Source organism: Lupinus angustifolius, chromosome LG19 (genome assembly GCF_001865875.1).
Source record: "Lupinus angustifolius cultivar Tanjil chromosome LG19, LupAngTanjil_v1.0, whole genome shotgun sequence".
NCBI classification, from domain to species: domain Eukaryota; kingdom Viridiplantae; phylum Streptophyta; class Magnoliopsida; order Fabales; family Fabaceae; genus Lupinus; species Lupinus angustifolius.
In genome coordinates, this window is record NC_032027.1 from 16,515,998 (window position 1) to 16,588,086 (window position 72,089).

The window sequence follows — 72,089 nt, forward strand, 5'->3', positions numbered from 1 at the left end:
TCTACAGATACATCTTTCTTTTGAACATGGTCCCTTAGGAAGTAAGGTCTTATATCTATGTGTTTAGTTCTAGAATGCATAATGTGATTCTTTGTAAGGTTTATAGCACTAGTATTATCACATTTCAGCGGAATGCAGCCTAAGTCTAAGTCATAATCTCGTAATTGTTGCTTAAGCCACAACACTTGGGCACAACAACTACCTGCTGCTATATATTCAGCCTCAGCAGTTCTTAGTGCAACACATGCTTGTTTCTTGCAAGACCCAGAAACTAAAGCATTGCCTAAAATGTGACAAGTACCACTTGTACTTTTCCTTTCGGATTTACATCCCGCAAAATCTGAATCTGAATATCCAACCAGTTCACAAATACTTGCTTTATGATACCATAGTCCAACTTCAGTTGTACCTTTTAGATATTTCATAATTCTCTTAACAACAACTAAATGTAATTCTTTTTAAACTTCAGTTGTACCTTTTATATATTTCATAAATCTCTTAACATCAACTAAATATGATTCTTTTGGTTTAGATTGATAACGTGCCCACAGACATACACTAAACATGATATCAGGTCTACTGGCAGTCAAATATAGAAGAGATCCGATCATACCTCGATACTTTGAAATTTCAATACTTTTTCCATTTTCATCGGTATCAATGTATGTGCTAGATCCCATACGAGTAGCTATTGGCTTGCAGTCATCCATTTCAAATCTTTTCATCAAATGAATATTTTTTCCACTTTCATCGGTGGTATCAATGTATGTGCTAGATCCCATTGGAGTAGCTATTGGTTTGCAGTCATCCATATTAAATCTTTTTAGTAAATCCTTGCAGTACTTGGTTTTACTCATAAAAATGTCATTATCAAGCTGTTTGATTTGTAGTCCAAGAAAGTAATTTAACTTTTCATCATGGATATTTCAAATTCTTCTTGCATCATTTTGCCAAATTCACTATACAAATTTTCATTAGTAGAACTAAAAATAATATCATCTACATAAATTTGAACTAGTAAAGTATGATGATTTATTTTCTTTATAAATAGAGTAGTGTCGACCTTCCCTTTGGTAAAACCTTTTTCTATCAGGAAAGTTGTTAGACGGTCATACCACGCTCGTGGAGATTGCTTTAGACCATAGAGAGCTTTCTTTAACTTGTAAACATGAGAAGGATGTTTGTAATCTTCAAAACCAGGAGGTTGTTCTACAAACGCTTCTTCTTGAATGTAGCCGTTGAGAAAGGCACTCTTGACATCTATTTGATATAACTGAAAATTAAGAGAACAAGCATATGCAAGTAATAGCCTAATAGCTTCAAGTCTAGCAACTAGAGCAAAGGTTTCATCAAAGTCAATACCTTCTTCCTAATTGTATCATTGGGCTACTAGTCTGGCTTTATTTCTAATTTTAATAGCAAATACTACAATTGTTAATTCTAGGTTAGATAGTCTTACACATGGGACTTCAATTGTCTTGATGCATAAGATACTATCTTCCTACTAGTTTCAAAAGCCTTACCATTAGGTAGCTCTGTTGTGTGAATTGTGATGCATTTAGTTGAAAGTAACCCATAACAAGTAACCAGAAGGAAAAAAATAACTGTCATATTTCATTGTTGGTTAGCACAACTACTTCTTAAGAATAGGAGCCACATCTTAATTTATGTAACTTCCTATACCTTTCATTTTATCGGTGAGAAAAGTAAAACAAAAATTAAATATATATTAACCTTATGTTTTCTGACTAATGAAAATAAAATAGTACATGGTGATATATACTTTGGATAGAAGATGTGCTCCCGTAAAAACTGAGCAACATATTCTTTCTAATAATTTGTATCACTCATATTCCCTTTATTTTTCATCGGTGAAAAAAAATAAAACAAAAATTAAATATATATTAACTTTATATTTTCTGACCAAAAGATAGTACACATCTGCGACAAAAAAATGTAAGAACAATGCTGCATTTTCTATCCCATAATAATTTTTACCTTCCATGTAACCAATCTTCCATCTATATCACAATAACTTCACTTACCATTCTCTACACAGCAGAGTAGTTGTCACAAAAATAACCACAAGGCACAACAAGAATGAGCCAAAATTTGGTAAATTTCCATTGCTGAATTTAATTCTGCACAAGCATCACACTTGACACTGCTGTGTTTCCCTGGTCCATCTTACAAACAAAAAATACCAATGTACCCCATCATCATTAATCACAGGCAGAAAGTGGCACCAGTAGAATACACATTGGATGTAACATGCATTTAAAATAGATGGCCATGAAGGACAAACCCTGTCTAACTACCTCATTAAATCACTTCTTTTAGCTGTACCCAGCACTGAAATGTACTAATAAATTCAACTGCAGATAACAGTCAAAGCTTTTAAGCTTGGAACGTTCACAAAATTATAAGCATTTAAGCATGACTTAGCAGCTATAGATTCCACTTGCACTGCACTTGATTCATCTAGTCAATCTTTTCACTCAACAACTACATAATTTAAGTTTGAATCAGGTGTCCTTTTTAAAAAAAAATTATATCTTGTAATAAATCCTCATCAAGGTTAGTAATTTGTCATAATCTTAAAGTAAAAAAAAGTCCTCTCCCTCTAATTTTTATATTGTGTATATACCATTTTCTATTATATTGAAGTTAAATGAACTTACTACTGCAAATTGCTATTGGAATTTAGAAGCAAGTGATTTTACAACTTTGGAAATCACCTAACCTGTGCTAGAGACAGGTCATATCTTTGTTTAATAGTGAGAATATCATTTCTAAATATAGTAGGTATTAATGCAAATCACCAATTCAAATTTGATTATTGAATCACCTTGATGTTGACCAACTTTACAGGGTAAAAATATCAACTCTATTTTCAACCCAAGAAACAAAAACTCTCTTCTCTTTTCTTTAAGCCAGCTTTTTTATAGTAAAAGAAAAGCTAAGAACTCCCCCCTTGAGAATCAAATATTCCTACCCTTGTAAGAACTTGAATTAAGCAACACTTCCATGATCTGACCCATCATCATAGTAATAAGGGGACAATTTTCCATCTTTTTTGGAAGACTTGGCTTGGTTCTCTATGCCCACTTCTTGCAGCATCTTGACCACTCTTCTCATTGCAGGCCTGTTGATTGGAAGAGGACTAGTGCACATGAGACCAATGTTGAGGACCCTGCAAATTTCTTCTTTGAAACAAGAATCAAGCCTTGAGTCAAGAACATGGTCGACACCTTTTTGATCCAAGGTGCTGCATGCCCATGTAACCAAGTCCTTTTCCCCAAATTCAGGGTCTACAGGCTTTCTTCCAGTAACCAACTCAAGTATGACAACACCAAAACTATATATGTCACTCTTCTCATTCACTCTAAGTGTGTATGCATATTCTGCACAAGGAAAGAACAGTGTCAGTTAGGCTCCAAAGAGAAGATGTTATTAGACAGTCAAACATGGAATAGAATTTAATCATTGTAGCACATGATAATCTAAAGGTGTTAGTAAGAAGAGCTATGTAACCAAATAAACCATTTGATAGGAACCACATAAACAAGGCGGCCTAGTGCACAGGACTCCCACCTAGTAGGGTCTGAGGAGGGTAGATGGATGTTGTCTTACATGTCGCGAGTTAAAAGGTTGTTTCTAGGATTTAAATTTATGACTTCCAGGTCACAAGGCGAGCAAACTTACCGTTGCGCCAAAACTCGCCCTTTTTTATACATTAACATTGTTACAGTTTTTGTATCAAGGAAAAAAACAACATTGTTATAGTTTTTGTACCAAGAATGAAAAAGAGTAACACTGATATTTCTATGGCCATGAAAAAGGATTGATTCCCCTGCACAGATAGTTAGACAATTGCAGACAAAGTTCATTAAAAGCTCGAAAATGTGATAAATTAAACCAAAACATTTACTTTGAGTTAAGTGCGAGTAGCACATTAAATGCATCTCAGATTCATCAAGATGAGATTAAACATGATGAAAAACTAAAATTAAATAACAGGACATAACTACAAACCTGGTGCAATATATCCACAAGACCCAGCTATGATGGACATGGACTTAGTTCCTTTTCCATTGGATTCGACTACCTTAGCGACTCCAAAATCTGCCACCCTTGCACCGAAGTCCCCATCCAACAAGATGTTGTTAGATTTCACATCTCTGTGGACAATCGGTGGAACACAATCATGATGCAGATAAGAGAGACCTTCAGCAGCATCAACAGCTATCTTAAACCTAGTTGGCCAATCCAACAACCCTCCTTTACTGCTATGTAGCAAATCACCGAGACTGCCATTCGGCATGTACTCATACACCAAGAGCTTGCAGTCCCTAGTGGTGCAGCAACACCATAGCTTGACAATGTTCTTGTGCCTAATTTTGCCCAATGTTTCAACTTCCGCATCGAAAGCATTGTCTTGAATCCTACCCTTTTCGACATCTCCACTCCCGGTTTCCGTTTTAGCCCCTCCCCAAATCTTCTTCACAGCCACGGCCTCCCCACTGCTAAGTACAACTTTATAGACCTTCCCGGATGATCCACTTCCTATCACATTATCTTCATCAAGACAGTTCAAAATCTCATCTTCACCAAAACCCAGTTTATGAAATGACATCAAAGTCCACTTAGACTTATCAATACCTCCTTTGCCATTCTTGAAATTCCTATACTTGAAGTAGAACCAAACCACACCAACAACAAACACTAATGTGGCAACAATGAAGAGAGATCTAAGCAACCAAACAAAACCTGAAGCCTTCTTATCCTCATTTTTCCCATCACAAAGGCCTTTCAAATCACCACACAAACCAGGATTACCCACAAAGCTAGCCTTATACATATCCTTAGCCAACATTGGGGGAATTTCACCAGAAAGCTGATTATAAGACAAATTAAGCTCATTGAGCTTCAAACTCTGCAACCCCAGAGGGACTCTGCCTGAAAATTTGTTATTCGAAAGATCGAGGAAATTAAGCTGAAGCAGACTCCCGAAATCATTAGGGATATTCCCACCAATGTCATTATTAGCCAAATTCAACTCATTGAGTTTCTTCAATGACTTAATTCCCTTAGGAAGCTCCCCTGAGAGCTTATTGTTATGAAGATCAAGAGTCCCGAGCTGTCGAAGGTTAACAATACTATCAGGCAAAGAACCATTGAACATGTTATCACCACCAGAAAATTCCTCAAGATGTTCCAACCACCCAATCTCCTCAGGAATCCATCCTGAGAAATTGTTCTTCGACAGAATCAACAGCGATAGATTAACCGCCCCACCAATAGTCCTCGCGATTGAACCATTGAACTCGTTATCAACAAGTTCAAGCAGATAAACACGAGGCAAGGCCCAAAATCCCGCCGGAACCTCGCCGGAAAACTTATTATATCCAAGCCTAACACGCATCAAACTCTGGCACGCTCCCAAACTCGCAGGAATCCCACCGGAGAACGAGTTATATATAATCAAAATCTCCTCCAACTCACCGCGATCACACAAACTTGCCGGAATCTCACCGGAGAATTGATTATTCGAAACATCAATCAACCTCAAAGGCGCATTCTTCCCCAAATTCTCCGGCAACTTCCCAGAGAGCCTATTCCCAAACAACCTGAGCTCATATAAATTCGGCGAATCCGCCAAACTCTCCGGCAACTCACCCTCAAACGAATTCTCATAAAGGTTAAGACTCTCCAACGGTAACCGAGTCAACTCATCAGGAATCCTCCCACTCAAACGATTCATCGAAGCATCAAAAAGCCTCAATGCAGTTAAATTCTCCATCCCAACCGGTAACTCACCCGATAACGAGTTATTAAACAACTCAACCTGCCACAACCGAGTCAACCCAGTAATCGAACTCGGTATCTTCCCATCCAAACCATTCATAGAAAGATCCAACACCACAAGACTTTTCAAATTCCCAAACTCCTCAGGAATGGGTCCCACAAGGTTACACTGAGAGAGCCATAGAACTTCCAAGTTTGTTAATTTTCCAAGAGAAGAAGGAACCCGAGCAGGTGAAAATGGGTTAAAAGAGAGGTTAAGCATTCTAAGCGTTGTAACGTTTCCTAAAGAATAAGGGATAGAACCTTCTAGAAGATTATAAACAAGTGACAATGTTTCAAGCTTCTGGAACATTCCAAACGAAAACGGAATAGAACCAGAGAAGTTATTTCCAGTAAGATCAAGATAAGTTAAATTGGGAAGCTCAGAAAGTGTTTGAGGAATTGACCCAGTGATTAGATTCTGAGACAAATCAAGGCGCGTGAGTGTTTGGCATATGGAGATAGAAGAAGGGAGCGTTTGGTCGATGGAGTTGTTGAACAAAGTGACGGAGGTCAGGTTCGGGAGACGGCACAGAAGCGAGGGTTGGAACTGGCCTCGGAGGTTGGAGCTAGAGAGGTCGAGTGAGGTTATGGTTGAGTTGGTTGGGTCACATGTTATGCCGAACCAGTTGCTGTTGCATGGGTTTGAGGAATGGAGGGACCACGTGGAGAGGGTGGAGTCAGGGTCGGAGAGGGTGAGTTTGAATTGGTAGAGGTAGAGTCCTTCTTGGTTTAAAGAGAGTGTGAGGGTTGGTGTGAAGAGAAAGAGGGAGAATAGGAAGAGAAAGGAATGCATTGTTCTTGAGATTGTTGTGTTGTGTTGTGTTTTTGAAAGAGGATTGGTTTATTTATTTCAACTTCAGTTATGAGGGAAAGAGTCATACTCTGCTTCTATACTCATTGCTGCTAGTACTACTGGTTTAGGATAATCAAGACACTCTTATTGTCTTCTAATAATTTCTGATCATAATGTAATGCTTCATAATGCCAACTTTTTATGAAAAAAAGAACAAGCTAATTTATATCATTGTAATATTTACTCATTGTAAGTATAAAAATTTATAATTTATATTATGTTTTTTAATAGTAACTTAGTAAGTAGTAATTAAATATAAATAGTTGATGATATAAATAATAATGTATAAAAATCATTAACAGCGTATATTTTTTCTCAATTTGTTTTTTTATGCATAAAATAGCAGGTGTTTATTAAAATAAGTACTTTGTTTTTTATTCCTTAATTAATCAAGTCATTTGAGAATGGCGGTGCTACGAATAAGATCTTTTAATTGTTTTAAAAACTTTGTTAACTCATTCTCTATCATTAAGGAGTTCAAACAAACAAAATATATATTAGAAAAAACATTTTGAATTTGAGGTATTAAATTTATCAATTTTGAATGTCACATTTATTATAGAATTTATACAAGCTACCAAATGTATCTCCTTATCTTTCTAGATAAGGAACTAATCTATTTTGGGATTCGTAGTTATCACTTCTAATAATTGAACTTTTAACTTTAAAGATCTAGTAGTATCTTCCAGAACTAGTCTAAGGCTTTCTTGATTATAAATAATTATTATAAGGGATGTTCACCAACTTTAGAGAGATCCATTCTCTTTCCTAATAATATTAGTTGGTGCAATTAAGAAATCTAAAAAAGAATATCCGTGTACACAAATATTGAGTTCAATATTTTAAAATTATGATCTTCAAGAGTGTACATATGGCCTTAATAACAAACAAAAAAGTCTTAACAGGAGTGTTATGAAATATGTAGTTTCTGTAGGAAAAATGTATTTTCTGCATCCAAATGTTGTAAATTGGGAGGTATTCCTAAGACCAAAATGTTTTGAACTGTTAAAATATTACAATTATAAAAATTGATTGAGTAGAAATTCAAATTTGAAGTGAATCATTTGTGATAATTCTGGCACATGAGAGAATATATATCCAGTTCTTTATTAATGAACCTATCCACTTTTTCTTTAAATAGATAGAAGCCTCGTACTAAATTTTCAATTATGGGTTATATAGCTCAAAGGTATTCTGATATATAAATTTTGTTCACCTATATGAGGTTGGTATAAATGTATTAAAAGAACGGTAGAGATGTATTAAAAGATAGATATAAGAAATATATATTGCCATTTATAATTGGAAAATTTGGATCTAGCAAGTGACAAAGAAGTACTAGATTAAAGAAAACAGATGATCTCTTACGTAATTTATATTTATTATTATTACTAGTAAGTACAAATTAAAAAAAAACATTAAAGTAACTCCTAAGATACAAGAAGAGACAAGATGAAGAAAAAAAAACAACCGTTTACTTTCATAGAGTGGCGTAACATAGTAAATTCGATTACTGAATACAGGAAAAACCAAACATTAGTGGAAGACAAGAATGATATTGACAATCAATGTGGTTTTGGAGTAAAGAGAAAAATATATACTAATAACATCACTGGTGTGAGATACAACAATATATCATGATAACATCAATGGAGAAATAGAACCTAAACTTTGAATATTTCTTATTCTTATTTTTATAAATTCTCCTATTTTTCAATTTACTTGTTTAACTAATTTTTATAGGGTTCATGTTAATTAATAATGTAAAGACATTAGTTAAGATATTAACCAAGAATACATCAACGTGTTTTAGACTTTACTTGTTTTAATATATATTCCAACCCGGATATACCCGCGCTGCCAACCCCATGGAGTTTACTAGCTCGGTCGTCTCTGACCAGCTTAGTAGACTGGAGGCAACTGTTCTAGCCCGGTCATACCCGCGTTACCAACCCCAAAGAATCTATTAGCCCAGGGATACTAGCCTGGTCGTCTCTGACCGACGTAGTAGACTGGAGGCAGCTGTTTTAGCCCGATCATACTCATGCTGTCAACCCCAAAGAATCTATTAGCCCGGTATCCCCGGGTTACCCCTGAGTATCTCGTGCAGAACTCCACATGTCCCCTTCTTTCGCCTCAGCCTATGGCAGATGCAATAAATGTTCTTGACATGACATTAAGACCTCTCACACGCTATTTAATGCACATCAAACATGTTAATGCACCGTTGACATATCATTTAATGTGTCATGACTCGTCATCATTGTCAGGCAACAAACCACATGTCACGCTGCCTTAACATTCTACGTGCCCCCGAAGGGGCAGATCCGCAGGTCAAGTAAAGACGACCAGAGTACGTTCTTGGTACCCGTTTAAAGCTAGCCAATGACGAGATGTCATCTCAGCACATCTTAAGCTCTATAAATATAAGAGACTATACATGAAGTATAATTAATTCTCATTCTCTCATTTATTGATACATTTATTGTTCTAATTTCTCTATTATTTACTCATTTATCTCTCTAGAATAATCTACCGACTTGAGCGTCGGAGAACCTTTTCATATACCTTCCTCGACGGGTCCGGACGACAATCCAACTATTTATCTTCAGCTTCTAATCATCCCCTCTTAACAATAAATAATAATATACTTTTTATAAAAAGAGGATTTTCCTTAACCAGGTTCATTTGGATTTTACGACTTCTTTAATGTCTTATCCGATCCAACCTCAATTCTGGAAGACCCTTAGTCAAATAATAGTAGAATAAAGGAAAGTTTCATTAATTTTTGATGTACTAATTAATACATTATTTTATAAGTTAAAGTTATTTCTTTTATTATTTTACTTCAAAAATTATCTCTTTAACCAACTTACGTACGTAGGTCACCAATCTCCTAGCACACTGGTTCCCATAAATATATGCCGGTACTTCCGAATTTCCACTATCACTATTTTCAATATAAATAAATGTCATATTTTTAACTTACTCGTTTTAGAATACAAAATCATAGACAATCGTCGTTGTTACGGGACGGCACCTATTATCACATATTTTATGTTATTCCATGGGTGTATTGTGAAATACAATAAATTTAATTAAAAATATAACAAATTGTAATTTTTTTAACATAATAACTTTGATAGAACTTTGAGATATTAATTGTGAACATTGAGTTTCATAATTTTTTCTTCTTCCTAATAGTATTATAAAAATAATATGAAATTGAGTTTACAGAAAGGGCTTGGTGAGCGTCACTATCGGTCAAGTCATGAGTGTGTGATAGAGAAGAGGGTGAATAGACGGTACAGAGGTTGAAATATGTGAAGGGCCACTGTTCCTCTCTGACGGTTATATTCCAGATTCAGAGGAGATACAGACAAAATTGTCGTAGACATTTTAACCATTTTCAAAGTTTCAAACACTCCCTCCATTCAAAGTATTTTTTTAATAAGAGAACACAATAATCGTCGTTAATCTCCATGTCCTTTTTATTTTCTTATTTTTGTTAATAAATAAAAATAGTTTTTAATTGTTCTAAATCAGAGAAAATTAATGAGAGAAATATATGTTATAAGATCTAAATAAAGAATAAGAATGATATTTATTATTGTGACAAAAATATTGTTATTCTTATTTCATGGGGAGTTTGAATAAGAATGAATATGTTGTTTGTCATTGTAGATGTTCAAAGAGTATATTAATATTTATTGTGATGAAATACAAACTCTCGTTAAACATTTCACACTTTCAAAACAATTTTAAATATATGTAATTAAAAGTCGTTTATGAGTAATATAAAAGTTAATTACATTTAGCCAAAAATCAAATTTAGATTAAGAATACGTTTGACAAGACTCTGCTGAGGAACATAAGCCATTAAAAAACTTATCTAATAGAAAATAAGATTGTAGTATTATTTGGTTGCAGTGAATTTTCAGAAAAGTCTGAGAATTATAAGTCTGAATTTAAGCTACTCATGTTTTATAAATCACTTACTTATAAGCTATTTCACATCATTTTATCACTTATAGATTAGTTTATTATTTAGTTTTACTAAAAAAATGTTAGCTAATTATCTTTCTATCAGATTTTTCAACCTTCGACAAAGTTTTCAATGCCTAATAAGAAAAAGTGTAATATATTTATGCACAATCTGTCTCGTATTTCATTTATATTATTTTTTAAGAGTTAATAATAATTGCAAATGAATAATAAATAATGGACAGACAATATATAAAACTTTTACACTATTAATTCATACATTTTTTTCTCAAATACAACACAATAAATTAGTACAACTAATAAACATTAAACATACGAATACATGTTAAAAATTTAGTATCATTGTCAAATTATATATAAAAAATCTTTTCTTGAAATATGTGAATAAAAAGTTAAAAAGCAATGAAAATACATTGTGAAACTAAGTTTACGATCGCTTAGACAGTTAAATATTTAATATTACTATACAAAAACAAATTATTAAACTCTTATTCGATCCTAACCCTAAAAATCCTTCAAAAAAATATATCTCTCACTAAAAACATCCAAATTTAGATTGAATAAGAAATACAACATATTATATCAGAGCAATTAGTATATATTAAACATTTTATTATATCTTAAAGAATTAACACAAATATGGCAATAAAAAAACACATGAGAACAACTCGTGAAGTAAAGTAGCATGCATGGTTAGATTTTAGCAAGGTACTACATAAAAGTGGCAATTAAGTGTTCATCATTATTTTTCTTTTAATGTATCTCATGGTTAATGGTTACGTGAACATGAATGATTAGGTATGTCCCTCGCATGAAAACATTAGAGGGAAAGTTTTAGTCAACTTAATCTTTGGTAACCATTGATCATGGAAGCTTGCAGCAAAATATGTTGGCAAAACTCAACAAATGTTAGGCCTGCTTTGGAAAATTATGGCATTTGTATATGTCACATTTTGAATGTATAGTGTAACATATACACCTGATTTGTCTCCCCATGCTTATGTATTACTATTACTTTTGATGATAATGTTTGTCACCCTTGGGGTGAAATTTTTTTAGCATCATTTTCCATTTATTATAATTTGGTTAGAAGATGTAAGAATTTGTAGCATACTATTGCATAAATAAATACAATATGGATGATGTACATTGCATACTTGCTTTTGGTTGGTCATGATTAGATTAGGTTGGTGGAATTGTATAGTCAACGGTTATAACAAATATATAGTGGGAAGGTTACTGAATTTTAAGAACGAAAGAATATTAAATCTAAATCATATCCAATTTTAAAGATTAAAAGTTTATTTACAGTTTTTATAGGCAAATGTTAGTGTTTATTTTTGTTATGAAATTTGAACTAGCAACCTCCTTCTCTATTCTTTGGACCTTTAACCCTAATCATTAAATCAAGTTTATGACTCCCAAGTTTGTTTGTAGTTATCTAGTAATCATTTAAGAAGTTATATACTCCTTTTTGTCATTTTTACAATATATTTTTGGTAGTAGATAATAATATTGTTACTATCACTAAATTTCTCAATAGTTAAATATAGTTTTTTTTTTAAATTGTCATTCATGAATGAACATTTCAACCAATTAATTAATTAATTAATTATGTTTTCTTTCCAATAATTTAATCCAATAAAATTTTCCTAACAAAATCAATTAATGTACCTATTACTTTTTAAAATACATTATAAAAAAATTCAAAACTAAAACCTCAAAAGACTTCTTAAAATAAGGATCAAAAGTATATATTTATTTTGATCATTAAATAAGTTAAGATTTATCATCTCATTTTATCATGGTAGTTCCTCTTATTGTAAGGAGCATTTACTTAATGAGATGAATTCTCATTTTTAAAATGTTAAAACAATAAATCTAGAACATATAACTGAATATCAATATTAAAAGTAATAATCTAATAAATACTTAAAACAGTCATGCATAATTATTTTTAATTTTGATTATTTAATAAATTTTATTGTTGAAATTCATTATTATTTTTAAAACAAACAGAGTAGTTCCTGTATGTCGGTGGCATCTATATATAATTGCTAAATTGTATATAAAGAATTATACAATTAGAACTATGCTCTCTTTACCCTCTTGTATCTCATAATGTGATGTTTGATGGGTTGGATATTCCAAGTGGGAATGAAGAAGTCTCACATTATGTAAAAGTTAATGAGTCAAAGAATATTCAATTTGATGAACCCATATATTTAGATTTTGGGTCAAAATACGTGTCAAACTCATTTATATACTTCTTTCATTTGGCCCAAAGACAATTTTTATATCTCACTTATAAAGATCTTCCAACATAATGTTTACAATACATTGTACAAGATTACACAACATAATATAACTAACATTTAGAATCATGGTAAGCAAATTGAATATCTAGGGTCAGTGCAATATCAAATACAAATGTTGGAACAGTGATAAATAAATAAAACTTCTAGCGGCATCAATTTGAAAAAAGAAAGACCCTTCACATTTTCACCCCTTTATTTAACTTAACGAACTAACAAAATGCACATTGCACAATAATTACCTAAACTGGGTTTTCTGCATTCTACAGTTGTAACTTGTGGTCCAGGCTCAGTGGACTACATAAAGAAACATCTTGTCATCTATGATTTCAAATCTATCTCATTATCAAATTACAAATTTATAATACAAAAAGGTTAAACTTATTTTCTCATTTTGTTTTCTATATCACATGAGAAAAAAATTAGTGGTCCAACAAAGTAGAAGAAACCCACCTAAGCACTTTCCTGATTTTCTATTATAAAATCTAATGTTATTAATACGTATTAGTCATCAAACCAGTTAGTATACTGATATAATGATATAGTGGTTTAATTGGCGGTTCACTAATTAAACCGTATACCGGTGAAATTAGATAGATATATATATATATATATATATATATATAACACATTAACATTAATGTTGAAAAATCAATAAAAAATAATATTTTTTTTCTATTTTCATAAAAAAATTAATTTTAAATAAAAACCGACCGGTATGACCACTACAGTTCAATTAAAAACCAGCCGGTATAACTATTTTGACCGGTTTTGATTAATATGATTATATGATCGGTATAATTATTGTATCGTACTAATTGAACTGGTCAGTACGAACTGGTTTTTACAACACTCATAAAATCAGTTATAAGAAAATTTTAGTACAATACAATATCTTTTTCCATAGTACATAAGCTGCCAGCTTCAGTAGCTTCACTATAAAGATGAGCATAGTTCTATTGTGGAGCCCCAGAAAAAGATTTGTGGGGCCTAAAATCAAAGCTTTTACAAACTTTGAGACAATGATATGGCCCTGATCCGTTATATATATTAAGCTAGACAAAAGATACAAGAGGGTAGTAAAGAGAATGGTGGATCCAACCCTTTTGAGTCTGTTCAAACTACATACATTATTGTCCTCTTATACTTCATTCTACTAGCTTTCCTCCATGCCACTTTACTTGTAATTTTTATATAAAAATCATCTTTGAAATTTTATATGGAGCTATTTCTTTTGTCTAGAAAAAAAAACTCGAATTCGTTCTAATTTTTAATAAATAAAAGTCATATTAATCATTAAGTATAAATTTTAATAACATTTTATTCTTTACTATGAATTGATTTGATTAACATTTGATATTTTTAGGGACCATTTTCTATTTGTTTTCCTTTTGTTATTGTGATGCACAACCTTTCTTTGTCTAAACTATGTGAAAAGTGGTACCTTGCACCAAGCTATGGGGGAATTTTTTCCACTTTGGTGCAGCTTTCTCTTCTTTTGGTACGAATCCTTTTGTTTCCAACTACCATGAATGATAAGTGGATTAAATTAAGAGATTTGTGGAAGATCCCAGATTATGTTTATTCCTTTGATGATTAGTTTAGTTTAACAAAACAATGTGTTTAAAGCACATTCCTTTATTAGAAAATGAATATATATTAGCTGGAGTGGCTCCAAAATGAACTATTTGCTCATGGATGATAGAAGGAAAGTAATCATACGCTGCATATTCTACATAGAAAAATAAAAAAAAATGTTTCTTTACAAACTTCACCTTACAGCAATGATATGTGGCGAATTGAAGTATAGATGTGGAAAAAAAATGAGATAAAACCTATAAAAACAGCAAATGTGAGAAAATTTTGTTAAGTAATAAAGTCCTGGTTGGGACTAGAGTTAAGAATAGTTTATAATGAATATTAATGCTATTTTTATGAGCAATTGTAGGGTTGAGTTAGATCCAATTAGTTGAACATGGTATAAAATTCTCCTCTGATCTATAATGTCTCACATCAATTAAGAATATGAGTCTTAAATACATATTAACCTTTATAAATGTATATATAATATATGTAATCTCTTTTCTCTTATAAACCCACCTATCATGGAAAGGCTATGACAACAAAATTAAACTTACACCAACCCTTAATTACTTTTGTTAGGTTTATGTTTCATGATGCATGATTCCTTCTCATACCAAGCATCAATCAATTATGCTTCTTTTGAAAAGGGTGGAATGAACCTTGAAATTTTATTAACTACTGAGTGCTGGGGTTAGGGAAAACTATGATTAGTGATTTAATTAGCCAGCTAATTTTATTGCATAAAATATCACTATTTTAATCTATAGTCCATTTTCTTAACCAAAGATATTTCCATCTAAAACAATCATCAACAAATGAAGTCTCTATATAATGGGTGATATGATGTTGATGCCATTTCTTGATGTGAGGTTCATGAATTGTTTCATCATTGAAATTACCTACCTAGTATCAAATTCTGTAGAAAATGGTTTGCATTATTGTGCACATAAATATCTTGCTTCTTAATCTTCTATCACGTGGTTTGGTTTAGCCATTAAGGGATATTGGAAAATGAACAGAAATAAATTCTTTCTCAATGCCTCCATTGGTAGCATTAGCTTATAGGATGTGATTGATTGTTCTTTGTGACTCAGATATACCAGGTTTGGGTTATCTAATTCACCTGTTTAATAGCTCCATGTGCTACCTGCTAAATATACTCATTGTTTGAAAAAAAAATCAAAATAATTGACTGTATCAATAACATTGTAAGAATTATAATAATAAGTTCACATCTCTTTCCAATACTAGAATATAAGAATGAATTTTTTTAAGATTTCTTATTTATTTTTATTAGAAAATAATATATAATTATAATCGTTCAAAGAATTTTATTATCACATATCTTAATCTCATCAAGTATTGGATTGTCCATTACTAGAGAGAATCCACATTATATAATAATGATCTCAACAAAACTAAACTAATGTATTATAATAACATTATATGATAAACGTGGACTCTTATATCAACATTTTTTAACTAATATTTAATCATGAATTGTTGACCAACAAATGACCTTCCTTTGAATTTTTCTTGATAGATTTATTAAATGCATGAAAAAATTGTAAAAATAAGAGAGATGTAAAAATAATTACATACAATATATTAACTATGATGTTGATATTTTGATATTCAAATAAAATAACTTGTTGCTAACCCTTTTATCTCAAATTATGAATGATATTGGCATAAACATAGGCACATAGAGACACCCTAGAAAACGATAAGATGATGAGTCACTACTATAATTTTTCCATCAACCAAAAAAGACCCATGGACATTGTAGTCTTACCTAAGCATTGAAAGGCACTTAATTAGAGATAGTAGTTTATCATTAGAAGGTTCAATAAGAGACAATATTCCAAAATGGTAAAGTGATTGATGGATTGATACCCAAGGCATGTGTCTAGTGTCTAGTTACTTGCGTTTTGCAACTATCTACCATATCCATTCATCACATGTGCTTGGATAGATCAATAACATAAAGTAAAATTGGATGGTTGAGGACATAATACCTATGGACAATAGATAGCACTAGAATACAAAACCATGTAGTAGAACTTTTCATCTAATGCTATAGCCTAAGGTATAAGCTCCTACCCTTAATGTATAAAAGGAATAGACAAACAAAAATGGGGAGAAAGTAATGGGTGGAGCAAACAAAGACAAATGGAAGTGTTTTATGTGTTATGGGATTGATTCATTAAGATATTTTAATATTACAATGTACCCAAGAATAGTAGTGGGGGCCTCATTACTAGTGTTGGTGGTTTTAGACCCTTCATACATAAATTGAGTGATGTATATTGCTATTATTGAGTAGACTTATAAGATGTAAAACATTGCATGTGAAGTTGGCTATTCATCACTACATTTTGTTAATAGAAATTGCAAAATATATCAATATCAATAGAAAGACAAGGAGAACCAATTTTTGGAGTAGAAAGAGAATATTACTTGATATGATTATAAGCATCAATGCTAGTGCACAATATGCAACATTATCATAAAGGATACACTATCAATGTAGGTTTGCCACCAATCCTCAATTTGAGGGAAATGGTCAGAAACAAATCAATTAGTACTAGAAACAGAAAGTGGAACCAACCTAACAAAAAGTTCAGGGTGTCAATTATTAGGAAGAGAAAAAATATTTTAATCATTCATGATTTTGAAAGGTTATTGCTCTATCAACATGCTTGTTTGTGCTAAAGTGCAATTTATGTTCTGTAACGTAAAAGAGTGGCTAAACTTTACAGTCCATGCAACTCATCATCACTTCAACTATATCTCCTAGCATGTTCCCTCTCTCCATGATTAAAATAATTGATCTTGAAATGTGGATTACAAAGTCAAAGGTTTCAAGTTTATTATGTATAGTGATTTATATTGTTTTTATGTACATTAAGGATGTTCCTAAATGGATATAGTGTAGATCAATTTATTTTTTGAAGATGTAAGATTATGCATTAAAATAGTATTCTTTTTCGCACATTTGAAAAAATCTAATATCTGCTACTACATTTGAGAAGCCTGATTATTTATCAACAATGCTGCCTCTTATTGGTTGAGGGTGATTTATATTTATTACTAGTTTTTAGTTGAAATTATTAATGAGTGTAATATCTATACATTTACAATATAAAGATTTGTGCACAGTTAGTGTATTATTTACTCTTTATTTGAATTAATTTGTTTGAAAAGTCAATGCTCATTGAAAGTGAACGGTGAATGTGAATGATGCAGTAACAATGTAAAAAACTCTTATATTGTTAGTGTGTATGTCTTTTTCTCCGAAGGTAATTATATATTATATATAATGTGTGTGCTCAAATACAATCAGAACAAGGATTCAGCATAAGGATCTGGTTGGTTGGCCTAGTAAATTTACAATTTTGAAGACATGATTTTAGAGTACTAATTAAGGATAGTAATGATAAGAATCTTCAAACTCTAGGTCCAAATCTCATTAACTTACATTAGAAAAAAAATAATAATTGTGTTTTATAAAAACAAATTATGATATTATTTCAAATAACTTTTTCTTAAGTTTTTGTGAATAAGCCAAAAGTGTACATTGAAAAGTCAATGATTTTACAGGGTAACTCCTCCTTGACCCTCACAAACATATTAGTCCCCATCACAAAGCACCCTCATCATGATATGAGTTTTCGGCCCAAAGAAAAAATGATTATGCCCCTAATGGCTCTTATAGTATAGAAATGCAAGGGAAAAAATGTAATTACTTTACCAACAAACTTTGGAATTGAATTAATTGGATTGCTAATTGGATGAACTGTCCACAATTCAAAATCAACATATATGCAACTACCTAACCCATAGGACCAGATTCTACTCTCCATTGTTCTCATTCTTTAAGATTCTTCCTTTCTTAGAACTACAGGAGTAAAAATAAAACAAACCCCTTAGGAAAAATCAAACTAATAAACCAACAAGACGTTAATTTAGTTGTGCAAAACCCGCTAGATCTTTAAGATGACCAGAATATTAAATGTTCAATTATTGGGAGCGATACTTGTTGAAAGGTGGGAGGGGCAGCCACGTACCATAAAAGAGATTAATTCTTTATATAAAAAGTGGGGTTTTTGGCCGTACAAAAAAAAGAACCCAATCTAATAAATATATACACATGACATGTACATATCAATAGGAAAGTCTCTTATTATTAGAGTGGAGGAACACATTTTAACCATTAGATAATTTATAAATGATAAATTTTACTCTACTACAACTCATAATTAACAAGATAGTGCTCCACTTGAAATGGCTTCTGTTTTTCTCTCATTAGATGCATTATTGAGCTAACCATGGCTATGAAGATAGTACATCTCTTCCTCTCTTTTCAGTTCCATTTTCATTGCAATAAATTATGATATTACATCTTACTAAAATTACCTTTAAATAATTGAAGTTATTAAAGTTAATCTTTCTATACTAAAATTCCATTCCTAAAAATAGTTTGTTTTTCCTCAAAAACTTTAGAGTTGAAAAAAGGAAATTAAAAACTCACAATCTCTAAATGCATGAAGCCCTTTCTATTAAAGGATTCTAGCTTAAACTAGTTCTAGTAACCCTAGAGATTATGTGGTTGTCACTGAACTTGTGAAGCGTACAATTTTAGTTGAAAGCCTTCTTGGACCTCAATTGAGCCTCACAAAGTAAAGACAAACTAGAATGCACAATGATTATCTGTCCTAAAAAAATCATGTTCTTATGTATTAAGCTAACGAAATATCATAGAATAACGTACAAATATTAACTTATATTACTATAAATTTTACTTTAAATCATATAAAATTTTCTGATTGGATGGGGACACCAAATAGACACCAAATAGAACAGATGATCTCCATCCAACTAGAATTATGCTTTTTTCCTTCACGAGAGAAATGATAATAATTCGTTTATAAATAAGAATAAATTAAAGTAAATACACTTCATAAAATAAAACCAAAATTTTGATGCACACTTAACAGCAGAAATATGTATTCAGGGTAAAAGATGGATTTCAAAAGATGCTTGCTTAAATTTTATGAGGTATGTCATAGTTTGAACCATTAACATGTTATAAGTTGTATAGAAGTATGTGAGAAGTAGTATTGATAGGTTTATATAAGTATCATTACATCATTATGGTAGTAGTTAAGCATCTGAGTAGATTCAAACTCACAAGAATAGTTTATTAGGTGAGAGAACCTCATATTTAAGTATTATATTGAGTTTGTTATTCTACTCAATATGAGACGTGAGACTCCTAACATTATTGTCCCCTTTAAGGCTTGGCGTCTATGGTGACTTTTACTCTATCAGCATTGCAATGAAGGTAGCACTATCTCTTTTTTGGTAGTTTCACTCACCTATTAGTATTCAATAATATATATCTTAATGTAGCCTATAAGTAACTCTTCCCGCGACATAACTCTCAATGAAAACATCAATTGTTAGGAGTTAAGCATATAAAAATAGTTCAACCCCAAAGACTATCAGGTAAAAGAGCCTCATACCTTAATTATCACATCTAATATATTAGATGGGACTCCTAAAACATTACTTCTCATATAATATTCGCATCATCCACATCAAACTCTTATTAAGGTTGCAATCAATCTAGCTATCTGATTTTTTTACTGTGGAATAAAGGTGGGTGGTTGAGGTTGTTGGATAGTTAGGTGAATTATATAAAGTTAATTTGTCAAGAAAGAAAGTGATCTTATCTTAATTAGATGAAAGTTGGTTTAAAACAGTGCTGCATTTTATTATTTTTTCATAAACATTTGATTTTGTAATGGCAAGTGTCCCCTCTTAATCAAATCCAATACTAGCCTAAATGATGCTTCAATTTACAATATATTCATGATCACTCAAACTATCATCTTAAAAACATTCTAGATAACTAATAGACATGCACATTAGTTGAATCTAACATGTTTTTGGTGTGTCTAGTTTTTCAATCTTACTTCTTAAATGCCCTTCTACCTAGAAGTATTATTTATTATTGGCCAGTAAATTGATACTAGTAACCCCAAAAATACTTGTCTACTTAATAATATTATTCGTTACCGTTGGACACACGTTATAGTTTTGGTTAACTAAAAATATCAATAGTGTTTTTTATTCTTTTGGTTGAAATTCTCGAGTTTGATGCACGAGTTAGCCTCTACGATACTGTTGACAATTAAAACTTCCTTCAAGTAGTTTGAAGTTTAAACGTAAAGCACTATGTAAAGGAAGGATAATGCTACACACAAGTTATTAAAAAGTGTTTTACTCATTTTATATTTATGCATAATATATTACCAGAAAATATTTATTGTCTTATAAAGTGTGTCATTCTATGTATCACTTTTTATGATTAGTTGAAAAAATATTTATAAGTTAAATGTTTAATAATTAAATATTTTTCTGATCAATTTTGATAAAATGAAAAGAAAAAATAGATTATAATAAAGCTTGTGAACATATTCTCCACATCTGTAGAATGAATAAGGCAATTATATATATATATATATATATATATGCCACTTATCCAACTATCATGTTCTTTGGTTCTTTCAGAAGATAAAACCAAACTAATTAACCAATTTGAATATTCTTGTGGACATAAGACAAAAATTATTTCCTATATCTTTTTCTTTCTCTATGTTTTCAAAACCATGAAAACTTAAGGTTTTATGGAGGAGATGATCCAAATCCCAAACCAAAGTAAAAATGTTGTTAATGATGAAGTGCCTGCATACCCATTCAAGCACGAGTACTATTCGAGAGCAAATACTAGAAAAAAATAGTAGAAAAATAACATGATATAATATATATATATATATATATCGATGAAATAACATTTTTATTACTAAAAACAAAAACGAAAAGATGAACATCCTCCTCAGTTGAGAGGATCATGGTCCTTCAGGAACAAGAGGAACCTCACTGGTTGCATTACTATTTGGAATAGCTATCTACTAGTATTATTAAAGCCCAACATATTAAATGGGCTCTGCGAAAAGCCCTTGGCCTACAAACAAAACATGCCTACATATTTGACACCAATGAATATTTTTCTCAAGCCTGTTTGTGATGATAAGAAGAAATTAAGAGAAGACTAAACTACAATTGTTATAGTTAGGATAACTTGTCCCTCAAGCAAATTAATAATCAATATGCTTACACATACATATAACAGAACTTGCACAAAAGGATATAGAAGCATTAAAAAAGAGAGAGAGAAAGAAAGAAAACACCCCTCCCACACGCAATACCCATTGCACCAGATAAAAGCCCAATTCTTAGTCATCAAAACGTTCCCTCCACCTCCATTGAGCAGTTAATAATTGAAAGGATGACAAAGCAAATAACTTTCCAATATAATTCCCATAACTAAAATAGCAATTATTTACATTTATTATTCTAGTTATAAGATGGTGGTGAAATGAAGATCGATTATCTTAAATTGTATTCTAAATTCTGTTTTATATCAATGATAATAAAATGAAAAACAAAACAAAAAGATAAATGTTTAAATTCCTTAATTGACATAATATGTTTTGAAAATTGTGAAACATGATTTGAGACTAACATATTTATATTATGTGAAAGTATAAGCTTACCCTAAAAAGAGAATCCCATAAATCAGATATCTCACTTTCTTCCGCAAGTATTTGGCTTCATAACCTCATGGATGGTTAAAAAGGTAAACAAGTTTTAAGAAAAACTACACCTCCTACCACCTTTCTTCTAACTAACTACTCTTTCAGGAATATAGTGAAAGCTACTTTATCAAGGTTTCACTTTGTGTTTTCTTGCAAGCAATGATAAACCTTCCTTCCCTTCCCTCCTCTCTTTGCCCACACTCAAATTTGCATATATATATATATATATATATATATATAGATACATATACCTTTTCAACAAACCTATGCAGTAAACACAAACCTGATCAACACATAACAACAGAAACCAGCTGAAATTTTTTGTACACAATGGACATCAATCTCAATGAAAACCATGATGAACAAAATCTGCCACTCCTGGCAAATAAAGAGGTCCCAGAAGCAGAAAGGAACCTTATTCAAAGAGCCATTAGCCAAACATTTCAGAGCACAGCCCATTTAGCCAACCTTTTACCAACCGGTACTGTCCTTGCATTCCAACTCCTCTCCCCAATCTTCACAAACCTCGGCAACTGTGACCCTATCAGCAAGTTCATGACCGCTACACTTGTAGCTATCTCGGGTGCATCGTGTTTCTTGCTATGTTTTACTGATAGCTTCAGAGACAGCAAGGGGAATATATGTTATGGCTTTGCTACCTTTAGAGGCTTGTGGGTCATTGATGGATCAACCATGCTTCCACCTCAAGTTGCTGCAAAGTATAGACTTAGGGTTATAGATTTTATGCATGCTGTGATGTCTGTTATGGTGTTTGCAGCAGTTGCATTGTTTGATCAGAATGTGGTGAATTGCTTCTTTCCTGAACCATCAAAAGAGACACAGGAAATTCTCACAGTGTTGCCGGTGGGAATTGGTGTTTTTAGCAGCATGATGTTTGTTGCATTTCCTACTCAGAGACATGGGATTGGATTCCCACTTTCAACAAATTAATAGTTGGGTTGTTTTTTTGTATTCATGTTTGTATATGATTTCAATAATTGAAGGAATTCATGAGTTAACAAATTATATAACTTCATTTGAATTTCATTAAAATATTTGTCAGAAGAGTTAGTCCCACATATTCGTAGATGTTTCCGGCTCGGATATAGTTGCATCTGTACGAAGATACATGTGGAAACAAAAAAAAATATTTTTTAAACTGCATTTAAACCTGAAAAGCAAAATCTATTGGGAGATGGCCTATTTTACTTCAAAAGTAAGTTTTTTGAACATACTTCACATCTCAGTTATCAATTGTTAGGAAAATTCAATAATTTAAATCAATAAATATACTCAAAACATCACATTTCCTTAAAATTGATGATTGAAATGTAGTATAAGTTTAACTCTTTCGCATTATTTTCATTTTCTGGTTGGAAGATTGAAAGGTGGTATTCACCCTAGATTCCTCTTCCATTGATGTTTACTACAACACAACTCCTTCATGGCCCAACCAAAAAAGAAAACAACAACAACGGAAATCGAAATCCAGGAAGAAGCCCATTTTTATGATGTGTTGGGGCCCACAACAACACAAATCTTAGAAGCATTCAATATCAAAAGAATCAAAATCAACTTTTTAAACAACCAATCCAATAAATAGAGCTTCAACAAAAAAGCCACATTCAGTAATTCTTCTCTCTTATCAACCAAACTAAACTTACTCACAACTCCTCATTTTTAATCCCTCACAAGTCACAACACTAAATTAATTGACCAAAGTCACACATCACAATGAAAATTCAACAAAAGGAAAGAAAAAAACAACCTTGAAAAACAAAATGTTCATCGTAATTAAAACAACCAGTGGAGAGAGAACATGTGTGAACATAAAGTGACAGAAACACTTCATTTACTTAAAAGTTTAGAAACATAAACAAAATACTAAGAAAAGCAGATTATAATTATTAAAAGGAAAATCTAAAAGGGATTTGTATGAAAGGTGGTGATGGAGTTATAGCATTCAAGAGCAACTGTTGCTGCTGTTGGATTATTATTTTAATGATTTTGGATTTATTAATATTGTGTTTTTATCTTTGGTTTTTGTTCTTTTATTCTTCATCATGCTTTCAGTGTTCATTCTTTCATTTTGTAATTTGTATCTATTTAATTCAATTCAATTTAAAATTTGTTGGCATTGAAAAAATGAAATGTTGTTATTTACTTTCATCTCAGGATAATAATAATCATGTGCCTTTCCATTCCTTGACTAACACGAAATTTTGGTTTCAAGAGAGAAAATCCATAATCAGATAGAAACAATCAAAAAGCAGATAATAAAAATAGCATAAACAAAAAAATTGATTCTTTTTTGTTATCCTAATTTTCATTTTGCTGCTTCTTTTCGTTTTGTTTTTCTTCTGCTGCTTCGTTTGTGGGTTTTGGATTTGTAAGGTTTAAAGGGGGAAAGTTTCGATCTTGATCGTGTTCGTCGATGGAAGCTGGAGCAGAGAACAATACTCAGAAGAGGAATGAAGAAAGTGGCAATAGCAGTGAGAATAACAATGGAAGTAACAGCAAAATCGCGAATTCAAATGAGGGTCAGAGTAGAACCAAGCGTCAAATGAAAACCCCATTTCAGCTTGAAATGCTAGAGAAAGCTTATGCTAGTAAGTTGACACTTTCATTTGTGCTTTAAATTTTGACAATTTTTTTTTTAAATTTTTAAGTGATTTTTTAGTTTCAAGTTTTTTTTTTCTTTATGGGGGTTTAGTTTTATGTTTTGGGTGTTAATTTGGTGAAAATTTTGCGTTTGATCAGTGGAGACTTACCCCACTGAGGAGACCAGGGCTGTGCTGTCGGAGAAGTTGGGGCTGTCGGATCGGCAGTTGCAGATGTGGTTCTGCCACCGGAGGTTGAAGGACAAGAAGGACTCACAGCAAAAGAAGCTGCGAAAAACGGTGGTGGCCTCGACTTTGCGAGATTCCCCCATAGATGACATTAAGTTAGGTCATGAACCTGGTAATGAATATGGATACGGGTCGGGTCCTGGCTCCAGCATGTTTGCCCATCCAGAGTTGAGGAATGTGGTGCCCCGTGGAGTACCCAGGTACTATGAGTCACCACAGACTATAATGGAGCTTCGAGCAATTGCTTGTGTGGAGGCACAATTAGGGGAGCCATTTAGGGAGGATGGACCTGGTCTTGGCATAGATTTTGATCTGTTGCCTCCTGATGCTTTTGGGGCATCCATAGGTATGGTATACTTTTATCGCTATCTTCACTTGCACAAGTGTAGCTTTTGGTAGACATATCAGAGTAGGATGGAAACGAATATATGCATTCTATTCTATATTTTGTATATATTATGAACAAAATTGAACCCGACATGAGATTACAATGGTTTTAGTTCCAATGAAAGGGGTAGGACCAAAGAGGATAGAACTAAACATGATGTTACATCCTATAATGTCTTGTTCTGTATATGTGTCAAACGATTCCAAATACTGAGACTTGTGTTGAGTGAGCTGTATGATGTACTTTATATTGCAAGTTTTGGGTTTTAGTGCTCTTAGACCCTTATAGTTATGTACTCATGTATGATTCAACTTCTAACTCAACTTGGTATGCTTGAGTTTTTTTATGCTTCCCTTATTCTAATAGATATCATGAAAATGTTATTGATATTAATTATAATGTTTCCATTTTTGACAAGTTTTTTAATTCAGGTAAAATAGTTTCTTTGATGTTCTGTATTATAGTAAAGTTGGAGGGTTGAAATGTTCATTTTTGGCTTTGCTTGCCATCTCAATGGCCAATTCCTTTTAATCAGAAAGTATTTCAAGGACGAATACTATTATGGTATGGTTTAGTTAAGTTTTTAGTCTTTGAAAAATTGCGCCCCCGAGTCTTGACAATTTTAAAACATCTGGTTGTAGTCATTGCCATCAGTTAAGTGATGAACTATCATCACTGGCCACATCAACAATTAGTAGGACATGTGAATAGTGGTAGAGTACACTCATAATCACTTAACTTACAGAAGGGTCTCAAAACCATGTTTTAAAATTTTAGGACTTGGACCAAAACAATAATTTTGTAAGGTCTAAAACCAAAAACACATAATTTTGTCGAGACTAAAAGCTTGAACAATCCTTATGGTATAAGTTGCTGATAAAAAAATTGTGATGGGTGCATGTGCTTTGTTAGTTACTCATACCACTTGTTTTTTCTTTTGGTGCAGCTGTTACAGATCAGCAGAAGCGGCCTAGTCTTCCCTATGACAATAAAATATATGAAGGACACAGTGTTAGAACAAATAAGGTTGGTTTCCTGATCGAGGAAACTGGGAGATCGGTTTTAATGGTGTCCCCCACAACAGATGGGGTAATGATTTGATCGGAATGAATGACGAAGATGTGGATGCTTCTGAAGATGACAATGACTTTGAAGAAGAGGAGGATTCAGATGGAATGGTAAATAGATTTGTAGTAAATGAAGAAGACTCAGACTTGGTTGTCTCTGAAGATTCTTCTGATTAGAACATCATTTTTATTTGATTTGTAAAGGGGGTTTGCACCATAAGGCTGCATTACATTTTTTTATAGTGCAGCTTTACAAGTACCTTAGCTCCAAGTCATGTCATGGCTTGAAGAGTTTATGGTTAAGTAGATTTATATATTAATAGTGTATACTATCCTTGTACATGCAAAATGGTGCCTTGTAGTTTGAAGCATGTTAAGCAGGGGCCTTTGTAATAGGTACTCATTAATTAATAAAGATTTATCATACCTTCATTAGATTTTCACTGTTTGGAATCATTAGAATTGATAAATGATTATGCACTCTAAAATATGAAGGAATCATTTACAATTGTATGTGTTTGTTCAAAATTAACACTGATGATGTGTCACCAACAAGGTGTTGATATAGTAGTGTAAGGTCTCGCTAGATTTCCAATATGACCAAAAAGTCATGAGTTCGATTCCCGGGAATGACACTTATTAGGATGGGCAGTCACACTCCGAAACTGATTAGTTCTTTATTCAAAAGGGTGAGGGATAACTCTTTGTAGTACCAAAAAAATTAATGATGTGTCACAAATCATTGATTGATTTTAGGCTATAAGGCAATGAACTTCATATACATTGATAATCAACAAATTGTTCAAGGCCAACCAATAATTAAGTGAACCTTCTTCTCTTGCTAAAATGGGAGAACAATATGGGTTCCAAGTCTTCAAGTACATGACAAGTGAAACCTTTTTGTCAACAACCAATAAGGTTGAAAAAGACAATCCTAAGAACCAAAAATTATTGTCTTGTCTAGAAGTCTTTGAAACAGAACGTGTTACACTTGGACTGATATACTTCTATCTTTATTTGTTTCCTTTTGGAAAGTAAGCATATAGTTCCACCAATCATGCAATCAATTTCAGTCACTCAAACAAGAATCTGACAGTTCAAAGAAAACAAAATTCAGGGTAAGATCAGGATTGGACTCCTCTAAATTATTCTTAAATAAAATGATAGATTGAGATTTTAATATACTTTAATTAATCAAGATGATACACATTTATATCAATGGAGTTTTTTTTACCAGAGATGGTGATATGAATGCCAAATTTTATCCATATATCATGTCCAAATACAAGACAGTAATACTCAAAACAAAATGAAAAGAAATGTAATGATAGGTTAACTGTTGGTTCCTCATATGAGGAGGTAAACTTTGGCCACTAAAATTGTGATATATTGTGGCTAATGTAACCAATTCAGTTAGTTGTTGATCCCAACTTACATGCTCATTTTATGACTTACATAAAGAGAATTTAATAGCATCACTATCCCTAAACATTTCACATGGGTGACCTAAAGTAGTTGCCATGCATGGAAATCAGTTGTACCTTAAAGTAGTGTGCTAGAGCTAGTTAGTAGTAACTAACTCAATCAACCTAACCATCAAATTCAGTTAAAGAAAGAAAAAAATTCTACTCCACCACAGTTATTTACACATGGTCAAGTCACAAAAGTGTTCAGAACCATATAGATATCATCATGCACTTGGATTTTCAGCATGAACCTACCCAAAAATAATGTGCATTGTCCTAAAATTAATATAGCCAAAACCAAGAAATGATCTAGTTTAGTTACAGAACGTGACTGAACTAACTTCATGTGCTAAGGAATTGACAGAGGATTTTCACAAAGAATGATTGAATAAGTTACCTCATTCTTACCCTCAACATATGAAAAGAGTTACTACATTAGATGCATGACAATGATCTAGACAACAAGGCATAAAGGGCACATGCTATATGCACCAAAGTATCATTCATTTCTTGTCCCACCAATTCCTCAATCCACGCATAATTACTCACCCATGCCTTCCCTCTCTATTGTTCTCACTTCCATGTTACCCTTGTGCCCCTTATCTTCTTTCAAGTTTCTACTTTTTAACAACACTATCATGATGTACCTAACCATTTAAGACTTTCCTCAATCTTTTGAGAACACTATGATATTTTGATTAATTTTACAACTGATTTTTGTCTCTTAAGATGGTTATGAACTTATGATGTTGGTGGGGCTATCATGGCTGTGTTTCCTATAGTTTCAAATGTGAAAGGTAATTTTGGCAACTAACCTTTAATTTGATTAACACCACTTTGGACTTGTTCAGATAAACATCTTAATTAAGTGACTATTCAATGGGTTTTTTTTATAAATAAGATAAAAAGAATATTCATAAAATTCTCTAATAAATTCATTGAAATAAGCTAAAAACATAGATGAAAGCCCTAATAAACTATCTACTAGAACAGTGCACATCACAAGCCTATCAATAAAGACCATGAATCATGCAGTTGGATCCTATCATTTAGGAATCCTTATTAACATTTGATTGCACCATCAATATAACTACTGTAATAGATTATGGGTGCTGGATATGAATGTAAAATTGATAAAGGAAAAAAGTACCTGGTGTCCAACAATCTAAAAGCTACCACCCATGAATGCAATGGATGGTTGCGCCATATATATGGTGCAATTACTAATTAATTATTACAAGCTGCTTATAATAATTAATAAAGGTAATATGAAAGGTGCTAATTAAATGTGTAGTCTAGTTTGATATGGCTGAGATAAAGGGAATTATATAATATGATTATCTAAAAAAGAATACATTTCTTCTATGAAGCACGGATGCGAATAAGTGTGTTGGATACAATATATATCTGATATGTTGACATACATTTTTTCTAAATGATATGATATGATACGTTCAAGGATATATGTATAAAATAATAAAAACACATAAAATATAATAAAATTATAAGTGTAAATCAAAATATCCAAAAAAATATAATGGAAATTGAAAATCATTGTCTTCCAAGATTCCAAGTAACAAAACTAGAAAATATAGTAGAATAATTCATAAAATTGCTTATTATTTAGCCCTAGAAACATAAATAGTATCAATTTCATCTCCTCATTGACGGCAATGTTGTGGGTCGGACAGTCAGTATGGTAGACCGACTATCAAAGGGTCAATGTGGTGTGACGATATGTTGGTATGAGTCTTTGTGGCCTTTAAATAAGTTGTTGTTTATTGAAAACGAATTTATCATACCCTATTTTATTAAAAAGGAATCTGATACGTGTCTTGATATTTATTTATTTATTTTATTTTATTAATTTTTGGATATTCTACAGATACATATCTTTCGCGAATCCGAGCATATTCATGTCAGATATGTGTCAGACACCGACACATGTGGGAATTCAACAAATGCATTTCTTTATATGTGAGAAACTAATTTGTCATGATATACTCAAATGTGTTACCCATGACAACTATTTTGAACAAATATTTTTCCATTATATATGAATTCCAAGATTAAATCTAAAATATAAAAAATGTGTTGTTCTAGTATTATAAAATTATATTACTTAGAATGACCAAAAGATCAAGGATTTAATTTCTTGAAACGACACTTATTGAGAGAAGCTAAAAACCAAAAAGTATTGTTTCCTATGAAATAGGTGAGTGATACTATAATGTTTAAGTGACTCAAACCTTTCCACTTAAACCATACAAGAAGGCCCACATATATTGATTAGCTAAACTTTTTCTTGTAGAGGGGAGGGACCACAATCATCATAAACCTTTTTCCCATTTGCACCTAACATGTGGAGAAAATTGGATGGAGAAGGTTTAAAGTCCTCTATATAAGGACACTTAGGTAACCACAACTTCTCTTCACTACACACTACCCAAAAAAAACCCTACCATCTTGCCCTCTTCCATTGCCCTATATGGCTCCCTTCTCGACCTACATTTGTTTCCTTCTCTTAGCAACCCTTTTGTTCCCTCTGAAAATTATTGCTAGAGAGAGTAACTTCTTCAGCAAAGTCTCCCATTCCAACAACAACAACAATGTCAAAGAAACAGAACTTCCCAAAGAGGAAGAGCCAGAAAAGAAGCCAGATGAACAGCCAGTGTTCATTCCAGAAACTGAAAACAGCTATGGTCTATATGATCATGAATCTACTCAAATCCCTTCCACCAGCAACACCAATTATGAGCCATATGAGACTGAGTTTCAGCACACTAGCAAGTACCCCAATAAGTACCACCACAACTACAACAATGATGATGCCTACAACACTAACCAAAATGAAGAACCCGGCAACACAAGGCTCACTGGTACTTACAGAAACAACTATTACAACAAGGATGTTTCTGAGGGTAACCAAAATGAGTTGAGTGACACAAAGTACACAGAAGGAGAAGGAGAATACAACTCCATGGGAAAGCAGCACAACTACAAGAAGCATTACTACAACAACAATGCTGCTAATGACAACAGGTACAATGGTGAGAAACAAGGGATGAGTGACACAAGGTTTTTGGAGGGTGGAAGATATTTTTATGATGTTCAATATGAGAAGTATAATCCAACACTCTATGATGATTCATCCAGGGGAGTGAACACTCATAATAACTGGTACAACAATAGAGGTAACAACTACTATGGCAACAACAACAATGGGTACCAGAATCAGGAGGAGTTTGAAGATGAACAAGACTTCGAGCCATGAGCTTGGATCATTAGGAAAGTGAAAAACTCACTGTACTTTTGAGTGTTGGCTATGCATGCTCGGTGTATTATTACGCTACAGATTAAAGAAGCAAAATGATAAAGGATAAGGGTTAATTTATGGAGGGCTTTTACTATAAACTTATTGGTAATTCTAGTAAGTCTTGTTTCTGCAACTGCATTGTCTATGTCATGATTTGGAGTTACCACATGGAGTATGAGAGCGTGTATAATTTTTGCTTATACCTATCAATAACTATTATAATGTGAAGTAAGCTTGTTAGTTTGTATTATTTCCCTTTCATTAATTTGTATGAAGTTTTTTTCCATGCTTTTTTCTTTCAAAACACTACAATATGGGGTCAAAATCCTTTAGTATTAGATAGAGAAGTTCTGTTTTTTACTTAGTATCATCTCACTATACATAAAATAAAAATGTCATTACATTTTATTTTTTCTTTAATTTTTCATACCACTTTTCTTTCAAAGAGAGGATTCCTAGGAGATATAAAAAATTTGTTAAATTGAAAATCTTTTTTATTTAAAATATGGTGATCGATTGGTATACATTAATTTTATGTCATACCTTTTTTATTCTATTAGTATACAATTTTTTCAAACAATACAAAAGGACTCAATTAATGTCATTATTTTAATATACATTTTATGGGAAAGAAGAAAGGAGACAAGGGCTCAAAGACAAACAGCTTACAATATAGTAATTTTCAAATTCACATTGGTGTTCCATCTTACCTGACCTACCTACCTTGAAAATTGGGTACCAGTTTTGCACCTTGTTTGGTAAGGATTGGATCACCTCCCCAATGTCATTATTTTACAACTTTTTTTTTAGTTAATGATAGAACTCGAACTCACAACCTTCTGCACTTCATTCCTTACGATCACCCTCTTTACTATCAAACTACCTTATGACTCCCAACATTTTATAATTTCTATACATCATTTATTATTTTTCATCATTTACTCATATTATTACCTATCTCTACTTTTTTGGGTCATAATTAAGACTATCACTTAAGGAACAATATTAAATGAGGGTACTATTATAATTTTTAATTTTTTTAATATTTAATAAAATAACTAGCTTATTATTATATAATATATACAATTTAAGTGAAAATATCTTTTAATAAAAACCCGAGAAAGTATATACTATCATTGTATCTTATGCTAAAAAATGAGATATTCTTGTAATTCTGTGCATTAGAAGGATTGGGGAATATTCATCGAGGGAAATTATGCTTTGGACAGACTTACATGAGAGTATGCTTAGAAGTGAGCAATGCATCATAAAAACTCTTGCATTTGTTTCAGCTTTTACCTAATTATTTAGAGAAATTGTTTTTCACATACATGCCTATATTTATTTTACAAGAAAACGCAAAACTTATTAACAAAATTCAGTTGATCTCAATACTATAGGCAAGTATACATGTATAATTTGGATTTAGCCATAAGTTTATGGCATCCATACCATCATATACGATACAATTGTAGAGTGCAGGATTGGCCGAATATATATAAATATTAAATGATAAACTTGCCTAATAAATTAAATTGATACATACATATCATATGGATCTATATAGAATAAAACTCTAGGGACACTCAATTTATCATAAGCTAGGCAAAATAGAACATTTTGACAACTAAATTAATAGTTCAATTCAGATACAAACAAAAAAAGAAAAGGAAAAGGAACCAGTGCCATACTTTTTTTGTCTCAAATCAAAATTTATCAACAAATAAAAAGTAATATCTCATTCTAATTTTATTTTTATTAAAATAATATATTAATACTCATATGTCTATGTTTTAAGTGTGCAAGACACTCAATGAGACGAGTGAAACTCCTCTCAAGTAATTGAGAGGCAAATGACTTTTTCCTTTATATTTTAAGGGTAGAAGTGTAATATCATTACATATAAAAAGAATATAAATATTAATATATGTTACTTTTTGTTCACTTTTACACACCATTTAATGGAGAGGAGTCTCACTCAAATGAGACATGAATCGTGGAGAAGTCTAGTCAATGAAAATACCTAAAATAGAAGCAATTGAAATTTGTAAAAAAGATGAGAGGGCAACTAAAGGCGTTGGAATAGTCATAGATACTTCACAACAATAGGTCGGGTAAATTTATGAGTATGGAAGCCCATTTCCATAAAGTACCATTATTTTGGGTAAAATGGTGCGTCAAAAATGACGAAGAAACTTATGATCCACCTACTTGTGATCCAAATCAAACTACAAAAAATATTCAACCCATGTCAGTGTACATTCCCTGAAATTGGACCTTCAACTTCTCTAGTAAATACTACATTTGTTCACATTTAATTATATGTTAAGATTAAAACAAAAATTAAGAAATGTAATTAATATGCTTACTTTGAGTTAAATTTATATAATATTTTTTTCATTTATTAAATAAACAAATAAATAGAAATAAATATGCTAAAAAGATAGAAAGATGGCCAATTCTATTTAAGGACTACATACTCACACCAAAATTTTAATACAGTTGTATAACAATTACTACCTCTTCATTTTCACATTATTCTCCTCATCCCCTTCATAACTCAGTTTATGAATCATTCAATTATGTCTACATATATCAATTTAACACATAAAAAGGTACAAATTTTGTTCAGGTTCCACTTGCTATACCAAATCTGATGGATGTACCATGGTTGATGTTTAGTGAGCACAAGACCAATGTGGTACTTTAATTAGCTTCATCAAACCATGAATTGAGTCATTCATTACTATGGATAAAGGTAAAAAGAAGGCCCATAATGTGAAATTGAAAGAAGGCCCATTATTACATTGAATAAATGGACTTTGTTTCTGCCATTAATAAGAATAAAATACATAAAAGGATAAATAATAACAAATAATAGTAAACTAATGTAACTTTTTTTCATATAGGCAAACTAGCAAGTAACTCGTGTATTCACATAGGACAATATTTTTTTACCGTATGATTAATAACACATATTTATCATGCATTCAACTGGATAAAAACACATGTTTCCTAAATAATTGTTGGTTTCATGCATCATAGGTAATTGTGCATATTTTAAAATGATGATAGGTTATTATTGATTATATCAATTTACAGAAAAGTTATAATTTACGGGAAAGTTATATATAGTGGTGTTATTATTATTCATTAATTCATTAATTAAGCAGAGGATAAGAAATGTCAAATGAGTATCGATTGGCTTTGATCATGTGTGGTAGGGTGTATGTTAGGAAGTGAAGCCTTTTAAGAGGGGATTGTTTTGCTGAGAGCTTGACACGTAGCATGGAGATATTTTATTTTTTTATATAGGTATAGATATGTTGAGAGATACGTGTAAGTGGTTCTAATTATATGTCAAAATTTGGGAGACTACTCTTGTAGAAGCACACAAAATGGTGGATATAGATCTTTCATTTATTTAGTTTTTATTTCTTTCATTTCATTGTACCTAAAAAACTAACATAACTACTTGCTTCATAAGTTCCAAGTGAAAAATCTGTATATATAAATTGGGGAAGCTTGTTAGCCTTATTTATTTGGGTAAATGGGGTGGAGTGTGTTTTTTGAATAAATTTGGGATGGAGTTCTTTTTTTAGAAAAAAATTAGGAGAGGTTTTTATAATTTACTTTTTAGTTTTTTTTTATCCACATGCTTTCCTATTATGAGGCTAAACAAAAGGCTTTTCAACTTTTTTGACTCTTCCTCTGAAACCATACAGAATGTTTTCTTCAACAAACAAACAAAACTACATTTCCATATGATGCTATATATAGTGGAGGCTTTTGTCAAAAAACAATTAAAATATGAAATTTAATTTTGGAGGTATAAAAATTAAAGTATTTTGTTGTCGAGAAAAATGTTTATTATAATACCACAACATTGACATGTGACTTCCAAGTTTACAAATTAATGAGTATGTCACCTTTAAATCTAAATGAAACTTCTTATGACTCAAACCTATGACATTGGGAACTTATAGACAGTTTTGTTATTTGGAAAATTATGTGATTTGAATAGTACATGTGACTTGGGAGAAAAAATGGTAACATTCTTTAGGACGTGATGTATAATTTTAACCCGTAGTTATGTATGTTTTGATTTTAAAATGTATAATTCATTCACACTATAACAGTTTACATCAAAATTACTCATAGCCTATTCCAATCATCTGATCAATATTACAGGTTACTTTCAATTAATTAAATAATAAAAGTAGTTAATTTAGTTACATGCTTTAAAAATGCAATAGGATTATAATTTGACCTTTATTTAATAGTTTAGTACCTTTTAATTAGTTAGTAGTCTTTGAAAGGATCAATTTTTAATTTGACCACACTATGTATGAGTTATTAATTTATCCAAGTTTAAAAAAGGAAAAGATAGTTAAAGTCTTTAATAATGGCAAAGAAGGAAAAATAGTATTTTATAAAAAATATATAAAGGAATCACCAAAATCTGTTAGATGATCCATTATTTAATTCTTTTATTTACAATTTTCGTATATGCAAAACCACTTGATAATGTTTTTAATTATTGTAATGATTTACAAGAAAGACATGTATCTATTGATATTATAAGAATTTTTTTTATATTGTCATTGCATAATTTATTATTCATATTTAATTATTATTGACTCTAACAAATAATATAAATGAATGGTGAATGCATAATATACTAAGGTATATAAATTTTTATACTAATAATACATATATTGCACTCTTTTAATAACTTATATATAACTAAAACAATTTTGAAAAAAAATATTAACGTGACATGGTTGGAAGCATGTTCATGGTGATAACATTGTTAACTTTGAATTTTTTATTAGATAAGATCTAACTATGATGGAGGAACTCGAACAAATATTTTTTAATTGTGATGACTCAAACCATAAAAAAATCTTAGGATGCCCTTTGACAAAAACAACCCGATATTAAATTTAAGGAAGCCTTTAACAATGTCAGAAAGTAGTAAACATTTTTCCTTTATTATATTAGCCCTTCAATAATGTTTATTTGTACAATCAATTTGCAAATTAAGGTATGACAACATCAACTTAGGAAAAGAAATATTTTCAATTTATTGTACAACTTGATTATCATTAAATAAAATACAAACATATTTGCAATAATCACTTATTGATGGTAACAATCAAGTAAAACTTATTAATTCAAAGTTGTTGACATGTATCTAGGTGCTTCTTCACCAAACAATGGTAACAAATCCATCACTTATGCTAATTAAGCCAAACAACACTTACATAATATATCTTCCCAACCGTTTTGATATGTACTTCTCCACCAAACTCAAAAGCTAAATGCCCCAGAAAATATTACATCTAGTTATCACTTATTTATCAATTCTTACTATTTTACCAAATATTTTTATCAATCACTATTACAATCCTTTTCTTATTTTCACTGAACACTTGTACATAGCTGTTAAAATGTCATCCACTAATTTTGTTAAGCAATCATTTCATTATTTATGTTTCATTTATATTATTTGTAAGAGTATAATATTATTGTATTGTGTGTAAAGATTTATACACATTTACTATATTATTCATCATTCATTTGTATTTAAATATTAATAATAATTAAATATGAATGTTAGAATACATTAACAGTATAAAACTATTTGTATATATCTTTTTATTTGTTTTTTATTTAATTTAAGATTTATAATGATGGTTAATGGATAGTAAACTATGCATGTAAAAAATCTTAGTTTGGATATTCGTATTATTTTTAGTTTTATTTAAGAATAGTGTTAATATATGAATGAAAGTAATCATATAAAAAATCCTAGTTGATGTATATTCAACTCATTTATTATTAGTATGTCTTTAATTTATTATTTTGTACCATTCTTTTTTAATTAAAAATATAATATTCATGTCGTGTCATATGTACATGGTCAATGTATTATCTTCTATCCATTTATATTACTTTTTTGAATAATAATAAATAAACATAAATGATTAATGATAGAGTAATAAAGTATAAAACTTATACACTATTTTGATACATTTTTTTATCTCTTTAATTAATTGCATTGATTTCAGTTATGGAAGTATATATTCTTGGGGTAAACGTTCAGCAGTTGAAGTGGGACCAGACTATTAAATGTGTGATGTTTAAGGAAGAAATACTAGTTAGGAGACACGTAAATAAATTCACCATAAAACTATTCTTACTTTTCTCTCTGTTTTCTCTCTAATCATCATTTTGCCATACACTTCTCCATGGAGGCCACAGACACCACTCTTTCACAGGTAAATAATAATTCTTTCTTTTACTTTTATAATAAGTTTTATTCTTTGCCTCTTAGTCTTTTCAAAATAACAACAAATAACACTGTCACATTATTATGCCTTCTTTTTTTCTCCATTTTTCTTTTACCATTCACCTTTTCTTGTCCCTTTTTACCTGTTTTATCATAAGTTTCACTGTTTTGTCATGAAAGATGAACAATGTTTTTGTATTATTATCATTTTTATCATCATCATTATGATTATTATTTTGGTGGGGATCTGTTTAATGTTATTGATCCATAAAAGTCAATATGTATGTGAAGTGTTTAAAGTGGAATAGAAACTGAAACTTAGCTATGCCTCTGGATTTGTTCACTGTGAGTGATTATGTTATGACTTCTAGGTATTATGTTAGAGAAGAATCTGTTTGTAGAAAGCACTGATTTGATGTTTTTTTACTACCCTCTTTGATATGGTGCACTTGCATGTTAGTTAATGGAATGTGAATTGAATTCCAGCTATAAAGTAAGTTGTTTGCTGAGAATCTTAGATAGTACATGCTATGGAAATGGTTTTATGAAAGTAATCTAGCATGTTATTATGTGTTTTTCAAAGGGGCTGAACTTGATATAAAGAAAAGAAAGCCATGTCTATCAATGTGTATAGAAAAAATATATTCTATTTTCCTGTTATTTAATGTCTTTAATTAGGATCATAATGTTAGTGTTTATTAAATCAGTGGTCACATGAATTAACATTTCATTAAAAACCCATCAGAGTTTGTTGTGCACACTTGATTGTAAGAACGTGATTAGTTAAAAGAAACTAAGATAATCCGTATTAGTTATACAACAAAAAATATCATATACTTTATGGATAAGAAACTAATTCATTTTTAGTCTGTGATTGCCCCTCCTAGTAATTTTCGTTCCCAAAAATTAAATTATTAACATTTTGGTCTATTTAAAGATATAGTAAAATCTTACATCATTTTGATCCTGCTTAGTTGTTGGATCCTAGCTATATATTAACATGTGGTATATTTGAATGTTATACAGAAAACTGGTTAAAAGATGGTGGTCCCCTATGAGAATGATTATTATTTGATAATTTGGTAGCTAAAAGTACTAGCCAGGAGAAGGGTATCAAATTGTTTCAATTTGAGTATAACATGTCAAATTTAGATGGTGTAGGAGCACAGTTTCACTGAAGTGTCTGTCTCATTGGTACAATTATTTGTACAATCATAAATCTCATCTTCACTTAATTTACATATATACTTAAGATCTAGTGATATACATCAAGAGCGAGAAATATCTTCTAAAAATATTTGGAGAAATGAGCCCATAAAAACTACTTAATAATGCATTTTAAAATTAATGTATTTTTAACCAGTTTAGGCACTGTTTTGTAAATAGAAAATGGTAAGTTAGTATAGAAAAAAAATTCCACTATATCTCCATATGTTCTTTTTTCCTCACATAGTCACATCCATAAAGGGAAAGAGTTGCATTGTGATATAAGCTAGATTCATAGAAAATATAATAATAGCTTCATAGTTTTCTTGTTATCTTTACTTACACCAATTAACATTAATATTCTGCTATCATAATTAGAAGAAAACCACTGGTTCTCTGTTTGAAATTTTGCATCTTTTGTGTTATACTTTTCAATTCCCAGCCTCTTTAATAAGATTAACGTGGCCCATATTCTTAAATTGAAATCATTCTGTATAATGCTATGTGCATATAATATCCATTATGTGAATTAAAATGTTGTTCAGAGAGGAGAATTAATCTTTAATTTTATATTCCACCTTGTCCTTATAAACTTCTTGTAATTAAGGCGCTATTATTTGTCTAAATACATATATGTTTGTTGAAATTATTATGTAACATTTTGGTTCCAATTAGGTACATTTGGTAAACATGATAAAACAAGACACAACAAGTTCTATTCTATATTTGATGTAATGATGTATTTTTTATATAAAATATGATTAAACATTTTGGTTCTACTAAATAATGAAACCAATAAGAACGACAACAGCCAAGTCTTTATCCCATTAGATAAGTCGGCTAAATGTAATCAAGAATAATATTACATTTTGTCCACAAGGCAAACACTACCTTATTATGCTATGTTTACTGTGATTTCTTCTCAGAATGATGAAATGCCTATTGGGTGGCCACTTGGGCTTAGCTTCTTAAATATGAGATTGAGAGTTGTGGATTCTATCCCTGCTGCTTCAGTACAACCATACTCATTGCACATTCCATCCACCAGTTTCTCCTCATTCTCATCCTCTAACCTTGATACTGAGGTAATCTGAATTTTCATTGTTCTGTTCTTCCTTTCTCACCATTGGTCAAATATTTGATTTATGGGAGCAACATTTATTAGGAGGGACAGTTACGTACCCCGAAAGATATTATTCCTTACTTATCGAGTGAGGGATACCCTTGGTTATACGACCATGAGAATAATTACTCTTTATTATGAATCAAGAAAAGTTAGAAGCTTGTAAATTTCACTTCAGCATATTAGTTTATTCTTCTACTTGTTATGTTGCAACAACCAGTCTACAGCATCTTTCTTTCAAGACAAGAGTGTATCACTTGCACAGTTAATTGGATTTAGAGCAGGTGATAGAAGACGCTTGTACTTACCAAACTCATTAAGGATTGAAGAAAGGGACAAGAAATTAACAAAAGGTTCATGTTCTGATGACTCTAAAGAACAAGGAATGGATATATCTCAATGCATTTGCATACCCATACTACTTGATACCATTGTAAAAATAAGGAAAAGTAAGAAGAATTCAAGGAACTAGCATATAAATGTGACACATCAAATATCATCATCTACCATATGAGAGAATAAATCCTCAATTATGTTATTTGTCCTAGTCAAAATTAGCCAGTTTTTCTTACCTGACCCCATTTTAAATCTTCTAAGTTTGTTGTGACTTGGGTTTTATTTCATACTATATATACTATGGTAATATAATAAAAGAGGGTTGCTTGTAATTTGTTATTTGTTATATTGTATTTTCTATTTGACCTTTTGACTTTAGTGCATTTTCCTAAGTCTACTTTTGCTATTTATGATCATACCAATTAAATTTGGGTTAGTTGGGAAAGTATACATACCCACTTCTGGTACTTGAAAATCAGAGCAAGTGAACAACCAAACCTGTAAAAGTAATCAAAAAGTGATACAGTATGATAAAGGGGGTTTTGGTAAACAAAATTATAAACTCCTATGAGATTGATGATATTTTATAAAAAATGTTAAAATGTAGATTTATTAATTAAAGATGACTCAATGTTAAAGGTATTACTTTTGAGTATAACTGGATAGTAGTAACAAATTTAGTACGTTTATGTATTACTTTTTTATTTTATTTTATTTTATATGAACCCAATTCTGGAAAGAGTACATTTTTTCCCAACTTAGCCAATAACATAAATATAGGCTGCTGAAATAACTTAACCACAACCCCTAAGCATGATAATAATAACACCATAATTTGCGACTTATAGCACAGAAAAATGCAGAGAAACATGTGGATACTTTATATTAACAATATATACTTTTCTTAAGTTCATTCAATACAGTTGCTGACATAGATAATAGCAAATCCTGATCCCTTGATAAAGCATGGTTGATGCCAAGCATGTGAAAGGAAAATACCAGCAAATTATAGTCAGAACCTATACCAACCCATCCATTACCTTCGGGGTCCATTGCGCTGTAAACAAATCATAAAGCCATCTTCGAAATCTTCTACGGAATTATTCTTCAGACACATTAACCAGTTCATATTCAACCAGAGATAGGTTGTTATCCTGTTTAACTACAAAATCTGCGGGTTCGGTGACCTCAATCCGCCCCCATTTGTCAACAGCCATCCTCATTGATCCCTTAAACATGTCAATCTTTGCGTTACGAAGAATTACAGTATTTTCAGCCTTCATCAAATCAACTGCACAGAAATAAAAAAAGGGTGCCTTACCATCACATTAATAGAACATAAATTGGAGCCTTATATTTATTACCCTTACATATATGATTAGCCATATTACTAATCAACAAAGCATTAATACAGTAACTTTCATTAAATCAACCGAAACTCAACTCCATCCAACCCTGATGGGGAGGCACTCCACAATGCACAAATGCTTGTCATACCCCGTTACGCATAAGGATTTGGTTGTGAGAAAAAGAACGAATATGACTGATAAAAAAGGATGGAAATAAGGAATTTTACAAAAAAATTGGACGGTTGTTTGTTCAAAATGTTTGGAGGAAACACAGTTGTTACTGCGCCAAAATGGTAATCTGCAAAGGAGGAAGGTGTTGGGCAACAAAATAAGTTGTTTACAGCTATTTTTAAGTGAAAAAACACACAAAAAAAGCTGAATTTTTGTACATTAAGGTTATCTCAGTACCTCACAAACAAACTATTTACAAATCTGAACCAAACACAGTCTGCATGCAAAATCCTACTCCCATTTTCCTTCCTCTCATTGTTCCCTGAGAACTCTAAATTTTTCAATCACCATTTTCTAACTCTTAGTTTCTTGCCGAGGACTAATAATTGACACTCGACACGAAAAAAAAGTTATTCTTATTGTAAACACCAATAACTACTTTTCCAGAATGTAAAGATCTTCCGGAACATGGATTCAGATAAATGTGTTCGTCAGCTGTGTACCTGTTCGTATACTCTATATGGTTTTAAATAAATCAAGGTCTGCATATTTCAAAGAAACAAAAATTAATCTTAGTAAAAAGCTGATGGAAGGGATGGCACATGTTAACTAGTCACATAATAATAGATGCCACAAAATATCCAACACCAGCACCATTATATAACTTAGTAAAACAAGCATGAACTAAAGATAAAAAAGGTTCATTTTGGTTTAGATTTGAAATATGATATCCAACTCATTTGTGTCACCTTCAAAGAAACACTTATCATCGCAAAACACATGAAATGGAAGAATAATGTCACCACTCTCCGATTACCATGATCACACTCTTTTGTTGACCAAAAAACAGTTCACCCAAATTAATTAACATATTCATAGTTGACATCCTTAGGCAGAACATCTTGAGAAGACTTGCAAAATTCACAATACAGTGTATATTGTATAACTTTATCAAAACTCGTGAATAAAAATATCAAAAAGCAACACATCTTGGTAAAGGTGAAATAGATTCCAATCAAATACAATTAACCATTTAAGATAACATATGATCTAACACTTTTTTTTTTGAGTCAGCGACAAATGCATCCTTCAAATGAAATAAAACACTTTCACAAATGCACAAGAATCACCGATCACAGACACAAATGCATCCTTCAAATGAAATAAAACACATTCACAAATGCATAAGAATCACCGATCACAGACACAAATGCATCCTTCAAATGAAGTAAAACACCTTCACAGCCCATTTTCAAAATTCCATTTCCCAAATGGACAATTGAAAATAAAACTATACCAATCTCACAAAAACCCAGTACAACGCAGATCCTATCGACAAAATAAAAGAGTACCCATGTTGAAATATTTAATTTTGAGAAAAGGGAAATTAAAATAATTGCAAAAGGGTGAAAATTTAAAAATGGGGTAGGTGAAGTTGACCTTGTTCATTACGAGCGGTGAAGATGATAGTTCCTGTGTCATCACCGATGAGGCACTCAGCGACGAGAGTGGGGCGAAGGTTATTGAAAGAAGAAGAGGGTCGAGGAGGTTGTGGTTTATGCAAAACGGTGTCGGATGATAAAACCTTAACAACCAAGTTGTGACCATTGGTTCCAGGTTTGAGTTGATCCACTTCGGTGAAAACTGGTTTTCTCTTTGCGGATTTGGTACCATTGTTACTGTTTTCTTTCTGATTCGACGCCATTGATGAATTGATTGATTAGGATTATCAAATTTTCGATTTGCTTTTTTTGTTTATGGAACAAGCCCTAACTAGTTACCTTGATGTATTGGTGTTTGACTTTTTTCAGTTCATTCGTTGGAAAAACATCTATTGTACTTCCACTTCATCATTTTTCTGTTGGAAAATGATTTGACATGTTATTTGCCATCTAATTGTCAAAAGTCACATAACATATGTTGGTGTATGCAAAATATGATTATGAGTATTTTGTAAAATTGATTTTGTTTATAGTTCTTAATTCCAAAACCAAAAATTTTAACAAAATTTAATATAAAAGCTTTAATCAGACACAAGGCTATATTTCAAATGTAATTTTATAAAATTGTCAAACATATAAAGTCCAAATCACATTTATATATTTAAAAGTAATTCAGAAGGCTTTAAACAGAAAAAAAAATACTTAAGTTAAGAGAAAAATACGTAGTAACAATATATGAATTTTATACATTTATCTCTATTATATATCATTCATATTTAATAATATCTTTATCATTGAATCAAATTCATATAGAGACTCCTGCAAACAAATGATACATCCAATCTAAGGCTGAGTTTGGTATAATAGAAAGAGTAGAGAAAGAGAAGGAATAGAGAGAAATGATGTTTTTCTTCTCTTTGCCTTAGATGAGGGTATGGGAAGAAAGAGAAAATAGTATAGTGAGACACATATGTTTTATTTCTCTGGCTTGTGGAGAGAAAATAAAGGTGAGAGTTGAGGGTCTACTTCCCGAATAAAAATGTTATCTCAAACTGTACCTCAAATTATATCTTGGACCAATAAAAATATAATATTTTAATAAAAATTTAAATATTCATTATTTCTTCTATTCTTGTTTCAAGTACTAGTTAGAGGTATTGACACGTGACAACATAATATTTGTAAGGATTCAAATTTTTATTTATTTTTTAATTCAAAAATTATAAAAACTTAAAAATATCATTTTTTTTACTTTACATTCCAATAATGAACGATATAATATTGGAGATGAATCACATTCAAGAAATAAGAGATAACGGAATAGGGGTTGAGAGATATCTTTCTCTTCTATTTCTCATCTTTTTCTCTAATCTTTTTCTCTTTGTTCATTTTCTTTCTAGCATATTTCTCATTAAGTTTATATGTGATCTTGATTTTATTATCATTGAGATGAGCATGTTTCCTTATTAGGACATTTGAATTTCTGTTAGTTGGTGTTGGCGTCCACACTGAGTTAGAGGAAGAAACCTAAGAGGTTAAAGATGAGTGAATAACACTTGCCTTCTTTCCGGTTGTTACTTCAACACATTCCTTCATCAAAGGTTAAATTCATCTGTAAATTTTGTTACAACTTATAATATAAACTCACATAATGCTTCAGCATTGGCGTTTGTTTAGAATTTCATTTTAATGTTATTTTGAATCAAAATGGTTATCGTGCATAAATGATGATTGGTTTATATCAAATTGAAAAAATGGATATTTCTATCCCTTAACTGAAGATGTGGAACCATTTTAAGCCTTATAAGTCATTGTCTTACTTTACATTGAGTAGAGGATCTTTAACAAAATCTTAAGAGGAATTAAATAACAAAAATATAAATAAATATACATGATGGATCAAAGATAAAAATTTTAACTATTTTTTTCAATACAAATTACTATGTTGTTTGTAAGAAACTCATCTTCTACCTTACTACGTAATTTTGTTTAGTTGATTATACCCAAAATGATATTATTGTAGTGGTTGAATCATAATAATGTGGAATTTAAAAATTAACTTAATTTTACTGAATACATAGTTGTCAAATACTTATTAATGGTACTGAGTTGAATATCAAAGAATGGTATAGAAGATCTAAATTCCTGAAACTAATATTCTCTCAAAATATTAATCATCAAAAGGTATTGAATGGTTTATAAAGATTGTATATTTATAGGATAAATAAACCATAAAAATAAACGAGGCCCAAACATAGTTATGGCAAATGGGTATAAAGCCCATCAAAAGCTACGACCAATACAAATTACATTTCCTCTCAATCAATTCAGAGTAAATGGACAAGATCTCATCACCTAAAATTTTATTGGCATAAGATTCGGACAAAAATGGTGGCCTATAATGCAAAAGTTGCCAATTAAGAACTAAAATCATTTTTTGAAGCCTTACCTTTGCACAAAAATAAGGAGCCTATCATGCATCCTATATTTTTACTGAAACTATTCGTATGTTATCCATCGATCTAGCTGGTTAGGGTTCCTCTCCTCACATTCTTGAATCTAACAAATCATAACCAATTTCAAAGCTCATTCCTTCGTTGTGGAATAATCGCATCAAAAATAGTACCATACTTCCAAAGTACCTTAAGTAGCCGGAAGAAAAATTACATAGCTGATGTAGTTTGAGAAGCTTATTATTGTTTTTTGAGTGCAACTTTTGAAAAAATTATTGAAGTGGTATAACTTTTATAGAAGTCGTTCATGCACGAGTTTAATAAGAAACTCGTGCATCTCATGCACAAGTCATTATTTTAAAAAACAATTCTTAGCATGGACTCGTGCGTCTCATGCACAAGCCCCATTTTTTAATCATTAGATGGACTTTTGCCATCCATTTTTATCCACGAGATTAGGGCATATAGGTAGTATTGACAATTGAGGTTGTCCAGACTGCCCTGTTCATGCCTACGTAATGCCCGTCTAAATTACGGCGGGTATGGATATGCCCGTTTTTAAATAGGGCATGAAATATCATGTCCTGCCCACCCTAAACATAGGTAGGGCGGGCTTACGAGCTGCCCTAAACAAAACAAATTTCTTTTACAAATCTATATACATTTCATACAAAATAAACAATATATATTCTACATGCAAATATACAAAAGTATTTATTATATGAAACAATTATTCAAATGGAACAATACATACAAAATATACATAGTACATAATTTATATACAAAATACAAAAGGAATATTACATACGTAATATCAAAATACAAATGAATATACGTAATAAGAAAATGATAATACTTTCTTACATTTGATATGCAAATGCATATATGACAAATGGAACAAATTTTCTCACATTTAACAAAATATATATACTTTTACATATTTGATATAGAATATTTTATATAATAATATTTGCGTCCATTTTGCCCATTGGAAATGCCCACACACGAATAGGACATATTAGATGTGCATTTTAGGACACATTTTCATTGTCATGCTCGCCCAATAAACGAGGGGTCATAGGATTTACCCAAATTGTCAATGATACATACAATATTCATATATGAGAGGCACAAGTTCATCTTATCATAAAAAAATGGGACTCATACAAGAAAGACACAAGTCCATGCATGAAAAAAAAATAGAAAAATAAAAATAGAAAAATGACTGGTGTATGGGAGGCATAAGTAATGCGTAGATAAATTAATAAACAATAAATTTGTGTATGACAACACGAATTCTATAAAAACTACATCAATTCAATAATTTTCCAAAAGTTGCACTATAACTATAATAAGCTAGTCAATCATATGAATCAAGGAAATTTGTTACATAGAAATTCACCCTTCCTTATATTACATGTCCTGCTTCATCTTCTTTTCTCATTGCTATTATATCATTTGTTATATTGTTAAATACACATAATAGCAAAACAATAGTGCTAAAAATTGTCATTTAATATTACTTTTTGGGACATTTTTTATGTGAACGCACTAACACATAAGGTTATATTTAACAACATTTTTTAAAGTGTTGTAAAAAGTAGACATTTAACAGCCCTCACTGAAGCAAACGTGGCTAAAAGTCTACTTTCTAAATAATACAATATATCTCTGTGACATTCTATCAAATACATGACAAACTTGTCCAACTTCACCACATTTACAATAGATTTGTTAAATCACCAACGATTTCAGCTACATTCAACATTAACAGGTTCCAATATTATAAAATAACATATGAGTAATGAGATCTTATGCAAATTGTTCATTCTTTCTCCTCCAATTTGCAAGTCAGTACAAAGTGTTCATGTTTTTCTCAATGATCAATGCAAGCTGCAAATACAAATAAAAATGATATCTCTAAACAAATTGCAAAAGTTATAATAAAAAATACAAAATTAGCAGCAATTGAGAAAGAATATTTATCATTACACTCAAACTGTGTGTTCTAAATCAATGAATCATAGCCAAAAACCTAGAACACCATAGTTGCAAAACTTCAAAAGCAGATAAAGTTCACACAATTAGTGAAATTTTTCCACCAAATTGATCATAAGTAAACTAATTATTTAAAAAAATAACGATTCAAATGCATCAAAGACTTGTTATTTATGGTGTAAATGCAAGCATTAAGACTGAATCAGACAGAAATAACTGAGCTAAAATAAGATAACGATTTACTTTGTGCTTGAAGAGAAAAACCAATAACCAATAACTTGCTTGAAGAGAGAAACTAAAAACATAAGAAGAAAAAAAAAGTAATACATGGAGAAGAAGAAAAGTAAGAGAAATAATAAACTGAGTGATATGTGTATTATTGTGTGTGAGATTTGGTTTTGTTTTTAAATTTGAAAAGATTATCGCTCACTAAAACAAGCGTTAACATCGCTCACTCTGAATAAGTGCGGTTAAATATATGAATGAATGTATAATCTTTAACCGCGCTCACAGAAGAAGTGTTATTAAATATATGGAGTATGACCTTTAATAGCACTTTCTTCGATAAGCACTGTTAAAAATAACATTTTTAACGTCGTTTGTTTCAATAAGCGCTGTTAATTATCTTCCGACTTACATTTAACATCGTTCAACATATAAACGTTGTTAAATGGGCGTTGTTAAATATCAATTCTGACATAGTGACATTTGTAAATATTTCTGGGTAGTGACATTAGTTTTTTTAAATGTATCACCAATTATATATATATTTATAGAAATACCCTTCATCAATTAGATTCATTCATTTTCCTTTTCCACTATACGCTGATTCTTATGGTATTCTGATAATAAAATCAACTAGAAATTTGGAAATAATCCTATGACTAAAATTAATTTCTTAAAAGCATCCTATAAAAAGCTCTAAGAAAATGTGTACCTAGTTTAGGTATAGTTTTAGTTTGTCTGTCAATTAGATATTAGACTCTCTTTTTTCTTGCAAGCTAACCTTTGGTAGATCGTAACTTATTTGCAATGAACTATAGTTAGGTGCATGTTGTTTCTCAACACAAAACAATTTGACTTTCCTACCTAAAACTCCTTTAATTTTTAGCATTATTATTAGTGATATTTTACTTGGCTCTCTATGTTTGCCTTGATCTTTTCGTGGTCTGTGGCGTTTTTTGTACTCATTTGGTTCCGCGTTTTGCTTGTCAATTAAGATATCAAGCATGAGGAAATCAAAAGAAAAACTTATGTGAAAATATATGTATATAGATATAACTAATAATATTTTCACAACATATTAAAATATAATTCTAATAGAAATTTAGTCCAGCAAAAAAACAAAATATATATATCTTAATATAATGTGTTATATACGTCTTTTTTTCTCTTAACAACAATTATTGCATAGTGGTGGCATTTGTTCTCGTGGAACCCATCTAATAAGTCAGTTTTGTTTTCTCTCCCATGCTGTCTTGGAATTTAAACAAAAGTCAAAGCATTCTAGCTTTTACCTATTGTGTGTGGTTCACCAAAAGTCTCATTAATTTACAGCTAAAGATTGATTGTTTTTTAGTTGGGAGATTATCCAAGTGTAACAATAAAGATTAATTTACATTGCACGAAATATTATATATTTTGTGAATCAAAATAAATCTTCTTTTATGTGATATGAGTTTCATTATACCATCTCACAGCATCTTTTCCACAAACATTCTTATATTATATCTAAAAAGTGTTAAATTAGAAAGTAAATATACTCAATGTCAAATATGTATAAAAAAACAATATTTTCTTGTGAAAACGTAAATATATCCAGCGCCTTTAAAATTTAAAATATTAAAAAAAAAATACTCATTTAATACAGGTAAGAAGAATATAAAGACAGTGTTGAAAAGATGTACATTTCTATTTTGTTTTCAACGCGAGGTGGGTTAAGCTTTTGGATTTTGGACTATAATGTATTGAAGGAAAACATGAAAAGTATGTGATATTTTTTTGTCTAAGACTCTAGAAAACCTTGAAGTCCAAAACAAAATAAGCACATGGAAAACCAAGTTCATTGTTCAACACGTTTGGGACCAGAAACACCGAAACAGTTTAATATGGACAACGTGTTTAAGCAAAGGAATTTAAAAAGAACTAGAGGCAGCATGCAACTTATGCGTTTGACTCCAAAGAACCAAGTTAGCAGCCAGCATTTGATAATGATGTGATTTTTTCAAATAATATATATACATTTCCTTACATCATTTTATTATAAGAGCTTAATTTCTATACACTTCACACACAATCATTATTATCATCGTCTTAATTACTTTTTTGATGAACACAGTAATAGTTAAATATAAATAATGAATAAAATAATAACGGTATATAAAATTTATATACTATTTTTATATACATATATTTCTCTTCTTATGATATATCATTATTTTATTTGTTAATGTAAAAAGCAACGTTATGCTTGGCTTTTTTTTTCCTTCTGGTTTCTCGTGGTTATAATTTAAGGCGACAAACAAATCAACACATGTGAATGCGAAGGCTTGGTTCATAGTCCAAATCAATGAGTGGGAAAAGGGACACGTGTTGGTCAATGTTCAAAGTTGTGGGACCTGTCATAACACTCTCTTATTCGGTCGTGTCTTGTAAATGCTTACCATCACTATTCTTTGTTTCACACGTGTGGGACCATGCACTGCTGCGGCTGAGAGCCAAGTTAAATGGTACGGATAAGAATAATGACTCAACTAAGAGAGATTCAATATTGGTAGTTTAGTGCCACACAATTATGACATATATTTTTTTATTTGTTCTGTGGAGCCTGCAACTTAGGTTCATTCTTGCGTGGACCTTATAGGACAACCCCATTCAAAACTAAATGTTGATCATGATATAGTTTAACATGTATTTAAATTATGTTTAGAAAAATAATGAAGGTGATGTTAAACTTATCACTTTATATGTTGTCTCTACAAAAACATGTTGATTCAGATGAATTGTTAAATATGACTAATGATTAATGGACATCTTTTAGCCTATGGCAATAAATAGAAGTTGAACTTTGGTTGTGATATCATTTTAAGATTTCATCTTAAAATCAATTGACAATGAGAGAAGTAGTCTAAAAGATACTTAAACCAAGACTAAGGAAGGCGATGATGAGCTTACTTCCTAACAGAGTCATATATAATGGAGTTTGATTGGATCTAATTTTGCAGTCAAATATCAGACACAATCAATATTTATGGCCGAGTAAGTGATAAATCTTAACCTACTCAATCTGAAATATGCTTACTTGTGACTTTTGTCTTCTCTTTATATGTGTATGTCTAATTGTATTTAGTGTAATGATACATTTTTTTACTCAAAGTATATAATATATTTAGTTGTAGCAATATATCTATCAATATAATTTCATGCTTTTAACCATGTTTTTCAAATGTTTCTCCTAATTATTTAGGACAATATTTTGCAAATGATATTATATGTGCATAACATTTTCATATAACATTGATTCTATTCTTTTCATTAATATACATATGTAACTCATAAAAATATGTGCATATATATTATTTCATATGCAAAAATTACAGATTCATACTAATAAGTAATATTGAGAAGACTTTGTCTAAAATGAGAAATACATTATATTTAATCAAATCCATAATTGTGTTCGGGTTCGAAGAGTTAGTATGGTCGACATTTAGGGTCGGTTAGCTTTTTAGACTAGGGCCCAATTAGGGTTAAAAAAGAAGTCGACATTTAAGCTTAGATAAGGGACAAACTTTATTGACAAATTCTCACTCATATTCGTGACTAAGAGTGGAAATAAGTCATATTCCACCTTAAATAGATTAAACTTATAAAGCATGTGGAAAGGCTTGTTATATTATAAAGTCTCTAATAAGCTAATATATCTGCTTTTAATAGCTTAAGAGACCTAATTTTAACTAGACACTTCTAACATAATAATTAAATTATATCTTAATATACATTTTTATATTAAAATGTCATATATAATTATATTATATATATTAAATTGGTAAAATGTGAATATTATTATATATTATAATTAAATAAGTTGGGATGCTATGTTTTGCTTCTTAGATATAAAACCATACTGATTACTGATTAGTTAAATGAGTTTTTAAAAGTGAGCCTAACATATTTACAAAAAGTCTCACTTATTATAAGTCAAGTAATATTTCATATGTAATTTGACACCATCTCAAAAATGGTACTCCTTTGTTATTTATATCTTAGTCTTTGTTAAAATTAAATAGTAGAATAATATTAATACATAAAAAGTTAAAAATAAATATTAATGATATGATAATGGAAATTTAAACAAAATAAATAGTCGAAAATTTGAACATTTAAAGTTTAAGGGATTAGTAAGAGAAAAGTGATATATATCAAAATATAATATTCTATTTATTAATGGTAAATTATATTGATATTTTCTGAGTTTTAGTAAAATTATACAAACACCATTCACTTTTCTACACCTGCACAAATCCTCTACTTTATATATTTTCATTACGTTGACTATTCATGTGTGAGAAATAAGTGTAATATTTTAACAAAAAATGTGATAAATGCAATTAAGTTAAACAAAATATGATATATCATAGAGACAAATCTAAATAAAATACAAATCAATGTATATTTGTTATTTTTTGTTACAAAATGTATCAACAATTCTAAAGAGATAGTGCTTAAATCGCTCTTATATTATATCGTAACGAACCAGAAATAATAAAAACATATTGACTCGTATATTATGTGGACTTGTTTCCACAATATACCATGTCTTGTTAACTTAATTACATTTATTATATTTTTATTTAAAAGATTACACTTATTTCTTGTATAACGTTGATCAGTGTAACAAACATATAAAAATTAGAAAGTTTTGTGTACGTATAAAAAAGTAAGAGGTAATTTATATATTTTCATTAATTATCCGTGTAATTTACTTATTTATTAATGATTAATATCATTTTTTTGTTGTTGGTAGAAAACATAAATCTTTACTCATTGATTAAGTTAGTTGAGATGCTTTGCCAGTTTGAGAAGAGTCACGCGTGGACACCTTCCTAATCTAAAGTGCCGCCGCATAATCAATTTGCATTTGCTCTATGCCCATAATCAATAGCCCCACATCTATCTTCCAATTAAATCAATCAATACTCATCACTCATATAATAATTCATTCTTTAATATAATCATGCTTCTTTTCCATTTCCGCCGACAACTTTTCCACGTAGGTTTCAGTCTTCTCTATTTACGTTTTCAAATTACTTTAAAAAACTTCCATTAATTTATTATTATGTCATCATGAATGGTGTTTTGGTAATTTAATTTTTCCATCGTGGAGGCAACATGAAAAAAAACGGCCTATATCCCGACAAATCAATACCTAATTCGTGCAAACAAATGACCCCAAATCCCACTAATGAAGTTTAATTAAGAGAGTGAATTTACATTAACTGTTGAAATACTTGAAAAAATTAGACAAAATTACTAAACTATGATTACTTTTCAGTTTTAAATTAATCTTGTATGTGTGTTATTTTTTGTTTAAAGTCCCACGGGATGGTTTTTCTCAAAACTCATGACACTCAACCTTAACTTGCAAGTTTTAAGTATAAAAACTAAATGTAACATAAAAAATAGTAAATGAATATACCCATTTGGGAAAAAACTTACGAGCCAATAAAAAATTATAAAAAAACTGAGATGATTGACCCGTGAGATAGTACTTTATTGAGAATTGAATCGAACCCATGACCAGAAATAAATGAACGAAAGAAAATGAAGGCGCGTCCATTGGGAAGATTAGGATAAGCATGAGAAGACAGAACACCGCGATTGCATTTGTCTGCCGTTTTGACAACCCAAATGCCACGTAATAAGGAGACTAGTCTCATAACTTCCCCAATAAATCATTACATACTACATGGAAGATCAATAAAATAAATCAATTTCTTTTTTGTAGTGGATGTATTAACAAATTAAAATTAAATTTTTATTTGAAATCAATAATAAAAATGTGATTAGAAATGCTCCACTAGTCCACAAGATGTGATAATTTATCTTGAAATTAGAATTTTTTGATTTCCCACATATCATCGTACCGGAGGCAATCATGTCCAAGCCAGGAATGTCCGCAGGTATGTGAGGCTAACTCTTCCAACAAACACTTTTTTCATCCACAAGACTCGAATCCGAGACATTGTTTAAGTGGAATCAAACATGTACTACTTGAACCAACGCCTATTGGTTATTGAAATGAGATCTTATATTGGGAAGATTATTTTTTGAATTTATTGTTTACTTAATTTAAAAATAATATTAAATTGGACAATATATTTTTGGTGACTTTGGACTCTCAAATATCTAATAGGATTGAATTCTATTTTTTTTGTACTAGTAAAAGTATTTTTTCATATCTTATGAGTAAGAAATTAATTAACTTAAAAATATGATCATTTCTCAACAAATATCGTTCACATAAATTGAGCTATTTACCTTTACTTTTTGATCATTATATTAATCTAACAAAACCTTATATAACTATATCAATATTTTGTTGGTGTAACCATTCACATATAGATCTTATACAATATATGAGTCAAGTTACTATTGCTCGTTGACTGTTATTCTCTCTCATACAATTGTGAGTTGGTTGATGATACATCATCCATGCCTCTTCTCACCTATATAACACCCACTCCTCTCCCCTTATTACATAAGAAATATGCATCAATTTCAATAATTTTATTATTATTAAAATGGCACCGAAAACGGGTAGAGTTAATGTGAACGGCAAGGATGTGAAGGAGTTGCATTTTCGTGGAGTGAGAAAGAGGCCTTGGGGAAAATATGCGGCTGAGATCAGAGATCCAACCAAGAAAACCCGTGTCTGGCTTGGCACCTTCGACACGGCGGAAGAAGCGGCACGAGCCTACGACGCCGCCGCACGTGACTTCCGTGGTCCTAAAGCCAAAACAAACTTCCCTCTCCCTTCCGTTTCCGACAATCTCAACACCCCTAGCCAAAGCAGCACCGTCGAGTCCTCCAGCCGCGACCGTGATCGCGATCATGAATCGCCGCTTCTTGTTGTCTCTGGTTCCTCACCGTTGGACCTTAACTTCGCCCCTTCCGCCGTCACCTTCCCCTTCCACCACCAGCTCACCGCCGTGCCGGCGGAGAACAAGGTTTTGTTCTTCGATGCGGTCCTACGAGGTGGTTTGGTCGGTTCCAGGTTCAATTATAATAATATGGTGGCGGCGAGTGAGTTCCACGTGGCATCAGGGACACAAAGCAATTCAGATTCGTCCTCTGTTATCGATCTGAACCACGATGAGCGTGATCTGAAATCTGCAAGAGTTTTTGATATTGACCTTAACCAACTTCCTCCACAGGAATACGAAGCTTAGAACGATTTAATTCCAAATCTGAACCTCGAGTTTTTAATTTTAATTATAATTATTTTTCAGGATTAAGAAAACATCATCGTCATTGTTTCCCAGTAATTTTTTTTTGCGACAGAGGAACCACCGGTTTCAATATGTTGTTACAAAATTACGAAACTGTTGTCCAGTTTTCTTTTATAATTCTAAAGTACGTAGTTACTATATTTCAGTTGTAATGTTATAAGATCTGCAGGTAAATTTTGGTTATAAAATGAAATGAAAACGGAAAGTTTGGATGTATATGAGTGACTCCATACAAGTAATTTGAATAAAAATGATGAGTTAGGTGTGAAAGCGTAATGGATAGGAACGTAATTGGTGTTGGGTAGTGGGAGGTGTATGATTGATTTTGAGAATCACGTGAAAGGTGGCTCTCTTCAATTTTGGTTACTTACCATTGCTGTGCTGGGTATAATAACCGGATACACCCGGATACACTTTTACATTTTTTGTCACTTCATGTGGTTGGTCGGAAAAAATATATTTAAGTTAAAATTTAATTATTATGTATTTTTTGATTAATCACAAGTATATAATACATGGAATGACACAAAATGTGGAATAACAGATGTGCTATTATAATAACTAGGGGACAGGTGGCCGCCACTTTCGCACCTCCTTACATTCTAATTTCTAAATATCACTTTCTTATAGAAATAATGATAACATGAGGATAAATCATGATATTGAGAAGACATTAATTTATAATTTTGTGATATATGTTATATTCTTATTAATAGAAAGATTTGTATAATAATATATAATTTTTCTAAAAGAAATAATTGATAAGAAATCAAATTATTCATCTATATGTTAATTGTTATTTAATGTGTTGATTTATTAGTCTAAGGTTTTGTTAGATGTTATTAAAACCAAATTTGACTCCTAAGAGTAATAATTGTGGATAGGGATATCCATATAGGATTAGTTATTTTCTTATAGAAAAAAGAAATATTTTTTATAATACCCATGAAGGATTAGTTATATATTCATAGAGTAACCCAAAAATATTTATTCATAAGTTTTACATTGTTATTCTATCATTTATTATTTATGTTAATCATTAGTATCTCTTAAAATAATAATAATACAAAAGAATGATGAGATGCAATTTTTGACATAGGAAATACAAATTTTTCCATCTTTTTTTCACTTTGATTTTTCTTGGTTGAATGTGGTTCTATGTGTGGACTAAGTCATAGTCTAAGGAGTGCTTCAAATGTTACAACCCATATACAATTTTGTATAATTAATGAAGAGACGTATGTATCCTTGGAATATTTAGCATAGTGATATTTTTTTAGTCATTGTTTCGGCATTTTGTGATTATAATGCATAATTCGTTTGTTGACGGGTTCCCTCAAGTGAATTAGGCAGGCCCATCACAACAAGAAATTCAGTAATTTATTTGTCTTAACTAGAGAGTGAACCATAACACAGTACATGCACTCGAATTTATACAAAATATGAAAGCATCATATGAAATCCTTTCTCCCAAAATAACTAATACAGAATAAGATGGTATGAAATGCTTCTTTTAGCATTCGAATTCAATAGCTAAAGATAATTATTTTTTTAATTACGGGCATGTAAGTTGATAGTTGAATATTATATTTTCTTTTCCAGAATATTCTAATAGGTGAGATTGGTACATTTTGATATGAATATTGATGTGAACTACTAAGAGTGGTTTTTTTTTTTTGCCGATCGGTTCTTGTCTGAAACTCAATTAACTGCGGAATATAAATTGTTTATGAATCTTGTATATTTGTGTCACGGTTTTATAATAAATATGAGATGAAATGTATATTAATGTTTGGATAAAAGAAACTGGATAAGGATGAAGGGGAAAGACACCACAAGCAAAGTAGTTTGATAAGTCAATGAGGTTCGTCACAAGGAAGGATCTTGATAAGAATTAAAGGTAAGGCATCACACTAATAGTGATAAGTCTATGAATGCCACAAAAAGAAATTCTTGATAAGTTTTAAGTTTAGGAGCAAAACTCAACTAACAAGGATTTAATCCAAACAAAATTAAAACATATATGGTTGTGGCTAGCCAATATGGCTTCACAAAATAAGCTACAAAATTAAAACATTAAACATGTCTAATTTTTGCGCATAAGACCTAAGGTTGTCTTGGTTCATTGATTCCCCAAAAGAAAATAATAGCCAATGGTTTCACAAGGCAAAAATCACCATAACTTCTAGATTTAAAATGAATCCCACGAACATCTCAATGACTCAAAATAAGGCTACTAGTCATATCTTCCTTTATTTTTTTATCCTTGCAACCAAACTTGGCTTATATGCCTATGTCCAGATTCATTGAATCTCCTGGAGGCAAGTTACATGCAAAATCCATGTAGGGAGGTGGTAATTTCATGTATTGTAATTTCTTACCACCTACCTTAACTGTATATAAGTTTGCTTTTCATTTGACAAGTCATAATCCGTTGTAATTGAATTGAATCATGCATCATCTTAGAAAGGAAGTTACTACACAACTCGATCTCTTACGAAAAGAAATAATTTCATGCCTTACTCCCAAGAAGCAACAACTCATAAAAATTACAAAGACTTATTAAAATAATAAAAATAACTTAAACTATATGTAAGACAAAAGACTCCCACTTTATTAAATACAACTCAATAATGTGATGACCATTTGGCTCACATAAAATATTTTAATGAAAACAATTATATTTTTATAGTAAATTAGTCTACAACTTTTTTATTCATACGAAAATAACACACAACTTGTAAAATTCTAACGATTCAATTACCACCTTGTGAAACATAATATATTCATATATATCTTATAAAAAGAAAATACCTTTATGAGCAGAAAAAAGTATAGACTAATTTGTTGGGGAGTTTTTGCCATTATTCTATTTTTCTTTCGCAATTAGATTATGTTGATTTATCATTTATGCCCCACATAATTTAATCCAATATAAATATTGTCAACTTTAATTATTCAAGTAACACTAATTTTGGTACTAAATCCCTATGTGCCTTAATATAATTGTCATATCATTTTAATCATAACTTTGTTGTTATATGTTTTTGGTACTACTAAGGATATCTCAGTAGAGCTTTATATCATTATACTAATGTTTTGTTAGTAATTTTTTTTTATAACCAAATGTATTCCCTTACCCTTTGCAGTAAGGAACTAATCTTTTTCAGGATTCGTGGATACGCCTTCCAATAAAAGTCGCTCATAAAAATCGAATTATTGTGAAGTATTACACCACTAAATCAATATTTATTGGTGCTATTATATTGTTAACTGGATGTTATGTTATGTGCATCAAATAATTATTGATAATTAAATTTTGCATACTAATTTTGAAGTAGTAAAAAAAATTATGTTTGTTTGAGTAAAACTAATTGTATTTAAACTTACATATAGTTATATATGTATACTTAAATCATGTTTTGTATTTTTTCCCCTTCATTTAATTGCCTAGAGTAACATATAGGTTCCATGGAAACAGATTCAAAATTACATCAATATTTTGTAATTAGTTTTAATATTTATTGAATTTCTTCATTTCCAAATTCTCTAAGTACTCAAAAATAAGTGGTACCTAACCCATTGTGTATTCATACAGATGCAAAATAGGGACAAATTCAAATATGAATAAATTTGGTGACTTAGAGCATCATAATGGTACTATTTTTTTTTTTTTTTTTAAATAGGTCATACTGATTATTTTGTAGTTATTTACACTTTCCAACAATATAAACAACTCAAACCAAAATCATTTTTAATGGTGCAATTTTATTTTTGTTCTTAATCGAGTCCCACAAACCTACTTCATATTTATATTTCTTTCTTATAATAATTTTTTCTATTTTTAATGTTGATTCCCAACTTTAAGAATGATGTTTATTTAGCTTACCGTTGCGAAATAAGAACAATAACAACTCATTTTCGATGATGAACTTGGATGAAGAACATGATTATTTTGCTACGAACGATTTTTTATTACCATTGTGGGTGCTCTTACACAAGTCTAAATGGTGTATTACCATAAAGTAGATCTCATTATGTCCCAAATTTTGTGTACTACATCAATCATAATTAAATAAAAAGAGAAAAAATAGTATATGTTTAATTTTTCTAATTGATATAACATATTTTATTTAATAAATAATAAGATTTAGGAAAACAAATCCTTATTCATATTCATATTAGTAGTCTTCAATTGGTAGACAAGAAACATAATGAAAGGAGAGAAGTTTAAGAGAAAAATTATTTTTCTTTGATTTAGTTGAAAAGAGAGTGTAAAAAGAGATAGTAAAAAATGAAGTGTAATCTATCAAATTTTTTCCTTGTCTCATGTGAAGAAAAATAGGAGAGGAAGAGTGAGAGAATAAAATGGGAGAAGAAGAGTGAGAGAGTAGATGATTTCTATTATCTATCTATATAATAAGAGAACACAAAACTTCATTCAACCCATGGAGCACTAAAGAGAATAATGAATGAGGGCGGCTGCTTGGAGTAGACAAAGAACAAAGATAATCATGTATTCTTGTATTTAGTTAATTAAACTTCGTAAAATAATATAAAAATATTAAATTATATTATTATAACTAGTGTATACAGGCATTTCGTGCCAGTCGGTGAATACTTTGTGATACTACATATTCAATTTTTATATATTTCGTTTTTTGAATTAAAATGTATTTTTTGTGTTCGGTGTATTTTATATTATACTTTTGTGTTTATGATAATGTTAAATTTAAGGTGAGATATGTGGTTAATTAATATATTGGTGGGAGTTGTTTAGGATTATATAGTTTTTTTGTAAAAATTAAATAATGTTAAGGACAATAAAGGAAATGAAAATTACACTATAAGGAAAGTTATTTCAAGTTTTAAGTTTATATATAGTATTGATATATATTTTAATTAAATTAGATAAGGAGATCAAGTAAAATAGGAATAGAGATATTGATAATAGATAATGTTGAATGTGGCCATAATGGTGCAGATTGCGGAACCCATCTAGATTGCAAGTGTTATTATGCAAGGGAACATCTGTGGGACCCACTTCAACGTCTAATGTAATATCTCTTCGCCTGCATCTCGATTGGGTTCAAGTGTTTGATTTATTGTTCAATTTAGTGTGTCCATACAATCAGAAAATCTTATTTAATTAAAAGTAAAAATTATAACAACATAAATTAATATTTGTACATTATTTTATGAAATTTGATTAATTTGGTATATGAGGACAATAATATCTTGGGATAGATCATCCTTTTCCCTCTTCAATAGCTTTCGGTTGGCCCCTTCCTCCTACTCCCACCCCTTCTCTAACTTCAGTGTTTTCTTTTGCATTTTTCATCACTATATTGTAACCTATCACTTTTGTTTTCAGCACTGATTTTTGTATTAATAGTGTTGTGCTTGTTATTTTGTATTAGAACAACTGTCAACAACTTCTTTTTTACTAAAAACTATTGATAAATAGCATGTTTGGGTTCTGAGTTCAAAAATAAGTGAGGATTTTGTTATCCAAAACAAAAAACCGAATATCATAGGGACCGATTATTGTAATCAATATAATTTATTTATTTGATTTTTTAATAATAAAAGTTGTGTCCCACGAGCGATTTTTTTTCAATCTTTAAATGATATTTTACTCCAAGTAGAGCATAGTGATGAGGAAATGCTACGCATATGGATGATAGAAGAATGAATAGTGGTAGTAATAATAAAATGATTGGAAAAGTTGAGTGCAGCGAAGAGAAAGAAAAGGAAAAGAAAAACGAAAGAAGGGTAGCTGAGTGAGACAAGGTGACGTGTCGGACAGAGACAGACAACAACGCCGGCGATTTTGCGTAGAAAATCATAAATCATATGTGGGACCTAATGTCATGGTGCTGCACATGGTTCGGTCCCTTTTTTGTATTGGACACAAGAGATATAAAAAGACTGTGTGAATTCAAAAGAAAATGAATAATAGCCGTAGTTAGGTGTGGCTAAAGTTCAGGTTTCGTATGAGCTTTGGTGCCTACAAAGTTAGTAATATACCAGTTACATGGCCATGCATATAGGGATATTCATATTTAATAATTATTGATTCTTAAACGATATTGTATATTATTTTATTTAAATGATTTTTATGTTTGGATTATTGGTTGGAAAATTTATTAGTGGTGTACTCATGATGTAACAAATTTAAATTTTAAGGATTTTTGACAATAACAACCAAGACTTAATCATCTATTGAATTATTGCAAGCACTACTTGGAATGTTTGTCATGAAATGAAATATTGCCCTTATTGTAGCTCCCCATTTTGGAGTGGCTATAATGTTACTTTATTATTTTTTTATTTTCACTCTCGAAGATTTAAATATAAGCAACCAATTGCCACATGGACAGTCCAATAATACTAGAAAGTAGTTCATCAATTATGGAGATAGTAAATTAATCCTTTACCATGACTTATAATTAAGACAGAAGCATGGAGTTCAATCTTTCTTACATATTAATCTAATCAATAAGAGCATGGGCTTGCGGAGGTGGGTCTATTAATTAAGGCTTTAGGGGCCACGACTTTAAAGAAATAAATCATGCCATATATAATATTACACCCAATTTATAAGTAAATGACCCCACATAAGGAAGGGCAAGGTACATAGTTGAGAAATATTCTAATTTACATATTTTTCAAGTTGAGTTATGCTAATTATGAGTGATTGATCTATAGCTTCAACATTTAAATAATCATTTTACAAAAGTGAATATTGGGTAGCTTTTTTATGTAGCATGCTTATATTGGAGAAAATCGGTTTGTATATTTAATAAGGAAAAGATATTTCAATTTGTTCAATCTATCATTTATTAAGAAAAAGGCCAAAAAAGCAGGAGCAATAAACAATTAGGAAAGAAGATGCAATAAAGGAGGAATTAATCATTCATCATATAACTCTAAACAAATCTGAATGATAAGTTCATTGGACCATTGAGGAATGTCTTCTTAACTATATATTCATGACTTAATGAGACAAAACCTACCATGTTATGCAAGTTTCCCATCAAACAAAAAACTTTTGTATATAAGGTAATGGGATATGGCAATTGGCAAACACATAAATGGTCCCCTCTTTATTTTTCTTATGGTAAAATAACAATAAAAAATTATGGAGTAAGTAGTTCATCACATGAATCACTATATCGAGCAATAATCATGTTATGCTTCTCACCCTTCAAGTTGAAATAAACATGCCTGTGAAAAATAGAGCCAGCCATTTTATATATACAAATATGATATATAAAGCTATAAATACCTTTGTAATAGAATGAACTCCAGCTTAATCAGAACAAAATTGCATGTGAGAGGAAGAAAATAATGTTGCAAAGCAGAGTGTAAATGGGTTCAATCCATTAGGTCATATAAAGGGAGCTTAGGTTGATTTTTTTATGACACTTTTAATTTCAGTCATTTTTTGCCTAATCTATTTGGCCCATCGCTCTATAACTTATATACTTTTTTATTTATAAAAGTCATTCATTAGCCTTGACATTTTGGTGAATTTAGGACTATTTTAATGCCAATGCTATTTATTTATAATCTTAAAAACTTATTTTCAGCATTTATTTTATAGAAGTTTTAAAAAATTGTGAAAATAAATTAGTATGTATTGTCATTATCAATAAAAAAACAAATAAAGAATAAAAACAAATTAATCAACCTTTTAAGTACTAACAATATGTTGTTCTAATGGTATAAAATCCTACTAGATCCTAAGGTATACTAAAAATGTCATGATTTTGATTTATGTGACTGATATTTATTGAAAAGAACAATTACATATCCAAAAAGTATTAATTATTTACTCGTAAAATGAGTTTGTGTAATCGCTTATACAAAAAAAGAGACTTGGAAAAGGGAAAAAGTATTTTATTTTAGACTGTTAATATTCATTCCGAAATCTAACCAGTTAGTCCTTTAGTTAAGCAACGTTGGAATCCATTCATGTTTGCAAATCTTGAAAAATTGGGTCCTAGGACCACAGAATCTGTGAGTTGAAAATTGTTTCAAAATTTATATATATTTATATCAACCAGACACAGCCTCCCACCAGCCGACAGAGACGCTTTCTCATACTTTATGATAAAAGAAAGATAAGCCCATTATAGTGGGTGTTTAATTATAGGAAGGTGTTTGTCACATTTGATTTTATTGAATTTTTCGTCATATCTTGATTAAACTATTTATTAGGTAAGTGCAACCAAGTTATGCTATAAAAAATTAAGACTTATTGGTATTAGAATTGAATATCATCTATAGACAAATTTGGAATTTGATTTAAATTGGAACAATTAGTAAGATAGGCTTGAATACTTGAGTTATTGAGATTCTAGATGAAGGTGTAAAATATGAAGAAAATACAAGGGGGTGATAAATTTCAAAACTTCAAATTGTTAATTTTATTTAAACTAGAGGTATATTTTATTATATTGTCTAGTCTCCTGTTAATATAGAGAATTTGTTTGGTTGGTGTTAGATTGTACAATATCAACCAATTAGTTTTTTTTTACCAACTTTAAAAATCAAATTGATTTAGATTAGAACGACACTTATCAAATATATACATGAACAGATTCTAATTAGAGTAAAAGTTGTATGCCACCTCACAATGTATGTGTATAACTTTTTACCTTGTTAGTGTATACATTTTATATTATTCTAATTATGAATACTAGCGTATTAACATGCACTGTCGTGCCTGTCAACCCGCTTTCCTATCGTTTGTAATGTATAGTTTGTATTTTGTAAATTCAAATATAATTGTTTGCGCTAAATTTACGGTTGAATTTATTCAATTGGTCTAATATTCAATATTTTAAATACACTTTTAAAATAAGAAGATAATAAGAAAATAATATTATATTGGTTTTTAATAGAAATAAAAAGATATTGAGTACAAAATAGAAAAACACAAATTACACCATGATAGGTGGTTATTTTGTATTTTTCCTTTATTAATAGTATAGATAACCAATTCAAATCATTCCAAATGTTATTTATTTTCCTAGGACACTTTTTCCAATCCTAGAAATCCACTCTATATGGTTCTGGTAGCACATTTTCTGTCACAAACAATAAGTTATGTGTCATTTTTATTGACCGGTTAGCAAAATATTTTATTATTAAATTTTAAACTTAAATATATGTTTTCTAACTAATTAGAGGAAGTGTCACATTAAATTACACACTTTTATAATACAATATATGTTGACCCATAGTGCAAATAGGATTACATATTTTCAATGTCTTATTTATTATTCTGAACCAATTATATATTATCATATAAATAAATAAATAAATTAAAATCAAAAGACAAACATCCTTATCAATTGGGTCTGAGAACGAGGTATCAAAATCTTAGTCCATCTGGTGCATTCCATGTGGGCCCAGTCAACTAAGCCATCCCCACTATTATCATCAACACGATATGACATTACATAACGCACATACATCAAAATAATCATGATGGTGCATCATCCAAGTAGCCATACATCTATTGATTAAAATATAGAAAATGATATATCTTCTTATTATATTCTCCTACTCATAATAAGATGATATATGTCATAATAAGATATTTTAATTATTAATGATTGGATTACAAATGTTATGTATCACTTTTTATGATAGGATGATTAATATGAGGATTTAGTACGAGGATATAATAATCTTTAGTAGTAATCAATTAATAATTCTTTTTAGTAAAATAATAGATTTCAAAAAGAACGGCGGTGGTTCACAAAATGGTCCTTAAACCAATGAATGTTCAAAACGACATGGTGCGCCGTCGCAGTCAATGGGTAATGATGTCGGCGAACGGCGCCACCTAAGGTACCACAAAACAATAGTGACAACATTTATAAAAGAAAAGAAAATTAAATTCAACAGTGACAATGACGAAGGCAGGACCATATACCAACGCTCTCTTTCTTATTTTAGTGTAATATTTATCCAGCTTTGATTTTATAGAAAATAATTTGAGGAGGAGATATTTAATCTAAATTTAATTTGACAAAGAAAGAGTAACAGTTTTGTTGAACTGTGAAAGGAGAGATAGGGTTGGCGTGTATTACAGGTGGTGGGGTGGTTTAACACTTTTGCAGCCTTGCGTCCTTTTGTCACTCAACTGTGTGCTATAATACTTTTTTGACAATTGGGTTTTAGTGCCCCTAGGGGTAAAAACATGTCATGCAGTATACCAGGGTCCTATTATCTGTCTATAATAAGTTAGGTTAGGTCAGACCCTGACTTTTTTGAAAAGCATATTTAGTTTATCAGGTTAGACTTTATGTCATTCAAAAGACATATTAAACCTAACAAGCTGATGTATTTAGTTATATTATGTAATATTGTTCCTATTATATAATTTTAATATATATGTAATTTTAATATATAAATGCATACAAAAATATAATTTAATTTTTAGGATTATAAGAGTCTGGTTAAAAGTAGACATATTAACACATTTAAATATAACATATTGATCTATTTCAAGATAATATAGTATAATATGCCTTTAAAGATGCTAATAGGTCATGTCAAACATTTAAACAGGTCAAACCTAAGCTTGAATTTTTTTAAACAGATTAACATGTTAGGCTCAAACTCCTATATGTTATATAGGTTCGGCTTGTTTAAGGCAAAATCTAATCTGACCATGTGATGTTTACTCCCTTTAATACAATACACAATAATAAGATAACGCTACCTATATATATATATATATATAGTTACCTACTTAATTTCATACTTAAATACTTTTTATTGTTTAAGTATATAGTTACCTACTTAATTTCATACTTAAATACTTTTTATTGTTTAAGTATAGTAGTAGTGTACAATATTAAGTCATTGATTAATGATGATACCCAAACTTTTTTTTTCCCATTTTACACCACCAGATATAGAGGTACATGTGTCATATTTCTTTAATGGTAACGCATTACTTCACCTAAAAACTAATCTTATTTATGTTGTGTGCAGCTGGCTACAAGAAATTACTATACCCTTAGAAACCAATAATTTTATAATTTATTCAAAATTAATTATTTAATTGTGTTTAACACCATAATCAACAACTACCTGCAAATTTATCTCCTTTTTTATGATAATATGATCTCAGAATTTAATTAATGATATTCTTAAAGTTCCACCAACATGCTAGCTTGAATATATATCTCATTTGATTTATTAACACACAAACTTACATAAAAATCAACTTTAAAATGTAAAACATGACAACAACTATACATACAAATAAAATATTATGTATTTACGTGTATGTATATTTAACATAACAGTAGAATTATATAAATAATTAAAAATAGTGAGAGAGAATAGACAATTGGTGTAACAGTGTGAGGACCATTTCCAAACTTTTAGTTATCACTGTTTGGCAATAATAACTAACAAGGCAAAAGGAGAATTCTGAAAAGTTAAATAAAAGATTAATAAATAAAATCTGACAGCTTATCTGTCACTTCAAGAAATCTTTTCACTTCAGTAAAGTATACGTTTCTTTTCCTCGTGTCAATTTGATTCAAAAGAAGTGGTAAGCAAAAAACTGATGTGAGCCAAATGGGAACATTTTTCAGTTCCATTTAATAAGGTGGAGTCTTATATGATTAAGTTATTTTTAATAAAATCTTTGTAATTCTTACCGGTGGTTGCTTCTTGTGGAAAAGAGACCATGTCGTGTGGTAACTATTTTTTTTAAGAAAGGGAATGCTTCAATTCAATTACAAAGAATTGTGACTTACTAAATGCAGAGGATATCCGAATATAATCAAGGTAGATGATAAAAAATTAAAATACATAAAATTACCATATTCCATATAGGAATCTGGACATTGGCATATAAGTCAAGTTTGGTTGCGAGGATAAAAATTAAAGGAAGATATAACTAGTTGTCTTATTTGAAGTTATAAAGATATTCATGAGTTTCGTTTCAAATTCTGAAGTTATGGCGATTCTTGACTTGTAAGACTATTAGCTATTATTTCCTTTTAGGGAATCAATGAACTAAGACAACCTTTATGTCTTATGCGCACGATTAGACATCGACTTACATTGAGAAATAAATTTGTTTGGTTTAAATCCTTATTAGTTGATCGTTGCTCTAACACTTAGAATTTATCAACGATCCCCGTTGTGGCGTTATAGGCTTATCATTATTGGTGTAGTACTGTACCTTTAGTTCTTATCAATGATCATTCTTATGGCGAACTTCCTTAGCTTATCAAGTTACTTTGCTTATGCGAGTTATACATTTTCTTTTATCTAAATATAAAAATAAAAATACAAAGATATGTACAAATTGTGTCTTACATTAAACCGTACACATTTATATACTTTTAATCTCATATTTATCATAAATTAGTGACACAAATATAAAAGTTCATAAACAATTTAAATTCCGCAAATTGATTGAGTCACATACAAGAATGATTGGTAAAGAAAGCTGAGAGGTTCACATAAAAAAACAGGGAAGTATATGTTTATTTTGTAAGCGTATGTTCATTTGAAAATAATTATGAGTGGAGAAGAAATATTCATAGGACACATACCAAAGCCTAAATAATTTTATGCAATAAAATCTTCGTTACAGTCTAATAGTTGTACTATATTAATAAATGTTTTGCCAATTGCCACTACTAGTTTCTTTTTGCATTTTTTATCGTGGTCAATAATTATATATTAAGTAAATGAATTATAAATAAAAAGGAGAAGTGGCAAAGAATGTAATTAAAATATGTTATTCAATTAAATAGAAAAGTCATGAAAACACAATATTACTTTGTGTCACTTGGTTGGACAGAGGAAGAGAAACCTAAGTAAAGCAAAGACCAAATAATGTTTAGGATTTTCCCAATGTTTTAACTTACTATTCCATTTTTTTAACATTCTATATTCCACTTTCTGATTATAAACTTGTTTTTATTCCTCATTTTTAATATGCATTAAGTGATATTACTTTTGTCAAATTATGTGCATCACTTTATATATCCAAAAATTAAATATGGAACAACAAGAGTAAAACTCATGAACAAACCCACCCCACCTAAATACCGAAACAATAAAAGATGTTGGTTGTAGTATATTTTAATGGTAAGTAGTAAAGTGCAAAACGGATCACGCACCTAGTATAGCAAGTGGGTCTAAGCTAGGTTGAAATTACCATTACCATTACCATACGCTGCTAAAATGAAAGAATCATATCTCTGACAAGAAAAGAAGTGCATCATCATGCTCATTCCCACACGCTCGCTTCTCAAAACCCCAAGTAAAATAACCCTTCTCCATCCAATCGCGTGTAAACCACTCGCGGCAACTCATGTCTTTGTTTCTCAAAGGTGGTCCAAAGCGGCATCAACAGTTGTGATACCACGCCACTCAACATTTCCCAAAACGACACATAAGATTTTGTTGTATGTGAAACATTACATAACAATTATTTCAAAAATGACAAAACATGAATGATTAGATGTTGTATAATAATGCATTAAAACTATGAGTACATAATGAATTATGGAAGTATGTATACAAGTATAGCCTAAATAAGAGGGTGAATATATTGAAAAGATAACGTATATACAATGTTTTTAAATTTTTCTAAGGTTAGATAAGACCAACACATAGGTACTCCAATATTAGCTCCCTGATAATACAATGATAATGAGTAACGCTAAATAAAACATAAGCATCATAAGTAGGTTAAAAAGGGTAGATATTAATTAGAGACACGACGGAGTGAAAAACGACGCCGTCAAACAGTACAAAACAAAAACATCTCATGACTTCACGTTGCACTAACATTGTTCATTCTTCAAAGCCAAAACGGTGGAGGTTCATTCAGATCAATGGGTATGCCACGTCGAACGAGTCCCATATACGACGCCGTCTCTGAACTCTCACCAAGCTGGGTTCCGCCACCAACAGCAACCCTGTGGTGGTGAAGCGGCGGCGGCGGAGGAAGAAAAGGTAAGGGATCAACACCGGTATGAAGAAAATCAGTGAGAAAAGGTGCACGAGAATGAACTACAGATGAAGGAACGTTAAGGTCAAGGCAGAGTCCAGGAGGGGGTAACGGTGGCGGAGGAAAGTTGGTCTTGGCCTTAGCACCACGGAGGGAACGAGCGGCGCCGTCGTAAGCAAGTGCAGCTTCTTGAGGAGTATCAAAGGTTCCTAACCAAACACGTGTCTTCTTCCAAGGATCGCGTATCTCAGCAGCGTAGCGACCCCATGGTCTCTTTCTAACTCCTCTGTAGTGTCCCTCACGTGATGTAGAAGAAGATGAAGCCATCAACATAACATCTCACACAAGTTAATGAATGGAAGTGAAGAAATATAAATGCATGCTTTTCATATAAGACGTTGATTTTCATCATGGTTTCGTTTCTTTCATCTGATGGCTGAGAACAAGTGATGGAAGATATTGAAACATGGTGGGGCCCAGTTATGAGAGCCGCCTCAGGGGGCGCCGTGAATGACGTAAGCCCTATTGATGCTCTGAAGGTGTAGCTGAGCGTAGATATTTGGGTTTGAATCTAATATCGATGTATTGTCACCGTTATTATATTATCCATCATTTATTATAATATTTTTTAAAAGGTCAATATAATATTAAATATGACTTGTAGATAATAAAATGATAACATATAAACTTATATATATCTCAGCATATATTTTAACTCTTTAAGTACATATAACTCTTTAAATATGACTTGTAGATAATAAAATGTTATATTCTCCTATTATATCATTCTTCAAGTACATATATCATTTGTAAATCAATCTTTACTAAATAAAATATCACTTATAATATATGTTATTTTTATGAGTAGAAAAATTAATCAAAAAATTTAGTAGAATGATATATCATCTTCCTTATTTATAATCATTGTTTTGTTTTTTGGGTTGTGAGATATATATAGATAGAGAAAAGGGGTAAGTGAATTGTGAGAATAGTGGCATGGGAATTTGAGATGAGATAATGAAAGGGAAAGGGTGTGTGATTAGGGTACTTGGGGTGAGGTGTCGGAGTTTGATTGGAAGGGAAAGAAAGTGGGGTTGGGGTTGGTGCAGTGACAGAGACTCCCACGTGGAAGAGTGTCTGAGTAGCATGGAACAGGTGGGAGTTGGGTCACATTGAGAAGACAATATGGGATGCTTTCTTTGACTCTATTTTGTTCTCTCTCAATTTAAACACTACTACCTTCTTTTTAATCTATTTTTCTTTCAGTGCTCACCACATACCCTTTATTAATTTGGTTTCATAAAATTTTGAAAAACTTAAAATTATTCCTAACAAAATCAAAATCAAAGTGGAAACATACTAGGTCCGATGAGACTTTCCTTTAAATAGGTCAAACCTATATAGCATATAGGAGTTTACGCTTGACTGCTTGAAAAAAATTCAAAATCTAAGTTTGACATGTTTAAAAATCTGGACTGATCTGTTAGCTAGTTTAAAAGTCTGTTATACTATATAATCTTGAAATAAATCATGATGTATATATTTAAATATGTTAATATTTCTATTTTTAATTAGACTTTTCTAACCCCAACAATTAAATTATATTTTTGTATACATTTTTATATTATAATTGTATAATATAATATATTACTGAATATATCTAATAGATTGACATGTTATGCTTAATAAACTTTTTAGATGATCTAAAAATTGGATTATTAAAGTAAATAGACTTTTTAAAAAACATGTTTGTTCCCTTTCTTTTTAAAACATGTTTGTTCCACACAATTTTTTCTTTTTTTACGATAAGAGATATAAAAAGAGACTTGGGGATATGATTGTTAATGGGGTGAGCTAGTCTCCAATATTTGACTCATATTATAACATGAGATATTAAAAATATTAAAACTTTCCTTTAATTTTCTTAAATAAATAAAGAAAAAACTTATACTTACAGAATAATTCATTTCATTGTCAATGGGATAGTGTAAAAAGGGAGAAATCCAAAATGAAATGTAGTGAAGAGAATGTAAAAATATCATTGGGTGATAGAGGGGAGATACTGAGATAGTATTAATTAACAATAAAAGAATAGACTACCATGGTCCATATGGAAAGATATCATTTTGTGGATGGGTTGTGTGGGACAAAGATCACGTGTCATCATTCATATTTCATTTCCTGTTCCGATCTAATAAGAAAGTAATATTTAACTAAAAAGAAAAATTCTAAAAATCTAAAATAACATATTTATATTATTTAGAGAAAATTCATTAGTTAAAACATATTCATTTTAAGACAGATGATTCATATTCGAGTTGTCTGATGCTATGGGACTTGTGAATGTAATAAAAGTATGGTCTTGGGAAAGGTTAAATTAAAATGTTATGGATGGTGTTTTGTTTTCATTCTCATATACTTGGTGTAATGCATCTGAGAATTGCTTACATCGTTTTATTGGTTGTGCATCCTATTTTCTTTCTTATGTCCTCTCATAATGAAATTGACCTTATAAAAATTGTTTTTCCTCAATTATAAAGTTCTCTGGAACTCTATTCAACCCGGTTGAATATCGTCTAGTTTGTTTTATTATTATTAATTTACATAAATTTAATCATTATTCGCTTGAAAGTTATAAAGAGTTTTACTCAAGACCGTGTGGCCAGTTATCCTAAATAGTATAATTCTTAAGGATTAAGTATCAAATAATTGCATAAGAAAAATTGATTCCAGGAAAAAACATGTTAGTATCATATTTGAATAAAATAAACTTTCATTAAAAATAACACACAAGCTATACATTTAATAAAATTGGGCATTGTGTAGAGTGCACC

General features: G+C 30.7%; 8 protein-coding genes across 10 annotated transcripts; 5 read left to right on the forward strand and 3 right to left on the reverse strand.

Moving 5' to 3' along the window:
* Window positions 2,809–6,763, reverse strand: LOC109334483 (receptor-like protein kinase HSL1). The gene is made up of 2 exons (XM_019570295.1): window positions 4,036–6,763; window positions 2,809–3,404 (listed from the first exon to the last, which is right to left on the reverse strand). The coding sequence occupies exons 1-2, from the start codon at window positions 6,641–6,643 to the stop codon at window positions 3,013–3,015; spliced, it is 3,000 nt and encodes a 999-aa protein (XP_019425840.1). The 5' UTR covers window positions 6,644–6,763; the 3' UTR covers window positions 2,809–3,012.
* LOC109333741 lies at window positions 22,512–23,300 on the forward strand. Its single transcript, XM_019569306.1, has one exon. The coding sequence runs from the start codon at window positions 22,605–22,607 to the stop codon at window positions 23,223–23,225; it is 621 nt and encodes a 206-aa protein (XP_019424851.1). The 5' UTR covers window positions 22,512–22,604; the 3' UTR covers window positions 23,226–23,300.
* LOC109333640 (homeobox-DDT domain protein RLT1-like) lies at window positions 23,903–27,019 on the forward strand. 2 transcript variants are annotated; one of them, XR_002106035.1, is made up of 4 exons: window positions 23,903–24,883; window positions 25,035–25,469; window positions 26,458–26,776; window positions 26,822–27,019. XR_002106035.1 is itself a non-coding variant. In XM_019569168.1 (3 exons), exons 1-3 carry the CDS (start codon window positions 24,709–24,711, stop codon window positions 26,610–26,612), a joined length of 765 nt encoding a protein of 254 aa, XP_019424713.1. In that variant the 5' UTR covers window positions 23,903–24,708; the 3' UTR covers window positions 26,613–27,019. The 2 variants fall into 2 exon arrangements, 1 of the variants encoding a protein (XP_019424713.1); XM_019569168.1 differs by having other exon boundaries at window positions 26,458–27,019.
* On the forward strand, window positions 30,476–31,619 carry LOC109334544 (protein E6-like). Of its 2 annotated transcripts, XM_019570372.1 has the most exons (2): window positions 30,476–30,730; window positions 30,767–31,619. In XM_019570372.1, the coding sequence occupies exons 1-2, from the start codon at window positions 30,533–30,535 to the stop codon at window positions 31,316–31,318; spliced, it is 750 nt and encodes a 249-aa protein (XP_019425917.1). In that variant the 5' UTR covers window positions 30,476–30,532; the 3' UTR covers window positions 31,319–31,619. The 2 variants fall into 2 exon arrangements, with proteins under 2 accessions (XP_019425917.1, XP_019425916.1); XM_019570371.1 differs by having other exon boundaries at window positions 30,477–31,619.
* On the forward strand, window positions 37,541–40,659 carry LOC109334546. Its single transcript, XM_019570375.1, has 3 exons — window positions 37,541–37,644; window positions 39,788–39,946; window positions 40,205–40,659. The coding sequence occupies exons 1-3, from the start codon at window positions 37,615–37,617 to the stop codon at window positions 40,454–40,456; spliced, it is 441 nt and encodes a 146-aa protein (XP_019425920.1). The 5' UTR covers window positions 37,541–37,614; the 3' UTR covers window positions 40,457–40,659.
* On the reverse strand, window positions 41,179–43,684 carry LOC109334545 (uncharacterized protein At4g28440-like). Its single transcript, XM_019570373.1, has 2 exons — window positions 43,281–43,684; window positions 41,179–41,611 (listed from the first exon to the last, which is right to left on the reverse strand). Exons 1-2 carry the CDS (start codon window positions 43,543–43,545, stop codon window positions 41,421–41,423), a joined length of 456 nt encoding a protein of 151 aa, XP_019425918.1. The 5' UTR covers window positions 43,546–43,684; the 3' UTR covers window positions 41,179–41,420.
* Window positions 54,465–55,389, forward strand: LOC109334927 (ethylene-responsive transcription factor 4-like). The gene has a single exon (XM_019570940.1). It carries the CDS (start codon window positions 54,537–54,539, stop codon window positions 55,182–55,184), a length of 648 nt encoding a protein of 215 aa, XP_019426485.1. The 5' UTR covers window positions 54,465–54,536; the 3' UTR covers window positions 55,185–55,389.
* Window positions 68,868–69,724, reverse strand: LOC109333809 (ethylene-responsive transcription factor 12-like). Its single transcript, XM_019569383.1, has one exon. It carries the CDS (start codon window positions 69,586–69,588, stop codon window positions 69,106–69,108), a length of 483 nt encoding a protein of 160 aa, XP_019424928.1. The 5' UTR covers window positions 69,589–69,724; the 3' UTR covers window positions 68,868–69,105.

Excerpts from the sequence above, each read along its gene's own strand:
- LOC109334483 (XM_019570295.1), bottom strand. The coding sequence starts at position 6,643 with ATGCATTCCTTTCTCTTCCTATTCTCCCTCTTTCTCTTCACACCAACC. Across the intron at positions 3,405-4,035 it reads TTGTGGATATATTGCACCAG|AATATGCATACACACTTAGA; the intron begins GTTTGTAGTTAT and ends TTCCTTGTGCAG.
- LOC109333741 (XM_019569306.1), top strand. The coding sequence starts at position 22,605 with ATGGACATCAATCTCAATGAAAACCATGATGAACAAAATCTGCCACTC.
- LOC109333640 (XM_019569168.1), top strand. The coding sequence starts at position 24,709 with ATGGAAGCTGGAGCAGAGAACAATACTCAGAAGAGGAATGAAGAAAGT. Across the intron at positions 24,884-25,034 it reads GCTAGAGAAAGCTTATGCTA|TGGAGACTTACCCCACTGAG; the intron begins GTAAGTTGACAC and ends GCGTTTGATCAG. Across the intron at positions 25,470-26,457 it reads TGCTTTTGGGGCATCCATAG|CTGTTACAGATCAGCAGAAG; the intron begins GTATGGTATACT and ends CTTTTGGTGCAG.
- LOC109334544 (XM_019570371.1), top strand. The coding sequence starts at position 30,533 with ATGGCTCCCTTCTCGACCTACATTTGTTTCCTTCTCTTAGCAACCCTT.
- LOC109334546 (XM_019570375.1), top strand. The coding sequence starts at position 37,615 with ATGGAGGCCACAGACACCACTCTTTCACAG. Across the intron at positions 37,645-39,787 it reads CAGACACCACTCTTTCACAG|AATGATGAAATGCCTATTGG; the intron begins GTAAATAATAAT and ends ATTTCTTCTCAG. Across the intron at positions 39,947-40,204 it reads CCTCTAACCTTGATACTGAG|TCTACAGCATCTTTCTTTCA; the intron begins GTAATCTGAATT and ends TGCAACAACCAG.
- LOC109334545 (XM_019570373.1), bottom strand. The coding sequence starts at position 43,545 with ATGGCGTCGAATCAGAAAGAAAACAGTAACAATGGTACCAAATCCGCA. Across the intron at positions 41,612-43,280 it reads CACCGCTCGTAATGAACAAG|TTGATTTGATGAAGGCTGAA; the intron begins GTCAACTTCACC and ends ATTTCTGTGCAG.
- LOC109334927 (XM_019570940.1), top strand. The coding sequence starts at position 54,537 with ATGGCACCGAAAACGGGTAGAGTTAATGTGAACGGCAAGGATGTGAAG.
- LOC109333809 (XM_019569383.1), bottom strand. The coding sequence starts at position 69,588 with ATGTTGATGGCTTCATCTTCTTCTACATCACGTGAGGGACACTACAGA.